The sequence below is a fragment of the Astatotilapia calliptera genome, chromosome 13 (assembly GCF_900246225.1).
Source record: "Astatotilapia calliptera chromosome 13, fAstCal1.2, whole genome shotgun sequence".
Lineage (NCBI taxonomy): Eukaryota > Metazoa > Chordata > Actinopteri > Cichliformes > Cichlidae > Astatotilapia > Astatotilapia calliptera.
Genome location: NC_039314.1, coordinates 19,395,135 through 19,465,210, shown reverse-complemented (window position 1 = coordinate 19,465,210; position 70,076 = coordinate 19,395,135). Strand labels below are relative to the sequence as shown.

Below are 70,076 nucleotides of genomic sequence, written 5' to 3'. Positions count from 1 at the left end.
ATAAGTTACATGTCAGGAATGAAAGCCTTCCTCAGCTTGTTAGACCTTGACGCCCTAAGAAAATAAATCATGGATGCAGTTTTAGAGGAAGCAGTATGACTGTAAAATTATGCATATCTCCAAACTTTCATCTAAAATGAAATATTAATTATTATCTTACGTTTCTGCTTGTATTTAAATGAATACAAATGAAGGTAATGCAAAACAATAAAAGCTATTTGAAGGGTTTATTTCATTTCTTTTTTCGTCACATAAATGTGTTCTTCTAATTGAGAATTTTAAAAAAACAGATGGTGTTTTGCTCTTTTTCGACACATAGTGATAAAATCTTTCAAAAGACATGGAGATTAAACAATTTAATTAACTATTTCTTGGACTCTGAAAAGTGCGCAGGGCTTATTGATCTCAGCAATCAAAGAGGCTTACTAAAGCTCAGCAGATCTGTACCGGAAAAACTAAATAAACTGCTTAAGCAACGTAAATCACCCACTGTGAACACTGCTGCAATGCAGAATCAACAGCACTAATCAGGGCTAAAAAAAAAAAAAAAGTTTGCAATTAAATTGCTGCTCATGCAGGCTGAGACAGTGTCTCTTTAGAAAACTAAGCAGCTGGCAGAAGGAGTACAATGCTGGAATTCAGGTCTCTGTAATAGCTATGACACCATAATTTTAGAATAACACCTTCACTATGGAGAGCCCACTGGAGGAACTGGGGGATGAGGGCCATTTTCCTCAAACCATTTCATTGCCTTCAGAGAGACTTTAGAGACTTTTGGGCTTCGCTGCTGTTCTAATAACAGGTATTGTTCCCTGAATTTTTTTAGTCTATAACTAGTGCCTGTGCTTCTATTTTCTCTCCAGGCTGACATCTCAAAGTGTAGAAAGCTTCTGCTCATCATGGCAGGAACCCCGATTTTCTGCACAGCTCACTTCTCCATCTGGATTCTGTCTGAGACCTTCCTTCTATAACCACCCCAGTGGCTCTCTGGTAAAATAACAGTGATTTGATGGTGATTAATGCCTACTTTGCTGCTAAGAAGTTCTTAATTTTGAATGACTTATTCTGTCAAGAGGAACTAGATTTTATGCTTCTCTCTGAGAAGCATGAGAACGTCTCAGATTTCTTAAAACTACATTCAACACACTGTTCATTTTTCTCTGCACCACAGATTTCTAGTTGAGGAGGTTGAACTGCCAAAGAACTTTAAAAATAGACATTTTTGTGTCAGTTGACTTTTTCAGTCTCTAGTTACTCCATCAAGTTGATTATAATTATAATTCTAGAAATTCACCCATTGTATGGTATTATAATATATAAGCAACCTGGTTCTGCTGCATATTTTCCCTTGGACTTTAAGACTTTAATTTTCTACCGTTGAAAGTAGGCAGAATTATGATAATCAGACATATCAACATTCCTGCTGAACATATATCAAACACTACTACTACTAAAGAGTCCTTCAGCATTATAAACTCTTATTTTGGTTCCAAGTGTTCTTTTGTCCATCTAATAAGTTCAGCATTTGAAATCTTGAATGTTGAACTTAGCCCAGAGGGGAATATTTGATTCCTCTCTGAGCTTTAACTCAGATGTAAAATGTATTTCCCATTCTTGTTTCTTTCATTTAAATTGCTTTTTTTATTTTGCTGATGGCTTCTGACTACTGACATATTCTAGTAAGCAATCTCAAATTACTTCTATTTTACATTCTTTACAATGGTTCCCAAAATTAGAAATTGTTGAGCCCTAAATAGACATACTGTAGAGTACTAAGCCTACCTTATACTATATTGCTTTCTCACTCTGAAATCTTAAAAAAGACAGGTCTTCTATTGAGTCTTATTGGTATTTGCTTGAATTCATCTATTCTGTGCCTTAAATTGCTTTTAATATTTTTATACTGCTATTAACTGTACTTTCTTGTATTTTTCTTGTGATTCATGCTATTTTTTAAAAATTATTTTAGTCTATTTTGTTGTATAGCACTTCATTGCTATTCGTCTGTGAACAGCACTTTATCATTAAACTTTTTGCTTACTTTCCATTCTGCCTCTCTGTCATGTCTCTCTACCTTTTTATTCTGTCTCTCAATCAACCCTGTCTCACTATTTCTATGACAGACAGACAAAGGGATGATTGAGAGATAGAAGCATGACAGACAGACAGATTACAGAGTTAAACCATTTTCACACAAGAATTTTGGCCACTGTCAGGAGAGTCAGTTCAGGATTTGTCTGAAGTTTTCTTTTGTCACGTGTAGCACAACGTGTGTCTGCTTCAGACATTCTCCCACTACTGGAAATGCTGTCTGGTTTAGTTAAGGGAGCTTCAAGAATGCATGAGGCAGAACACATGACACCAACCAACTTTAGCTCCAGCTGCACCATTCGCACTTTTTGCAATCTTTGCACTCAGAAGCTGAAGCAGAATCCATTTTATATTTGATTTTTTGTCAGACATTTGCAAGTGTACATATCTGTCTGTTGGGTGAACAAATGTTCTAGACTGTGAAAATGAATTTAGAGAAAGAAGCTGGACGTTAGATATAAGGATGCTACGTACATTTAAAGGCCTATGGATACAATTAAATAATTACTTCCTACTAACTTGATAATGAGCTGGTAAATGCATTTGGTGTTTTTAGGTTTTGCTTTTAATGTTGTTTCGTGACACAGTAAGCGTTCACTGTTAAATATCTTCAAAGGAAAATGAAACTAAAGTACATGACTGCTTTTTCTTTTCAAAAAATTTGTTTATCCATTAGTTTACACAATGCCAATACCTTTTAAACATGTTTTTTGAAATTAAAACTATATATTGTAGAATTCTGAACTGAACTGATTCTTTTAAAATTAGGCTACACTCAAAATATGCAGGCTCAAAATGCTGGCATTAGGTAATGTAATAGGGCAGCTGTTTGCAGCTGGATTTACAGTGAGGAAGACCAAGACACAGTATGGCAGAAGCAAGAGGCATTTATTTGCCCACATATAGCTCTAAGGCCATGACAGTCACAGGCATGTCAAGCCTTCTCACAGCACAAACATTCACTCTCATATTTAACGACAATTATCAGCCTTCTCCGCTGTTAAGGACTAAACCATTATTTTACTGTCAGGTGAGTTTTTCCAAATTCCAACCTTCCACAAACATTCTACAATACACAATTCTAATAAATAAATATATACATACATTGTACCATTTTCATATGATTAAATATTTTACACTTTGCCAAAAACACCAAAAACCTAGTGCACAGAGATTCCCCACACTCCCTTAACCCATGGCCTCTCCCAGAACCTTTAAATGTTGTCTGGACCCCCAGAGAAACATTTTCCCAAGCACCCTGGAGAGGACACAGAAAAAACAGGTGAGTAATCACATGTTGACAGCAACTTTTTGCACCAACCTTTACCTCTAGACTTTGCACACACATTTGCCTAACTTTTCCTTAATACTAGACCTTATTTGCTCCCAGTAATAATTCTTTCCTCCTCACAGAAAACCACCACACTTCTTGATGCTAAATAAAGTGTTAGTTAAAGTGTTATTAATAAAGTGCAAAGGTGCTCCTGTACAAGTTATAATTGTATATAACTTTATTATATAAGGATAATATAAAATATTAAAATGTTAAATTTAATAGAATTTGGTCTAATTAAGTTTACTTCACTGGCATCCCTTCAGTATATGTCAAACATATGTTCCTTAATGATTTTTGATTTTATGTATCAGGAAAATGTACAAACATGATAAACAGACAGACTGAAAAATAGGTAAATATTCTATACAAAGGTTTTGGTCCTGTTAACTCATGAGTGCGTACACTGTCTTGGTTTATACTTCCCAAGTGTAATGAGTTAGGGGCTCCCAGTTGTGTGCATCAGTACAACATGCTGCTGTGACACACCTATGTCAAGGACACCCCCCCCCCCCCCCCCCCCCCCCCCCAAAAAAAAACAAACAAACATCACATTCTTGTTGCTCTCTTCAAGATTATGGCTTTTGTGTCTATCTATTTAAAGTTGCTGAGGATCTGAAATTCACACAAAATGACCTGAGAAGGAACAGAGGGCACAATAAAGATACAAAAAAAAGAACAAAGGGTATTATTCTTAAAAAGTGGAAGTTAAACAGGTAAAACAAATCAAGTCAGTTCTCTCTATATATGGCTTATCTTTTCAATAAAACACCAACATATTTTTTTAAATTCTAACTGGCCTTTGATCGAATCAACAAGAAAATGCAAAAACCTCCTAACACAACCTACTAGCTAAAATCAGCTAGAACCAGTCACTGCTAGAAACAAGAAATACAAATACAAAATATCTTTAGGTGTACTGCCTCTGCCTTATGCTGTCAACTACACTAACTCCAGCTGACAGCTGGAGAGTTTTAAACTAATCACTGTATAAAAGTAGACGACCTGGCTCCACATTTCCTGACATTCTTCAGTTTGAATGACAGAAGCAGTCATTTTTCCTGCAGCTTCAGACAAAAGAGGGTTAGATCTTTTAAAGAACATGACATCATCTGGATTTTCAGGCCAATTATCAGTATCTTCCTTTGCCATTACAGCTGAGGGAACTTCACACCGAGACTCAGAATAATAGCCTCCTCAGTGCCCCCTTGACTTGTGCCTAGCTCCTCGAATGCTAGCTCCTATCAGACTGTGCTATGTCTTTCCTGTATGATATCTTGATAAATGTGAAGTGAATGTTGTCATTCACTTCAAAGAACCCATTATATGCAACAATGACTAATACTGTATAAAAAATTCCAGTAAATCTAATTAAAACTATTTAGCTGCACATGACCGGAACATCACACAAGACAACCATCAGATAAGAAATAGGGAATTCAATAATGGTGCAAAAATAAAGAAAAAGGGCATTGCTCTTAAAAATGTACGTTACACAGTCAAAAACAAAATAAACAGATAATTTATACAGGTATATAACTTGTCTTTTAAACAAAATACCAGTGTTGTTTGGAGTCTGGCGTGGCACTGACAGTGAAGTACATCTTTTTCCGCCTGGCAGCTGAAATCTAACTTAATAACAAGTTGCTGCTTTACAAGCAATAAATACAAGCACCAATTCAAATATAAGCAATAACTTTAGGTGTACTGCCTCTGCCTTATGCTGTCAACTGCACTTACTCAGACTGACAGCAAGACAGTCTTAAACCAATGACTGTCGAAGAGATGGATGATCTGGCTCCACCTTCTCACAAAAATGAAGGCAAGGTTTCCCGCTTACAGGAGCTGCAAGCCAAGACGGAGATATCAGTGGCTGGACTTGTTTTGGCTGGGAATCACTTTGAGGTTTTTCCTCATAAAACTCTAAGCTAAACATGAACTGTTGCACTCAGTGGACTTTAACTCTTTATTGTTAAATTAATTTAGGTTTTTCATTAGTTTAACTGCTAAGGAAACTTCTAGCTTGGTCTCAGTCTAGTGAGCTAACACCTATTAAATAGCTAGAAATGCCACACAGAGTGGATACATGCTAGTCACAGATGAAGTCAATGAAATAAATATAGAAATCAAGGAAAGACAAGAGACCTGGGCGTGATCCATCCTTGTCCCTGCAAATCTAATATGTGAGTGTGTACCGAGACATAAAACACCACAGATAGGACGGCCCGAATAAAATACATCCATTCTAATTCCACCAAGTACCCCTCAGTTGAACCTATGCTGGCCAAAATCCAGAAGAACTTAATTTGAATCCTTTGTTATGAAATCAACCAAAGATCAGATAAAATTGAAAACATTTATATATTTATTTAATTATTTAAAATTCTCTTTCACTGCTTGTGTAACAGATTCAAGCAGAGCACATTCATTAGAATTAGAAATTAGATTTGGATGACATTTGTATTCTTATCTACTAATATTATTTTATTATTATATTAAAATGGCAGAAGACTCAGTTTCCTTTTCATAAAAATGGATGGTAGAATTGTCCTATTTTGTGAGCAACAGCACAACACTGTGCTTTGCTTTGCTACCTCATTTCATCGACAAGGACGCAAATCATTTTGCAGTGATCGGGGTTGAGAAGTCTACTCCCATTTGCTACTGCACGGCATAATTCACTTGGTATTTGGCCCCAGGGAACCCGAAATGAGTCAGCCCACATAATGGCAGTGGCTGAACAAAAGGTTGGTGAGCTCATGTTGTCCGAGGTGACAGTGGAGGAGGAGGAAGATGGCAATTTTGCACGAACATCACCAGATGCATTTGTTCTGTAATTAATAAAAAAAAAACCCGAAATAAAACGCACCAACAAAGATACTACAGACATTACAGTAATAAAAATGTAATATTTTAGGACATTTCTACCTTCATAAAATCCACAGAATACCACAGTAAGCTGTCTTAAAGCAGCCTAGGAGCTAACAAATCTGATTGGACAGGAGTATATCTGAAGGGTCCACACCAGGAGCTTCTTCCACATACTTAAGATCGTCTGTGCATTCCACAACCCAAGATAGAAAGAATACCAGGCAGCACTCTGGAAATAGCCATCTGTACCTCCTCCTCCAAAGTTTAGGACATCCTTTTAGGTAAGAAAAAAGGGATGAAGACCAAGTACTGACAAGCCACACAGCTTGTACCTTTTTGCATGTGCCTCAGAAAGGAAACGAAGGCCCTGATCAGCCAGCATTAAAAAATAAAGCTCTCTAAGATAACTTGTACAGCATCTCTCTGATGATAAGTCCATCGCTTGGATTTCTCCAAATACAGTTCCCTCGTCACATTTATAAAGCATAAGAAACATGTTTTGTTATATGCAGTCCCTTTCAATTCTGCCTCATGTCTAGCTTACTGTTCAACTGGGCAACAGCTTCTCCCATATCCTCACTGTAATGTGAAATAATCGGTTCCCTTATCAGCAACAAGGGAAGGAAACAGACTGCCAGCATTCAAGCAGGCTAGAAGTAGCTGATGTTTTCAGCAAGAGTAGAACACGAGTTTTTATAGTCGTGCTATTTTCTTGAACAACTGGCAGTTTAACACTGGCAGCAATCACAGAAAGCACCATTTCTTAATAGCTTATCACTTCTACTATTTGTCTGTTATGGGTTGTTTTGCGCATCATTGCCTTGGTACCTGAGCTAAAATAGCCTTCTGTTCAGATTCACTGTGAAGTGCTTCTTAACTTTAACCAGATCTCACATAATATGTAGTATAGTAGTATGATTTAGCAGTTAATCAAACTTTACCCCCTTTTCGCTGTTCTAAATTATTGACCTGGACACAAATGTGGGTGGATCAATTTCATAAAACCTGCAAAAGAAGAAACTGTAGCTGAAAGTTTCGACACAGCAAGCCAGCGTGGCGAAAGTCATGTATTTTTCTTAAACTCCTTTGAATAACAGGAACAACAATTTCCCTGCAATGTCAGATAAAACAGGGCCAGATTTTTTTCTTTAAGAACATGGCATTTCCTGATTTTTCCAAGCAACTGTCTGTATGTCCCATTGTCATTTCAGCTGACCAGTAATTCTACTTGGAAAAGTTTAGCTGCTGGCGATCTAAAATTCACAAACTGTGTGAAGAAAAATAGCATAATAAGCACCAAGATACAGTTTGCATTAATACGTCAGACATCAAAGGCAGAAAAATCATACTTGTTATTCATCTCTGGCTATTTTCCACCGCATGTCTTTTATTCTGTCTTTCTGTCTCCCTCCCTGAGCCTGGTTCTGCCAGAGATTTCTTCCTGTTAAGAGGGATTTTTTCCTTCCCACTGTCGCCAAAGTGCTTGCTCATAGGAGGCCATATGATCGTTGGGTTTTTCTCTGTATGTATTATCGTAGGGTCTACCTTACAATATAAAGCACCTTGAGGCAACTGATGTTGTGATTTGGCCCTGTATAAACAAAACTGAATTGAATTGAATTGAAACACCCCCATTTCACCGCAGTTCTGTATTTTTCATATCACTTATCCATTAAAAGCATTCAAAACAAAAAGATTATTATTTTGTTTTATAGTTTTTGCGTTATTCATGTCAGCCATTAAAAATATGTATATGAATAATTCTTAAAGTAATATTCTGTCAAGTGGCAAAAACAATGAAAAACAATGGCTCTAAAACAGATTAAAGGATACATCAGGTTTACAAATCCAGATGAAGTGAATAGAAACAAAGGAAGGATTTTATGTAACATGAGCATGAAAGTGAATGAAATCCAGCATTAGTAGGCAGCGATAGCTCAGTAGGTAGAGTGGTCACCCCATGATTGGAAGGTTGGGGGTTTGAATCCACTGACTACTCTAAGGTACCCCTGAGCAAGGTACAGTCCCTACAGTCCCTGCTCCCCAGGCGCTGGATTGGTGGCTGCCCACTGCTTCACTGAGTGAATGGGTTAAATGCAAAGAGTAATTTCCCCACAAGGAACAATAAAGTATGTGTTATTGAATTGCTTGTTTTACATCTTATGAGTTATGCCTCTTTTTCATTCCAACCCCAAAGATAAGGGAAGTTTAAAAAAAAAAGAATGTTAAAAGATTTCAAGAATCTGCTCCTTAAATCAACGGTTGCACAGCAACTAGCAAAGATGGCTTGTAGTTGTTTTATTTGTTTGCTTAAAAAAAAAAAAAAAGATCTGTGATTTTTGGAGATATTTACAAAGATTATTTTAAAAAGTAGATATAAAATTCAAATTCAAATTCAAATTTTATTTGTCACGTACACAGTCATACACAGTACGATATGTAGTGAAATGCTTGGACAACTGCTCGTGACCTAAAGAAAACAAAAAAGGAAAAGGCTATGAATAAGATAGGAAATAAATATGAAAAATTAAAAAGGGTAAATTTAACTAGGAAGGAATAAAATATAAATTAAGGTTAAAAATGAAATAACTGTACAACACAAATTAGAATGAAGGGTAAATTTAACTGGGAGAATAAGATAAAATATATAAATTAAAGTTGAAAATAAAATAACTGTACAACAAAATACACAATATAGAACTATATAAGAATGTATGAAGAAATATAAATAAATATATACACAATAACAGCAATAACACAATAATAATATACACATCAGTCATCAGATATATGTTTTAAATCTTTAACTTGTTCTATCTTTCTGGGGTGCAAGAGTAGAACAGTGTACACCTTTATTAATTATTGGTTCAATTAAAACACTGTCTTACTTATGTAAAGAGCCTCATCTGAATAAAAAATGCTGCTGCAAGTTAAAATGGCTCTCTTTGTCTACCTTGCTAGTACTGACGGCATCACAAACTTCCTGCAGATTTGTCGGCTGCACATGAACTGAATCTGCTGTTTCATCGCATCTCAAATGTGCTCTTTTGGATTGAGATCTGGAGACTGTGGAGGCCGTTTGAGTGCAGTGAATACATGTTCGTGTTCAAGAAATCACTTTGAGATGATTTGAGCTCTGTGACATGGCGCAGTAAGCTGCTGGAAGCAGCCATCAAAAGATGAGTGCACTGTGGTCATAACACAGTGCTGTGGTCAGCAACAATACTGAGGTAGTGGTGGTGTTTAAGGGGCTTAAAGCGTGCCAAGAAAAAAATGCCATACATCATTACACCACCAACAGCAGCCTGAACAACATCCTGGACACTACTAGAGATCCGATATTACGTATCGGTATCGGTCCGATACTGACCTAAATTACTGGATCGGATATCGGAGAAAAATAAAAAATGTAATCCGATCCATTAAATATCACGAAAGCACCTCACAAAACTTGCAACACGCCGTAACTCACCTCAGAACGTTAGCACATCAGAGCAGTATGCATCACGTGATAGAGCGGCTGTGGCATGCGGGACCTGTCGGTGGTCTGGATAGCATTTGGAGCTTCGCTAGCAACCCAGCATTTCATCTCCGACAAAGTTATCCCGAGAGAAGTAAAGCAAGTGTGTAAGTCCATCTCTGAATGTAAAGCATTCCTGCGTTAAGCTTAACAAGCGATATATGGAGCGACTGCCTCTCCTGCTGCTACTTCAATCATGAAACTGCTTAACGATCAGCTGATCGGCTTTTCTGTCGCGAGTCCGTCTCTCTAGTTTGTTTTTGGCCCACTTTGCACCAGAAAGAGGAAACCAGCGGCTGAACAACAGCAGCACGTTTAAGCTTGATCAGCTATTGTTAGAATGTATTTAATATTACTTTCTACACCAGGATCTTTTTCTACGTAGCTGACGCTGGTAACTGTGCAGGGGCGGATCTAGCAAAGTTTAGCCAGGGGGGCCGATAGGGCATGAACAGGGAAAAGGGGGCACAAAGACATACTTTTCTTTCTTATTCTCATTTAAAATGTCGAGCTTTTAATAAATAATTATCTGACACCCAAAGTTTTAATTTGATGTAAAAGGAATAGAAGTCAATTACTATATATAGTGACTATTAAGTCTAATATATATACCCTAGTAAGCTATAGTACTTTTTCCTTTGGGAAGGTACCATCTGTGCAGTCTGCAATTTTGTTGAAGAAAGATGTTGAATCTATTTAATATTTCTTGAAAAATAATTGATTTCTGTGCATTTTTTTTCACACTGCATCAAATTAAGGTTGATTACGTCGATTAAGCATCATGAGGTGGAGCATGAGGGGTGGTTCCCTATTTTTTATTTTTTTATTTTTGTTGTTGCTGGGAGTTGGAACCCTATTAGTTAGGTTGCTTAATATTTATGCTAAGTACTCTTTAAAATACCAGAATAGGGAGGATGGTGTAGGTTTAAGTTTATTAGATTGATCAGTATTGCTGAACTATGAAATATTTTTTTTTGCATACAGGTATAACAGAATAGCTTTAGTGTAGTTGTTGTTTTAAACTTGAGTATGAACTTATACAAAATGCAGCAAGATATTTAAAAAACAGTTTTGTTGATTAAAAAACACTATATCGGATTCATATCGGTATCGGCAGATATCCAAATTTATGATATCGGTATCGGTATCGGACATAAAAAAGTGGTATCGTGCCATCTCTAGACACTACTATCAAAATGTTGCAGCAGAAATTGAGACCCTTCAGAGTGGCCCGACCAGATCAGCAGTTTCACATTCAAAGTCACTTAAATTAACTTGCCTCCTCATTCTGATGCTCATTTTGAATTTCAACAGGATGTCATATGATTGGGTTATAAGATATTTTGTTAACAAGCAGTTAACCTGCTAAAGTGGCCAGTTAATTTAAAAAACAAGAACAAAAAAAAAAATCTCATTAACTTAACTTACATTTTATGGGCTGTGAACAGAGACTTAACTTCAGGCTTGGTAATTGGTGCCAGTTGTCTGCTGGGTGGGTTTAATTCGCTTTCCAGTCATTGACTTCAAGCTTTTTCTTTACTGGTGTAAACAGACCTGTGTGTCTTCTATCAGCTTTTCTTAAACCAGATATCAGCACCTAGTTCTCTTGATCTTGACCACTCAGTTCTTCTCTGTGCACCATACTGCCGATTGTTGAGTTCCTCCCTCTATGAACTAACTCACTGTTTATTATCCAGCAGATAATGCTGTCATCTGCATACCTTTTTTAAATAAAAGGCAGTCCAGTAAACAACCAGCACTCACTGACAGCTCAACAGTAAACAGTAAGTAAAGTTTCTGACATTGTCGACAAAGCGGCTAGTTTACAAGCTTAGTAAAAGCAGAAGTCGCGGCATATATATTTTGTTGGACTGCAACAGTTAGCTCTCAACCCGAATGAACAACCTGTTTAAAATCATTTTGGTGAAGTATTGGTAAGGAGTGGCTTTCCAAGAAAGGTGGCTGCAGAAAGGAATAAACCCCTGTGCCCTCGTCAAATTTACCAGACTATGGACACTTGTGTCAAAAATGCTTATAAATCATCATACATTAGCCTTGTATATTTTTAGTGGTAGTCACATAATGAAATTGTTGTTTTCCTTTCTAACCACTAGAGAGCAGCCTTTGCTATGTTATTGCGTTTGACCAGTCATATTTTTAAAGGTATTCTTCTTCTGCATATACTCTCTCTCTCTTTTCTCTTTGGGTGTGTGTGAGCGTGTGTGTCTGAAACACAAAGGGAAATTTCAGCTTGAGACAATAGTGTGACCATATGGTCTCCCTGGCTTGTAAATCATCATGTGGTCCAGTGCCAGCTTCCATGAAAACTACTCCACCTTCCTAAATTCTCTCTCTCTCAGATCTTCTTTACGAAAACATTCAAGTGCACATGGTCTTAAACTAATACTGACTTCAGATACCTGTTCACTTCACTGCAATCAAAAGCGGGCTGATGCGAAAGAGACTCAGAGAGGTAAGGAGAAGGGGAGCTGAAAAAGGGGCGAATGCAAAGAAAAGATATTCAATCAAATAAAAGAAAACATAAAGTCTGTTAAAGCCAGCTGCAAAAATATTCACCCTCAGCGGAGGAGACAGAACAAGGAAACGAAGGAGAACGCTAACAAGGGAATAACAACAGAAGGAAGGAGTGACAGAGGCCCTGGTAAGATGTTTTTCCTCAAGCAGTCAGGGGATAGAAAATGACTTGCTATTCTGCAATAACTTCCTCAACTGAAAGCTGAATGTTCTCTCAGTGTAATTCAACCCTCTGCTTCCTCTCTGATGGAAAATCATTTTCTTTGGTGCTTAAAACTCAATGAGCTGCATTGTTTCCCGCTACATTATGAGAATGACTGGAAACAGGGTAAAAGGCAGTAAATTACAGCACAGCAGAAAGAACAATTAGATTCAAATGCACTGATTAGCTGTTCTGGGTTCTGGGTAAACTGATCATTTTCTGCAACATTTATCTTTATTCGATTTTAACTCAATATGAGGAAATGTAAAGGAAGATACTGGAAACATAAAATATGTCGATTCGTCATTTTCCTCTTACAGCCCCACTGGGTGGCTCAACCATGAAGTTGAACATCATTTGTAGCTTGTTTCTGCTCCTGGGTGTTCAAACAGTAAAGGTATGTTTAACTTAATCTGCCTAATTTTGGCTTTCCACAAAAAAAAATCGTAAAAAAGGGTCAAGGGTCAATGTAAATATTACTAATGAGTGAAAAGTAAAAATATTTGAAATTATGTTCTCCTGACTTTTTTTTTCTGTTCCACTCATCAAGTCTGTTTTGTCACAGGTGTTAAAAAGAAAATTTCCGAGTTATGGAATGTGGCTCCAGTATTTTGGTCACCTGTTTCACATTTGATCTGGGAAGAATTTAGGGGCAGATGTGGACCTGGCTGAGACTACAAAGTTTGGAAATATCAGTATGGAATTGAGGTGCACTGTGAGAGCAGATTGATGTTGAACGGATGCCCATTTTTATTTTGGGTTTATGATGTGTGCTCTTTACAGTACAATGATGCCAAGAAGCTGACTTTTCTAATGGTACAGAATATTAGTGTAAAATGAGCCCGGGGGTTTTAATGAAAGGGAAATTTATGCCAGAGTTCGGTGCTGCCACTAATGATTTTGGCCGCAGATAAAACATAAATGCCCGCTTTTTTTTTGTCTATTAGAAAACTGTGTGTGTGTTTCAGGGAGGCAGAGCCCAGCGCAAACAGAGACAAGCTGAAGAGAGCCTGAGACCATACATTGGCAGAGTTAAACCAGGTAAGAGGAATGCCACATGACTGCATGCAAGTCCCATGCACATTCCTCTTTTTCTAAATGTGCAGAACTAGAAAGTGATCAAAATACACTAAAATTTTCACATACCTGGTCAGTATTCGAGTCACCATCCAGAACTGGCAGGAACTGTCATGGATGCATGATACACATAAACACGATGAACGCTCTTAAGCATATATTAACATAAAGAAACTATAGCCAGAAATTCTGATGACAAAATAGGGTCCTAACCTAGTAATATCAAGTTGAAACTAATAAAATGGCTGGTGAGTGTCGATGTAAAAGTAAAAACTAAGCTGACACAAGGTTGTTTTTCTATTTCTGCTTCAGAAAAGCTTTGTGAGCTGCTGAAATGCCGTACTCCAGTGGGGTCTTGGTGCCAGGTAGTTCAAGAAAACGGAATTCTCATCCCCAAGTGTGTTTGTCCTCAGTCCTGTCCTCGGTAAACAACATTTGGTTCTTTAATCATTTTCAGGCTTTAAAATATTTTGTCCTTACAGGAAGTTTATACTTATATGGGATTCACACATATATGTAACTTTTGGAAAGACATGTTAAGGTAAAGCAGTAATCTGGCACATTGTACACTACATTCTCACATGTGAATTTTGTCTGTGGGCACTCGCTCATGGAATCAGGCAGAGGGCACCAGTGTGCAGTGTTGTGGGAAAGACCTATGAGAATGAGTGTTGGCTTCATAAAGATGCCTGCAGAAAGAGGCGCCGCACCGGACTCGCGCACACAGGACCCTGTCTGGGTAAATAGCATTAGACATTACAGACTGTTTCCACTGTGTATCACAGTCTTCCAAATTGGCTCTGATGTGCCTTATGATCAGTCCCCAAGGGTAAATGCACCGAGGAGGAGTTAGGCCAGTTTCCATATCGTCTCCTGGACTGGTTTCTGCTCTTGAGTCGTATGGGGGAATCCTACGCACCTGCTGCCCCGCCCCAGAGCTGCCTGAGCCACACCCAGAGGACACAGCTGGCACAAGTAACTCATACTTCGCACTTAAAGTGAGCCTGTTCAGCAGGTTAACAGGGATAAGAAGATAACTGTGAAGTAGTAAACGTAATTCATGATCTATGATGACCTCAGCCAGTGATGATGGAAATAAAATCATTTCCATAAAGTGAAAAGAAACTATAGCCAGAAGGCAAATACTCAAAGGCATCATTTTCCCTTTCACTGTAACCAAACACTGAACATAAAGCTGTTTTTCATGATAGACACCATCTTTGTGCTAGATACAAACTGCCCTCCATGGGTCTAGTGACTGATCGATGTTAACAACCTACCGTAAGTGGTAAGTTCTTATGTTGCTTGTGGTGTGGTTGTCCACAGACTGGGACAGGGGCTCTTAAGACACCACGTATAAACAGTATTTGGTCAATATTCACTAAATTATTCAATAACATGGTGAATAGGGGGATAACTTAATATCCTCTGTGCATTCTCTTGACCTCCTGGCCTCAAATGAATTAAGTGAAAGCTCACTGCATTATTTCTATGATACAAAAACAGATGTAGAGTGTTTTGGGATAGTGTTACATCATAAAATTCCAGCATTATGGATGCTGATTCTAGCATGAGAGAAATAGAACTGCAGCCTACTGTAATACTGTAATAGCAACAGTGCGAGTGAACAGGTGAAGCATTTACCGTGTTTCCATTTCCTGTTTAGCTTGGTAGCATGCTAACAGTCTGATGGGAGAAAGACAACAGGTCTTTTATATAAACAAAAGCAATAGATGAAAAGTTGAGGAATCATTTGAATCATCTTGAATGACAATCCATTTCATAGATGCTGAGGTATTTCAGTGGGCACTATGAAATGTTAAAAAATAAAATAATGTGTTTTTGTAAAAGTTAATATTCCGGTAGCTGGGGCACCAGAAAAATACGATAAAATGCAGAAATTCACCACCATATATATATATATATATATATATATATATATATATATATATATATATATATATATATATATAAAAACACCCAGCACGCCCCTGCGGGCGGTTTATCCTTCAAGCTCGGGTCCTCTACCAGAGGCCTGGGAGCTTGAGGGTCCTGCGCAGTATCTTAGCTGTTCCCAGGACTGCGCTCTTCTGGACAGAGATCTCCGATGTTATTCCCGGGATCTGCTGGAGCCACTCGCCTAGCTTGGGAGTCACTGCACCTAGTTCTCCGATTACCACGGGGACCACCGTTACCTTCACCCTCCACATCCTCTCGAGCTCTTCTCTGAGCCCTTGGTATTTCTCCAGCTTCTCGTGTTCCTTCTTCCTGATATTGCTGTCATTCGGAACCGCTACATCGATCACTATGGCCGTCTTCTTCTGTTTGTCTACCACCACTATGTCCGGTTGGTTAGCCACCACCATTTTGTCCGTCTGTATCTGGAAGTCCCACAGGGTCTTAGCTCGGTCATTCTCCACCACCCTTGGGGGCATCTCCCATTTTGACCTCGGGACTTCCAGGTTGTACTCGGCACAGATGTTCCTGTACACTATGCCGGCCACTTGGTTATGGCGTTCCATGTATGCCTTGCCTGCTAGCATCTTGCACCCTGCTGTTATGTGCTGGATTGTTTCTGGGGCATCTTTACACAGCCTGCACCTGGGGTCTTGCCTGGTGTGATAGACCCCAGCCTCTATGGATCTTGTACTCAGAGCTTGTTCTTGTGCTGCCATGATTAGTGCCTCTGTGCTGTCTTTCAGTCCAGCTTTGTCCAGCCACTGGTAGGATTTCTGGATATCAGCCACCTCCTCTATCTGCCGGTGGTACATACCGTGCAGGGGCCTGTCCTTCCATGATGGTTCCTCGTCTCCCTCCTCTTTCTTGGGTTTCTGCTGCCTGAGGTATTCACTGAGCACTCGGTCAGTTGGGGCCATCTTCCCAATGTATTCTTGGATGTTCCTTGTCTCATCCTGGACTGTGGTGCTGACACTCACCAGTCCCCGGCCCCCTTCCTTCCGCTTAGCGTACAGCCTCAGGGTGCTGGATTTGGGGTGAAACCCTCCATGCATGGTAAGGAGCTTTCTTGTCTTTATGTCAGTGGCTTCTATCTCCTCCTTTGGCCAGCCTATTACCCCAGCAGGGTACCTGATCACGGGCAGGGCGTACGTGTTGATGGCCCGGATCTTGTTCTTACCATTCAGCTGACTCCTCAGGACTTGCCTGACCCTCTGCAGGTACTTGGTGGTTGCAGCTTTTCTAGCGGCCTCTTCATGGTTCCCATTTGCCTGCGGGATCCCCAGGTACTTGTAACTGTCCTCTATGTCTGCAATGTTGCCTTCTGGTAGTTCAATTCCCTCAGTTCTGACTACCTTCCCTCTCTTTGTTACCATCCGGCTACACTTCTCCAGTCCGAACGACATTCCAATGTCATTGCTGTATAGCCTGGTAGTGTGGATCAGTGAATCGATGTCTCGTTCACTCTTGGCATACAGCTTGATGTCATCCATGTACAGGAGGTGGCTGACAACTGCTCCGTTCTGTAGTCGGTATCCGTAGCCAGTCTTGTTAATGATCTCACTGAGGGGGTTCAGGCCTATGCAGAACAGCAGTGGGGACAGAGCATCTCCTTGGTAGATCCCGCACTTGATGGTAACTTGTGCTATGGGCTTGGAGTTGGCCTCTAGTGTTGTACGCCACATCCCCATTGAGTTCCTGATGAAGGCTCTTAGGGTCCCATTGATCTTGTACAATTCTAGGCATTCCAGTATCCAGCTGTGGGGCATTGAGTCATAGGCCTTCTTGTAATCAATCCAGGCAGTGCACAGGTTGGTCAGTCTGGTCTTGCAGTCTCGGCTGATTGTTCTGTCTACCAGTAGCTGGTGTTTTGCGCCTCTGGTATTCTTGCCAATTCCTTTTATATTGTATATATGTGTATATATATATATATATATATATATATATATATATATATATATATATATATATAATTTCTGTAATTAAAATTAGAAAAATTTCCGTATTTTTATGAGACTTTAATGAGAATTTCTGTGGTGAAAACTGCAGTAAATCCACAACAAACATGTTATTTAATAAACAAATCTATGTAAAATTAAAGAAACTATAGTTTTGTTACTGCCATTTAGTATCACTTCTGTTATCTCATATTTAGATATGTTACACTATTAAACTAGGTTTTAAAAGTTTAAAAGTTTAATCTATTAAATAAACACTGTGAAATTATTTTAAATTTTGGGCTGTATTTTTGCAGTCTTTTTATGCCCTTACACATTTTTTTTTAATTAAAATTTTTACGATTTTTACACATTTTTCATGTTATTTTTGTTCAGCATGTTAAATCACCTTTCATTTTATTTTATTTTATTTCACTAGAATTTTCATGTCATTTCATGTATTTAAAATAACAGGAAAATTCTGTTAAATTACAGAGTTTCATGGGTTTATTGATTGATTAATTTGTTTCTTTTTGTTTCTTTTATGTTTTCGGAGCATGAATCATAGATGCGTGGGACGTTAGGGTTTGAAAAGTAAAAGGCAATGTAAAAGTACCTTCTTTCTAACTTTCGAACTACCTTCACTAACTAGTGTGTGATGTCACAATGACTCTGTCCATCTTTTTATACAGTCCTTGACCAAAACCACCATTGTGGTCGGCTGAATCTCCTAGTTAACATCACACATTTATTGTATTTATGTGATATGACATAAAGAAACAGAAAACACAAGTATTGAGTTGAGTAGTGTGCTTTCTCTCTCTCCCTCTTTAGAAAAGATTTACCCTGTTGGACAGGAATAAAGATGGCAAGTTGAGCCGCAGGGACCTGAAGAAGCTGCATTATAAGAGGATGCCTTTGGAGCACTGTGCTACACCATTTTTTCAGTCAGTCCTGCCTTCAACGGCCTTGCTGCATCACATAATGATTAACTTTCTTGTCTGATATTTAAATAAATTAAATATTGGGCAGTTTATTTGGGGGGGGGGGGGGGGGGTTAACATCCCACTATAGCAATCTCACAAGTTGTGTGTTACATGCATGTACTAGAAGCGAGCAGATGATAGTGAAACATCTGGCCAATTTGATAAGTATCACAATTTTAAATATGGCCATTTTAATGAGTTGATGAAATCTTACTCAAGACCATTGCTATTTCCTATGTCCATATTTCATCACCTCATGTGACACAAGAGGTTTGTTGGCCTAATTGAAATCTTCTGTCTTTTGCAATATGCTATTGTTTGGCTAATTACAGAAATACAGAGGGTTAAAAATGTGACACCGAGATGCAATTCGCCCCCGCTCTGACCAAGCTGCACCTCCCACCATGCTGTTCTCTCTGCGTGCCATCTATCCATTCATTTCCATGCCAATCCTGTATCCTCCTCCCTTTCGATCTCATGACCACACCATCTCTCCATTATCATACTCCTCCTCCATGCCGAAGTATTTCCTCTTCTTATCTGTGCTTCCTGTTTTTCTCTCATCTCTGATACAAATGCGTTTATCCTCAGCCTCCCTTTCTGTCAGCCAGTTATTCATTTTCACTCTTCCCTCATTCTTACTTCCTTCCATCTCCTTTTTCTTCTCCCATCCGTACTCCCACCCAACCCCCCTTTTCTCTGCCAGTCTGCAATGACAAGTTTTGTGGGAGCAGGGCTGGCTGTGTCAATGTCAAGCCATTCCCAGCAATGATAATGTTTATTACCAACTGTGCCTCCCGCTGCCCATGGATTAACACAAATTGAAGGAGTACCCTTCAGAGATAACGCTGCACTGTGAACTGAAAGACAATGGCTGCTGAAGAGCCCCAGTGCAGTTCCTTTGTACACCTATAGATATTTAAACTATAAACTACATCTCTGTATCCTTGTGGATGTGACTGAATATAGGATGTGTTTCTGTAAATCATCTGTTTTCTTCTGTGCTATGTTTGCAGGTCATGTGATCGTAACAGGAACAGGAAGGTGACCCTCAATGAGTGGACAGCATGTTTGGTGGATCGTTCTGAGGCCTGGTTCTATCAATTAATGTGTCAGTAACAAGTTCTTACCTACATTTTGCTGTAATTCTTCATAGTCACACACAGCGGTTTAATTAGACTACAGATTAAATTTCTATATCTGTAATCAAAAGTCCAAGTTAAAATCTGCAAACTCTATTTTATGCTGTTGATGAAGAGCAAAGATGCTCCATAATTATTCTAGACAGCCTGCTTCCAGTTTTTATCTAAAATTACATCTAAATTATGACTATTGTGCTTTTCATGAAGCCTTTCCATAAAGCTGGTGGACTGCCTGAAACATGGTCAAAATACATGCACAGGAGAGAAATATCACTCCCACCACAGCTGGAGGAGGGACAAGAGTAGTAATAAGACAGATTAAATGATTGAGGTTTAATTGTGTCTTCTTTGTATCTGAAATGTTAAGATGAGACTTTTTTTCTTGAATTTAAATGTCTGAATTTGAAGAATTTTGATTAGGAAAAATAGTATACAGTGTGCAGATTTTTTTAGAAGAGTCAGATCACAATAAATCTGTGGATATAGTTTAAAGCATTTAAATGCTAGCATGGCAGTTTTAGGTTCATTCTTTACCAGCTGCAGTTCTCACATTTTCTATAAACCACAGATTATTTCAGAGCTATTTTCTTTTAAATATTTTATCCTTTTTTCCTGTCAAAACAGCCAGTTGTCTGCAGGGGGTTTATTTGTCTGCATCACTGCTATTTCAAAACCTAAATTCTTAATTTTTGTTTTACCCACAGCAATGAGAATGGGTTCTCTGAAGTTGTGTCCTACAATCAAAAGGAACTACCTCTGACACGTCTAATTCTTTGTGCTGTTAGGAACTTGCAGGTCATATCATGACAGTTACTTGATTTTAAAGCTGATATTAAAGGATGACATCGCTACACACGCTGACTTAGTCATTGATTTTACCTCTTCTGACATGTGATTTATGGTGTCGTGAAATCTGATGGTCTGCTGGGTGCCCGTGGGTTTTTATGTGTGCTCAAAGGGGACAATTAAAGGTCTAGACAGGCTGAATGCTAATCATATTGTTGTTAATTACATTTGCTGACATCTGTAAAACTGTTAAAAAACACACACACGTATCGGAGACAAATTACACAGGATGCTTTGGATAACCAATTAAAAGGAAGATGTCACAGACAGACAGTGTGATATGCAGAGAATGTCAAAGTAGATGGCGAAAAAAACATGGGGAGAAGAAACACTTAGTGGGGGAAGACGTGACCAGAAAAGAGACAAAGAGTTAATAAAAGAGTGAAAGGTAGAAGTAGCGAAAAGTGTCATAATTCAATGGAGGAGAGCGAAGGCAAAGTGACTGAAGAAAGGAGAGAGCAGCGCAAAGTGTGTTTGCGAAAGACGGGAGGAGGTAATGCACTGTAAATGGGAGTTGAGAGTAATGGAGTAATGCATAAAAAATGGATCAGAAATGAGGGAAAGACTGAGAACGGGGAGTGAGGGGAGGGGGAGGGATGGCTGAGAAGGCAGGAGGAACTGAGGAGACGGGGAAATGCAAAACATTTTCTTTGGAGCCAGCCCTGTAAATAGCATCTTGGAGCATGATGCGGAATGTTTGAAATACTTGACCTCTGCTAAGGTCAAAAAAACTTGCATAATGCAAGCTTGCTTACTTTTTGTGCCTGTGTACCATTTATAATACATGCTGCTTCTAAAACTCTTGTTGCATCTTGTTTGTTTGTCACTATTTTATGTGCAAATCTGTGAGAAGTTGCACATGTATGTGTTGGTGCTTCTAGATCAATAGGAGGGCGTGTGTGCGTGCGTGCGTGTGTATGTGTGGCCTAGGGTGGGCTCTTTGACATGACTGGATTCTCTAGACTAATTAGCCTTTAAATTTACCATGCCTGAAGGATGAAGAGGAGAAAGACAGACACTGAAAAGGAGATGAAGAAAGGCGGAGAGATTTCGCTACCCAATATGAGATGCAGATTCAGTGCAGACATGGGGCAAACGAGGACTAAAGACTGCTTGCAGTAGATGTTTTCCAAAAAGTAAAAGTGTATCATCATAAATATCAAAACAAGATGTTTTCATTCCATCTGATTTTTCACTCAAAACTTTTGATTAAATGAAGTGGACCACTGGAGGGATGCAGTTTTCCTTGGCATATAGACGGAAAAACAAGTCTGAACTGGGAGGAGAAGAAGCATGAAGAAAGAACAAAAGCAAAGAGATTAACTGCGCTGAATAGAAGAGAAACTATCTGCTAATTGTGAGTGACCTGCGGAACGGTGAGTTGTTGGTCCAGGCTGTTCACTTTGTGGAAACAAAAAAAATGAGTATAGTTCCCAGCTTCCACCAGTAAACATCTCTTCATTCTCGCCCTTCTTCCCCAGGGACGAGTCTCTTTATCCAAACGAAACACATAATATGAGCTGCTGGGGCCACCCCTGAAGGTCCAGCATAGCCTGCACACCTCCTCCACCTCCTCGCCAATGTTCTTTCTTTGTCTTCATACCCCCTCCTCTGCTAATAGATTCCCTCTCATTACCTCTGGACCACCATCTCCACCTCCATCCCCCATCCAAACACAGAAAGGGCAGTTGCAGATTGACCCACATAATCCTACTTTACCTTCTTCTCACACCAGCCACCGCAGCGGTACACACACACCATCCACCTCCACTCCTACTGTCCTTGCCCCTCCTGTCTCACTTCATTTGGATATTAGAGATATCCGTGAGCCACCCACCTCTCTAACCATGTCCTCTCACCCTCATCCTTCTCCTCCTCCTCCTCCTTTGGATGCTGATCAGTGATTTGATCTGTGATGGCTTGCTTGCATCTCTTTTGCTTTTGTCTTTCGCACACACATTTACACACACTCCCATGGGACTCTGACAGCATAGGAGCAGATGGGCGGCTGGTGATGACATGTTGTTAAAAATAAAGATTCCTGTTAACCCGTTGTCGGCTTGCACACCCTCTGTCCCTCCCTCATGTCCCCCCATTTCATCTCATCTCTCCTGTCAATCTCTCTCTATCGCTTTTCACACTCTGAATCCCTAATTCTTCCTTTTAGTTTAGCTTGTAACAAACAGGATGGGATTCAAATGCTACAAAACCAACTAACTTTGGCACTGAAAGCATGCAGCTCAAGACCCCCCGACCCCCAGAACATGATATTTAATACATGGCTGCCATAAAGACGTCCCCCCTGCATTATGCATGACTTGTAAGCACACATCAATAATAGATGAAAAGGCCAGTTTTGCAGTTTCTTTTCATGCAATTATGCCAAATGAAATTTTTATTCTCACTTTCTGTTTCTTTTTCTGCGAGTGGAGTTTGTCCTGTGACGATTTCATGATAAATTATTAAAAGGCAACACAAGGGGGTGGGAGGGATCAAAAGAAAAATTCAGGCCGGTCATGATGGCAGTGAAACAGAGAGAGGATGTGTGTGTGTGTGTGTGTGTGTGTGTGTGTGTGTGTGTGTGTGTGTGTGTGTGTGTGTGTGTGTGTGTGTGTGTGGGAGAGCTTGTGTCACCCAAGCCTGTTCATCCATTCCAGGTCTGACAGATGTCCTACAGATGTCCATAGTCTGAGGAAAACAGACTACAGCATGATTCTCAAATCAAATTCTTCACCAAAACAGCATAAAAGTTGTTAGAACACAGCTCATACACAATGTTGGAGGGTATGCATTCATTAATCTCTCTAAGGTTAATCACCATCCAACCTTCAAAAGAAGCCGCCATATCGTGCTCTGCCAGATTGCCGACTTTCAAAACTGCAAAGTGGGCCAGCTTATAGAGAACGATACAGAGAGAAAGACTGGTGCCTTTGAAAGAGAGTCCAGTCACTCAAAGGGTCCTTACTTAAAAAAAAAAAAAAAAGGAAGACCAGTTGCGGGCACTGAAGTGATACATTTATTAATAGTGTTCATGTGCCACATTTTTTATTCCACTTTGAAGTGATGTTGGAGGCAAAAAGAGGCAGAAGGAGACAGGGAGGAAGGGAGAGAGCGGGTCTCTCGGATTCTAGCCTGTGGTCACACAATATTCCCTCTGGGTGGAGTGGGTCCCATTCAGAGCGACCTCAATAGCCCTACACTGAAGTACCTATAGTGAGTGAGTGAGAAAAGGCCCCATCAGAAAATGGAAAAAGGGGAGTTAACACACAGCTCTCTCTATTTTCTGATGATATTGATTAAAGAGCTCAGAGAGACCAGGGTGCCATTGTGTGGAGATAAGAAATCTGGGTGGGGTTGGAGAGCCACTGAGTCTACTGAGACCTGCACTTGACCTGTGGGTGGAGGACAAGAAGCCTCCAATATGGTTGTCTCGTACAGCCTACAGAATAAATATGTCTCTGTCTGGGCTTTGAGTTTACTGCATGTACCCATTGCGAAGTGATGAACCTGTTAAACCAACTGTGAAACTAACAAACTAAGAAAGTGCTGAGACCAACAGTCAAAATACAAGTACAAATAGATGACTGATGTCAGCTATTTAAAGCTGGGAACTGATGGGAACGTTTTTCTTTCTTTCTTTTTACTGATTAATGTTTCAGTTGGTATCAATCCACCTCTTTTTTCTGGGAAAATATGATGCCAGAAGCTAAGCAGGAAGAGTACCAAATGGGGCAAAAGGATGGACAAGTTACTGCCTATAAAATATTTCTTCATTAGTAATGCATCAATTTGCAGTTTAAAAGAAAAGAAAACAAGAAAGGGTGTGTTTATTTGTTCATTTGTGTGCCGGTGAGCAATTTTTCAAGGAGAATCAGGCCAGCAGTTTGCCTGCTTCCCATTTTCATGTTCATGCAGACATGCAATAGCATCAGATAATTACATTAATAGTTTTGCAAGGCACTAAAAACACAAGCTTGATTTAGACGTCCATTTAAGTTACCAGCAGACAGAAACTGGCTGCAGCTACCTGCCATTTAAACTAGCAACAAGAATAATAGCAATAACAATCTTAAGTTCCATAAAGTTTAAACCGGCCAGGTTAAAAACAAATCGCTGACAGTGTAGTTGCTTGTTAGGGAAAAAATAGCTACAGAGAGAAATATCGATAAAATTGACCATTTTAACATGAAATTTCACTGCGATTTGCTAACTGCTGGAGCCAGCCTCACCTTCATTTTTCAAACTTGGAGGTTGAATCGTTTCTGATAGGTATATAATAACAATTAGCAACCAAATTAGGCATTTTTTGGTATATATTCTGTGGTTTGATGTGTCCTTTAATCTGATCATTTCCTTTAATTATAAGAAAATGTCACATTAAAATCAGTTTTTGGAATCTGAAGCCTATTAGAATTCTAAAATTTAATGAAACTCCACAAAATAAATATGAAAATAAAGTTTAAAACCTTATCTCTGAGTAGTACAGCATAACAAAGGATATCGTAAAGTAATTCAACCAATGAACCAAGAGCTACTGCAGCTCTTTAAATAATGAAAATATGGCAGAAAGTGCTGAAATGATTTTATTTGCAATCCAAAGTCCCTTTTCACTTTTTTATTTAACATTTGATATAAACATGCACACTAAATATTTGCATAAATCTATTAAGGGACTGATAAGCTGCTCTCCTGTTTAAATATGTTCATTTAGAGGCAGACTAACCACCTGACTGAACAAGCGATAAGGGCACAAAGACAGTGTAACCTCTAACATGCTGTCTGAAATCATCTCCTAATGCAGATGTTATCAGACCAGCCAGAGACTGGCATGTATTGTGAATGCACTTAACTTTTACATCACCTCCCTATTCCCTGACGCTGCTCTTGACAACACATTCTCTCTCTCTCTCTCACTCTCTCTCTCTCTCTCTCTCTCTCTCTCTCTCTCACTCTCTCTCTCTTCTCATCACCACCCCCATTCAGCGACCTCACCGTCATCCCCCTCACACTCACCCACTCGCTCCCTCACTCTCAGATTGCACATACAGATATACAAACACACTCAGTCACACATGAGCCTATTTGAATTGCAAGAAGTGAGCTCTGTTCACTACCAGGAGCAGGTAAACAGAAGGAAGAAGTGAAAAGAACGGGAGGAAGGGGGAGAAAAAAGAGTGACAGTGGGTAAACAAGAAGCGAAGAAAGCATACAGGCTTCACTGACCAGATGACATTCACAGAGTATTTAGCAGGACAAGCCTCCATGTGTGAAGGTCTCAGAGAGACGGAGGAAAAGAGTGTGGAGAGTGCCTTGGGAGCCTTGCACCACACCAAGGCACACTGGAGGTGGGACAGCCCTGAAGGAACACCTGAGCTCTGAAGAGACATCTCTTGAAGTAAGGGGTGAGCAGCACCTCATGGGAGACGGAATCAGTGGAACACCCAACAACAACCTGCTGTCGCTCCTCCTCTCCTCGCAACCGACTCTCACCCCCCTTCCTCCTCCTCCTCCTCCATCCTCTCTCCCTCTCTCATTTGATCCCATCCCTCACTCCCTGCACCAGAGAGGGAGAGCGTGCACAGAGAGAAGGTAAGGGGATGCATGCATGCATGTTGTCCTTGCAGAGCATGTGTGTGTGTGTGTGAGTGTGTGTGAGTGCGTCAGCGTTTCAGATTTCAACTGGTTGTGTAAGTCAGCAACTTGCTTCTTTGAATCAGTTGTGTGTGTGTGTGTGTGTGTGTGTGTGTGTGTGTGTGTGTGTGTGTGTGTGTGTGTGTGGTCTCTGGAGGGTTGTTAATAAAGCTGAGACAGATGTAAAGCACTTTTAGTACGTCTTATGACTGCTTTTGCACGTTTGAAGGTTGGGGTCATCTCTCTTTTCTTTTTGACAACTAGTAGTTTTTTAAATTATTTACAAATACACTAGTGTGACTATGAAGTGGGGCAGTGAACACAGCGAATGAAGAGCCATAAACTAAAGAAAGAGTGTGATACTATATAAAAGTGTGTGAACGACAAGCGGCGTGAGAGGTGCAGGCGCAAAAGGAGAGTGAAAGTGAGGAAAACGAGGGAAGGTTTATATATTCTAAAAGTACGTGCATCGAGTTAGAAAGTGAACCGTAAAATCCTATCAAGTTGCATGGTAATTGCATGTTACCCTTCCATCATTTCATCAACCCCCACCATGAATCACAGGCCAGTTCTTTGCTCGTAGTAGTTTGGGGGGGACAACGGATCCTGCAGGGACCACCCCATGCCATTTAATCTGTCCCTGCCCACAGATAACAGAAGGCAGATGGTCCTGCCAGAGCCCAGGGAGACAGAAGATAGCTAATACAATGTGCAGACAGATAGCACACAAAACTCAACCTGTCCCCCTGAAACTGAGCCTGCATCAACTTCTAAATAAGGGGAACAAATGAAGTGGAAAAACAGACAGAAAAAGAAAAGCATAAAGAGGAAGAAAAAGATAAACAGAGCCGAGCTCAAGTATCTTTAATTAAAACTCAAGCAGTATCCAGAATAAATGCAGTCAGTTGACAGTTTGGGATAAACATAATGGAAAGAGGAAACTCGTTTAAACAAAAATAACCACAAAAAAAGAGCAGAGAGTGAGCAGGACCATCAAAGTCATGAGCTCCTGTGTATTTATTTATTGAGGGTGGTAGTTAAGTTCACTAAGCTCCCTCTCGCTCTAAGACCCAGCCTTTTCGCCTTATGAAAATTCAATTGGCCATAATTTGCTGAGGAGCCGTATGCATATTTTATCAGCGGGTGCGTTTTGAAGAAACAAGCCCGCCAAGCTTTTTTGTGTCTTCATCTTTATCAAGATTGAATGAGGGGACGTGTGAGAGGGGCTGTGAGGTTGTGCAGCCATCTGCTAATATGTGCCACACTGGGCATTTGACATGGGAGCTAAAGTAAACATCAATCAGCTTCATATGTCTGACTAAAGCACAGAGAGAAATCCATTGCGACCTTGTTGCCTGACTAGAATATTTTTCTCTTTTGATTCTAACCATCTTTTTTCTAGTTTCACTTTCTCCTCTCTCCATCTTCTTCCCTCTAATTACTCTAGGATCCAACATCCTCCTCTTCTCGCTCTCCATTTCCACAGCCCTCCCTTCCTCTCTTCCCTCTCATTTCAATCAGTTTTTCTCCCTCTGCATGTCTCTCAGTTAAAGCTTTATGGGTCGTTCACTCCCCTCTTTCTTTGCAAGGATAATGAGCAGGCGCCTCTGTGTGACTTTGTAGCTGCGCGACGATCTGTGAGTTTGAATCTCGGAGCGTCCCGGGGCCCAAAAGACTCAGATGTACCTTCTGTAGCTGCCTCCGTGGTTCCACTGCTGCTGTCATCTGATCTATGGGGCACAGCACTGACATAATACACCTTGTTAGGGGAAGGCGGGGAGTGTGTTGGCGAAGGCTGTGTGACTTTGAACAAATGTGTTTTCTCAGGAGAGAAAGAAAACAGTGAGACCTGTAATCATCTACTATCACTAAATCACAACCGCATGCACACAGGAGCACGCCCACATATAAATGTACAGATAAAAGGACTGTGAAACACTAACAGAGTGCGAGAGAAATAAAAATAAAAAAAAACGGGGGAAAAAGACAGAAAGAAAGCCTGAAAAATCTGATACCAGTTCTTCTGGTTTAGGCATTGCATTAATCTATGCTGAATGGATTTGACTGCATCAGAGCACCTCCAGGTGTTGTTTGCACACTCGTCTCTGCATCAGCACGGCATCGTTTTCGCAAGATAAGTCCCCTAATAATCATAATCAAAGATATTTCGAGAACAGACCCATTCAAACCCTCAAACTAAAAATAGAAATGTAGATATAAAGGCAGCGACTTCAGAGTGATATTAGCAACCCACTTCACACTTTGAAAAGTGGTGCGATGGGTGATTTTTTACAGTGAGTGTCAAGCTGTGCTACACACACATCCCAGAGTAATATAGCATGGCAATTTCTTTTCCCTGGTATGAATAATTCTGTCTGAATAGGATAGGATGTTTCTTCATATCAATGAATCATCAGCCGCTACAGCTCTTTAGTGTCTGCCTGAATGGTACAGTAGAAATTTAACTAAGTCTGCGTGTGTGTGTTTGTGTGTGCGTTGCTGATGGGCTCTGATTGATGGTCTTGACCTTTCCACTGTGCATTTTCAGAGCCCGGGAGCCATCCAGGACGTAGGGACGAAGACTAAAAGGCATAAGAGAGTGTGAATCCACTATGGCGCTGTCTTGGTGTCTTGGTGCAGCTTTGGCACTGGTATGTGGATCTTTGTGGCCCCAGGTGCACTCAGGTGTGGCACCTGAGAATGAGGTGCCACTTCGCCCAACTACGTGGTTACCAGAAGGAAAGATCACCTCTGTAACCCTACCTAAAGGACGAACTCGCAGGTAACAGATGGAAAGCATCCATGTGGTTGATAGCTTGTTTCCACTGAGAGCATAGCAAGATTGTTTTCATTATATTTAATGATGTGGTGTCATAAGAGGTGAAAAAGGTGCTCCTATCTTTAAAAAAAATATCCATTTTTCAGCATACTTTATTCTGAATTATCAGTACATTAATATGTGTACCAAATAAACTGTGCCTAATGAATGAAGTGGGTTGAAAGCAGTTTCGAACTAAGCAGAGCAGACTAGGTAATTGCTAAGAAGTGACAGGTGAGTGAATCACCAAACAAAAAAAAAGGCACCAATCACGATTAAGATAAATTGAGATTAGGATTAAAATTAAAATCTATTCAAAAGATTAAAAATATATTCACCCCATGATGACATGAAGCTGAAATAAATCAGCAAGCGCCACATAATGAATTCCTTGTCAAACTATATCATTTCCTTAATGCATACACTTAATATTTTTGTCTAATGATTAGACTTGAAATGAACTTAAAGTACCATTTTAAACAGTCAGGTAATTCATGTGTTTCTAATCCAAACAAGTCCATGATAATCTCAGCACTTGTGTAACAGCTGAATTCACGTGAAACTAGATGCTGTCCCTGCTTGACGTTTTTCCTCATTTGCATTTCATTTAAGACCCACGATTAAAAATGGAGGTCTGCTCAGTGAGGTCGGAAACAGTAACATATCACCACCCATTCCCTATCCACCTTTCGTAAAGACAGAGGCTGATTCCAGCAGCGCTGTAGAGAGAGCAAGAGGAAGTGGAGCCCATTTGGCTTGAACCCTACACAACAGTGCCAGTTGCTTTCTGAAAGCGGGAGCAGAAAATTGCGACATGCATCTCCCCGTGAGCTGCAGTCTGTCCACCAGTGCAGTCAAGCAGGACCACACGGCAAATAATGGAGAGAAAACACTGATTCAGAAATTAATCACTCTATTAAATAATCCACAAAGTGCCCTTGAGAAAGAGTGCTGCACATCTGTTTGGAAACAATCACCATCTGTGCAGAATAATGAATAAACGTGTTTGTGTGGCAGGAAATAATTATGCTGTTAATACATTTTCACATAGCACGACTAAATGTAAAGAAATGTTAAAGACTTCTTCTATTCAGTCGTCTTTGCTAAGCAATAAAGAGTTGAATTGAATTTTAATAGGCCACCACAGAATAAGCGTTAAAATGCCCTTCAACAGCAATTCAACTGCCATATAATATGCAAATCTAACATCCAACATGCAACAGCACAACCATGTCCTTATAGTTTCTATGCTAAGCACGAGCTGAAATGGTTACATCAAGCAGACAGATATCCATCTGAAGCCGTCAGTGCAGCCTTATCATCTGATTCTGAGGTCACCTCTCCTGATCTGCTATCAAATGACTGATCAGCGTGTAGGCAAATGGAAACACAGCAACTGGCAAATGTCTGAAACGGCTGTAACTCGTCAAACTTTAGTAAATGAAATTATAACCGCCCCACCTTATCTAAAAATCATCCAACAAAATGAAAGAATGGGCACCGAACAATATCTTGTCTTCTCGTCCATCACCTTGCAGCTGAACAGAAGCAGGATGCTATCTTTCTGTCATCCCCGGTGAAAAAGCAAGTTGGTTCTCTTTGGTGTTTCTCCACAGGTTATACTTCACGCTGAAAAAGAAAGCTCCGGGGATGTCGGTGACAGTCAGCCCTTGTGACCTTCCCATTGAATGGACCTTGGCTGCTCGCACCCTGAAGGACAAACCCCTCAAAAACCTGCAATGTGAGTGGACAGTAAGACCACAAGCTGCACCTTTTGATACCCACTTAACCTGAAGACCTCACTACATCTGGCTTAGCCAAGGACATTGATTAGAGATTATCATTGCCATATAATATGTAGGGATTTAGTGAAGGGCAAACAGTCTAATCTTACTTAAGCTTCAATGTGTAGATGAGACTTTTAAACCAGATATGTGACCAGAATTAGTAGCATAAGGTAAAAAGGTACATTCTTGCTTTGTGTTTTCATTATTTGTAACTTCAAGGTCATGCTTTTACTGCAACTGTTACACAAATTTATAGGCCAACAAACTGATTTCTGTCAAACAATAATTTCACTGTTGAAGCTTGAGTGTGTTTCCGTGTTATGAAAAGTCCACAAATTTAACAGTCCTACATCTTATCAGCACATTGTACCCATTTGTTGAAGTTCAAAGCACTGTAAAACGCATATATTTTTTTCTAAATGCCACCCAATGTCTTTGACAAGGACAGAGACAGCGAGTGTGATCATATCTGTGTGTCACCTGGTGATAAATTTTATCTGAGGCTTTTCATTTCATAAAACACACACACCAAAAAGCTCTGCCAACTCCCTGTTCAAATATTGAATAAAACAACAAACTAAAACTGCACTCTGTAACAATCTGTTTCTTGCAAACCAAAGCAATTAAATAAACTCAAAGGATTAAATATATTCTGGCACAAAGGCTTAGAATTAAAGACAGGCAATCAGTGCTCAGAGGAAACAGAAGTAATCGCATTTCAGTCCTAAAAAGGCAGAGATTTCTGGGAAAGGAAACAGGCCTCAGTGTTTTCCAAGAGTATTTTTCCAGGTTACTTAAACAAGCTTCTCCACATGCTAAAATAACATTATGTTATAAAATGACACATGAATCATTCAGACCCTGAGCTCATGGGTCCCCATTGCCAGCCTGAATAATTCACTTTGATTCGGTAACATTTGGTCTCATTTTTCATCTCTAGGAGACATGAACAGTGAAAACAATTGGTGATTTATTTATTTTTTGTCTGTGTTTATCTGGCAGTAGTGTCATTTAAGTGAAGAGTCTGTACTTCAGAATGAAAACACTTTAGGTGCTGAATGAAAATACTGCCAACCATTTTTGAAGTGGCAATTGACATTTTAGATATATATTTGTTTGTTCATTTACAAGGGGCTTAGGATTTTCTCTGTCAGCGAGGTTCAGTGTGATCAATTGTTATAATGTACAAACATAACGCTTTTGGTTTAATAACATGTACTATATTTTTTTTAAAACAGCGACACCTAAATAGTATAAAAATTGTGTCCACTGCTTACACTTTGGTGAAACATAACATGATTTATTAACCAGTAAATTAAAGTTCTAATTTAGCATTAGCCTACTTCTCAGTAAATCGCTATAGCTAATTTCTTAAATTTCAACTCTTGTGGCATTGCTAAAAACACATTACATTACTACTTTATGGGAAAGCAACTCAAAAACACCAAATAAAGAATTTAATTTTGGTAAACATACTTATTTACATACTGCCAGCAGTAAAAGAGGAAGATAATATGAAACCAGTGGTGATTAGCTTAGCATAGGAGCTAGCCAGGGGGATCTGCTATGAATTGAAATTAACGGGTTAGCGCAATGACTGTTTTCTACAGTCATTGGGTTAGCAAGCTACGTTGAGCTAAAAGTCAAAGCTTTCTGTGTCACTATGGTAACTTACCAAATCACCATGGTAACTTAAGCTGAATACCTTTGGTTTTGAGCAGGTTATGTTCAGATTTTCTGTTTGAAGTCAGCTGGAAGCGCCATGTTTTCATTGATTCTTTTATTCAAAGCATATTTTTAAGTGCAATATAGATTATCTGCAGCAGGAATACATTTTATGTATGCATTTTGTTAAGCTATCCGGTTGTTCAGTGATGACGCGACGAATCCTACTTCCGGGTCTAAAGTAGTCTGCGTTTAATATGGCTTTTGTGTTGTTAACATGTTTAATGTTATGTATTTTCTTCTATTTGATCTCAAAAAGCTCCTAAAACAGTCAGTGATCCCTGTTGACCTTCCTCGGCTTTTATTACCACTAATCATTTATTTAAGCTCAGTCTTTAAAACCTTAGGATGTAACTACAGCCCAGCCTATGCAGCAGTATATGAATGACTAACCTCGTATTGTGGATGGATTATCTCAGTTGTTCTCCTGGCTGAAGTTTGGTCCTTTTACAGCATCCTGCCATGCGATTACATTTGTTTCTGACCACCGAGAACACTCACGGTAACTTTTATCGAGTGGAAAAAAAGTTAGCTTGTTTATATTATGCTAACATAGCTGTGTCGCTAGCGGTCACCTAGCACATCATTATATACCAGCTAGCCAAACTTCAGTAACCCTACAAACGTCACTGCTGTTTAGTTTTCTGTCTTCATTTATGCTGGAAGTGATAGCAGAGCTGTACGTTTTAATTTGTTTCCAAAACCCCGCAGTCAGGACATGCTATATTGTATTTAGATAGAAGCTAGCGAGCTAACTCCCTGCTAACTTCTAACTCCGTTAAATGTCATAAATTCCGTTTTCATGGATGCCTGGATGTTAAACTCAATTGTTACACCTGGTAGAGCAGAACGCTGATCATTTTATTAAAGATGAAAGACTTTAGACAGTTTTTCAACTCTCAGTAATGCCATAGTGATCGTTTGATATGTGGACCTGCAGTGGAGTTTAGACCCAGACACGGCTAGTGACGTCAGACTGAACAACCGGATACCTTACTAAAAACCAAGTCATTAGGTGGTGATACAGAATGTTGTTGTTCTTTTTTTTATTGCCAACTTTCTCTTAATATGCTACTATTTCTGTTTTACACTGCTGGAATTGCAATTACTACAGGATAGATTAGAAAATTAATTAACATGTGTATTACCCAGAATACCCACACAATTAATAAAACGGATTCAATTTGATTTGGCAACAGATTAAAGCGATTTCCATGCCTCTTTTTTTTCCGTTACGGGACAGTAACCTCTAATGTATCACATTTAAAGTTTCAGATATCTAATGTGCAGCTGTGACGTTGTAAACAGCAATATTAAAATAATTAAATTGACTTAAAATGTTTATTTTTAGTGCTCTGTGCATTAAATCTAAGAGTAATTAATTTTCTGCAGTATTAATCTCTTGTCTTATTTGCAAGAAGAAAGGTGAAAAGCGCTGTTGTGTTATGTTTTATCAAGTTGGCTAACACAAAGAAAGCCTGCATGTGTTTCATTCATTTGTAGTAAGAATCTACCCCTATGACCATGTGGTAAATGGTAAATGGACTTATATAGTTCTTTTCTACTCTAACTGAGCACTCAAAGGGCTTTTTAGTCCAGTCCTCATTTATCCATTTACATAGACATTAATCTATACCTAAGCAACATGTCTCACACTCACACTCTAATGAATGCACTGGGATCATTAGGGTGCCTTTTTGAGGGCCCAAAGTCAGGCACACAGACTGGTGGAGCTGAAAACAAACCACTGACCGTCCAGTTGGTAGACAACCGGTTCTATCTCCTGAGCCACAGCTGCCCCCCATATTATATGCTGTTTATCTAATCTGTACAAAAACAGACTTCTAATAACGTGGTGTTTTTGTGTAATTAATTATGTAATTGCACTAATTGTATGAGTGCACTGACTTCAAGGAGGCTACATTAAGCAAACTCCATACAGAGTGTGGCATGCATCTTATCCAATTCAGAGCATGAAAGTAATAAGCATTTCTTACGCAATGACAGCTTTATTTCTTTAACACTGTAAAGAACCTAATATGAGATAATCCAAACTTTATAAGGTCTCCTTCAGGCATGTTTTGATATATAATCTGAGTTATTGCACTTGTATTTATTGTTGGCCACATTTAATTTGTGCAGATTCTAACATTGATTTATATTGCATATTAAGTTGTGCAATATTATTTTATGACTTTGCAGGATAAAGTTTATTATAACATTAATTGCTTCATTTAGGGCACTTTATAATTTTATGTGTAACATTTAAGTTATTTATTATCACCCCTTGAAAAAACGTTAGCTCCTATCTGCTGGTGTGTATGTCAGGATATAAAGTTCACACTGTTTATTATGGAGAATACTTTTAAGAAAACCTATAACCCACCATTCATCTATAGCTCAGGGAAACTGGAGAACAGTACTGAAACAAGACACCAGGGTTACGCATATAAGAATTATGCTACTTTAGATAATAATGTTTGTCTGAAAATCATGTCTAATTATTCTTCCTGATTTAAAAATCCCAAATCTGAGAATGTACAAATACTACCAGATGTGCAAAAACTACCAGATGCAATTCAAGTCCTGCTTCACTCTAACTAACTCCAACTGTGTGCAGCAAAACATTTATCCTTCACTGAATGAATGTGAAAACAATCTTCTAGTATCAAACTTTGTCATTGTCCAAAGTGATGGTCAAATGCACAAGTGAAGTAAGAATAAGCAAAACATATTCAAGTGTGTCATTGTGATCTATTGTGGCTAGCTTTCTTTTTTCTTCTTTGCTCACAGGGAGTACTAAAAAAAGCATGCCTGAGGTGTGGTGGCGAGGTCCTGGGACGGAGGAGAAAATACACAGCAATACTGGCAATACAGTGGAAAGCTACAGTGGTCCAACCTATCCAAGCGCTTCCATCTACATCCTAAGGCTACGCTCCAAACAGCAGAACACCAGAGCAACAGTGTATCTTCATGAAGGCCTGGGGCCTTCAGGCATCTTCCCTCTGCTCCCAGCTGACCCGCAAGTTCACACATTAGGTGTAGGCATGACCAGCGTCACCCTCAGCTGGGTACCCAGTGCCTCCATAACGAGCCTCCCACATACACAGACCAGTTATGAATACTGTGTCCTTGTCAACTCACAGGAAAACTACCCCAGCCTTTGTGCTGCACAGAAGAGTATGAGGAAAGAGAAAGACCAAAAACAAGAAAAGAAGGACAGACGGAGCAGGGTGACGGTCTGGCCCATTTTGAAAGAGTGGTGGTGGCAGCAGTGGGACACTTATCCTGAAAGTCCTCAAAGTCCACCAGCTTCCCTCACTGATGAGTATGAAGACCTCCAATGTGTGTGTCAGGGGACAGAAAGTGTTTGCACTGTCTCAGAGCTCCTGCCTGAGACCCAGTATTACTTTGATGTCTTTGTGGTCGACAGGCTGAATGGGACCAGCATGGCATACAAGGGGACACTTGCTCGGACACATGAGGAGGCTCGACCTGCTATTACCGCCCTTAGAGAAGGAGAGCTGAGGTGGGTGACTTTCCAAGACAGAGGCTTCAGCTCGGAGCAGTTCTTCAGTTTCCGTCCTCGGGGTTGGCAACAGAGTGGCCTCCTCACCTTGCAGAGCTGTGGGGAAGGTGAAAAGGTCAAGGTGACTGTATCTAGTAAAGGTCAGGTCTTGACCTCTCAGGCTGCTGGGCGAGAATTAGCGCACATATGGCTCCAGGGAAGTACTTCCTATCTCATCCACCTGGAGAGAGAAGGAACCGCCATGGACCACACCTCTGCTGTTACAGACCCATCGCTACCAGAAGGTCTGACAGCTTCAGTCAAAATGCAGACCTCATCAGCTTACCACCGCAGAGGAGTCCCATCTCTGCCCTCCACCTTACAGATAAAATCCTTCAACCGATTGCGTGGTTGCAGTAGTGTCACCCTAGCATGGATGGGAACAGAAGAAAGAAGCCTTTACTGTGTGTACCGCAGAAAGCTTGGAAGCCATGAAGCAGAAGCTGGCGGAGCATCAGCTCTAACTGCACCCTGTCTGGGGCCAGAGTCCCGCTCTGACACCGAGAGAGTTCTCTGCAAGTATTTCCAAGAGCTGAATCCTCGGCGGGCCGTCACTACAGCTGTGATTGGGGGCCTGGAGCCAGGAATGGCCTATGTGTTTGATGTCTATCTAATGAGACGCTGGGGGATCCCTATCAAGTACACCAGCAAGATTGTGAAGACTAGAAAGGAATGCTGAGCTGCTGCCCCCTACAGGAGGTTTTTAAACTGTCCCAGTTAAGGGACAAATGCATCAGCCATGGGCATGCTATAAAGACTGTCCAAGAGAACGAAGCCATTTGACTGTTGTAGAGAGACTGTTACCATAACAAGGAAATATTCCCTCTGGAGGAGCAATGGTTACATTCAAGATCTCCACTTACAAGATCTGTGCAAGTGGATAGAAAGCATATGAGAAGGATCTGCACACCAGCAAAAGTTCATAACATTTACAATACAGTTCCTGTGCTTTTGTCATTTTTTCCATTGTTGATCATAATAATAATGTGTCAGTTGTCCAAGTGCTTATTTTGTGTCAGAATACAAAGAACGGATGAGGTTTGTGATGACAAAAGTCAAGACAAAAACAACAACAGAGACTGTGCCAAATATGCAACAGAAGCAGATGGGGCAATAATTAGATCACATCTGAGACGCGGGGGTTGTAGTATATATCTCCAGTGCTGCATATTGTACAGGCTTATAAACACAGATGGGTGCAATCTACAGATGCTAAGTTCAAAGTCAGTGTGTATCTTTGTGTTCTGCTTTCGCATGAAGCAGTGAAAATACTTAGTGACTTGCCTCATTGTCTTTGATGTATTCTTGTGCTGCTTCAAACTCATTAATAAATACTTGGGTATCCATATGGTTCTGCCTGACTGATGCATGTATTTGCACTATTTTGTGAAATTCTAAATTTAACGCTTCAGCTTTTATCATGAGAAATTAAGTCTGTTGGGTTGCTCAAGGCCACACTAATCTGTGGCATTTAATTAAGGGGAGATTTATGATTTATTTTGGTTAATAGATTCAAAGTAAGGTTGAAATATAAAAAAATTTACTTTACATAGACATTAATCTGCTGATAGATTTTTTTCAGGAGAAAATAATATAAAAAAACAATGTTAAAAGGGGTCATTTATATATGGCATTATCACTTCAGACACAGCAGCTTTAACATCATTACACAATAATTTGTCTGCAGCATCACCCGTTAACCTCAATCTTAGCATTTGATCATGCTGTGATCATATTTGAATGAGAGGATGGATTTAAATTATTAGCTAGCAATAAGGCTAGCAAGCTTGGTAATCAAGCTCCACCCATAAGCTGTACAGGTTCAACACCTGCTAAATAAAGATGACAGCGATACTGAGGTGAGTTGTTGAGAATATCAACTTTTCTGTAGGTAAACACTGTTGCATTTTTGCCACTGAGCTGCTGTTAGCTGCTGTTGGCTCTTGTTAGCTGCTATTAGCCGGTGTTAGTGAAAATTTCTTTGAAACAGATCAAACACAATGTGAGAGTAAAATCAAACCTTTAATAAGAGGAAAAGCGTGACTTTTAGGACACTCAAACCTAACATTAGCTGACATAGCGTTAGCTTATAACCAGCTGTTGTTGCATAGCTGGCATTTTCAGTTGACCAGATGGGTTGCATGTCTAATCCACTAAAAATAAGTAATTGTGACAATTTGGGGGAATAAATAAGCATGTTTATGCACATTTGCATGTGTCGGAGCCCTGACTTCATTTAGGAGATGAGGCTTAAGGTGGGGAGGAAGAGTGTGGAAATGAGAAAGAAGAGAGAAAAATGAAAGATGAGTTGGAGAAGGAGAAAGACATAGTGAGGAAGAGATGATGACAATATAAAAGTTTCATTTATTAAATATTCATCTATAGCTAGGAAAGAGCTATTTGTGATCTTTAAATCAAAAGTAACTTATAAGGCGTCCTGCATGTAGGGTGGTCTCCACATAAAACACAAATGGCATTTCAAGTTTTTACAACAGATGCAGCACTTGCAAAGGAATACAAGAGACTGATGCTGATTTAGCTTTGATTGGTGGGAAATGGAGAAATGCTAAGCAGCTGTGGTAAGACAATAAGGGTTTATTCAAGAGAAAACACAAAGCCTTGCTGGTTTGTGGTAGTACCAGTGAAATGCACACATAAATACACTGAGCATGTTTACAGAATCAGTTTGATGAAAGACGTAGTTACATAGTAACTATGAGAACAGCATTGCTTTCTATCTAATAAATAAACTAAAAAATACTTACTTTAAAGTTTAAAGTATTTAACACTTTGCATAATCATAAACATGATATTACTGAATCATAATTAGTGATTTATTGATGTGTATATCTCTTAAACATTGTATTGTTAATGATTTTAATCACTTATATTATTATATTATTAAGTAAAGGATCTTGAATATGCATCTGCCATGCAAAAAGAAAAGAAGAAGACAGCAGAGATTTATGGATGTAGTGAAGGAGAACATGGAAAGGGTTGGTGCTAGGAAATGAGGGTCACCACAGCTGAAGGAAGAAGAAGCCTTATATGCATTTAATCTAAAAAATAATAAATAATGAAAGCTTTAATGTGTGGAGTACAGAGTGCAATAATAGTTAAAAGTAACAGATAAAATACATTAAACTTGAGTAAAGTATTCTTCAACCTTCTTCAACCGCACATCTTCAACCTTTCCCTCTCTCTGTCTGTAGTCCCAGCCTGCTTCAAAATGGCCACCATCGTCCCTGTACCCAAATCCTCCACCATCTCCTCATTGAACGACTGGCGACCTGTAGCCCTGACCCCCATCGTAAGCAAATGCTTCGAGAAGCTGGTCAGGGACTTCATCTGCTCTGCACTACCCGACTCACTGGACCCTCTACAGTTTGCATACCGCCACAACAGGTCCACTGATGATGCCATAGCCCTGACACTACATATTGCCCTGTCACACCTGGAGAAGAGAGACACGTATGTGAGGATGCTGTTTGTAGATTACAGCTCAGCATTCAATACCATCGTTCCCTCGAAGCTGGACAGGAAACTGCAGGATCTAGGACTGAGCAGCTCCCTCTGCAGCTGGATCCTTAGCTTCCTGTCTGACAGACGCCAGGTGGTCAGACTGGGCAGCATCACCTCATCCCCCATCACACTGAACACTGGTGCTCCACAGGGGTGTGTACTGAGCCCTCTCCTGTACTCACTCTACACCTACGACTGCACAGCCACTAACAACTCCAACATCATTGTGAAGTTTGCGGACGACACTACAGTGGTGGGTCTTATCACCAACGGTGATGAGACGGCTTACAGGGAGGAGGTCAGCGCCCTGACCCACTGGTGTCAAGACAACCATCTCACCCTCAACGTCGCAAAGACAAAGGAGTTGATAGTGGACTTCCGGAGGTGCAGAGAAGTACACACCCCCATCACCATCAACGGCGCTGCTGTGGAGAGAGTGAGCAGCTTCCGGTTCCTTGGAGTACATCTGGCTGAGGATCTTACGTGGTCAGTACACACAAACAAAACAGTGAAGAAGGCGCAGCAGCGCCTCTTCTTTCTCAGGAGACTGAAAAGATTCGGCATGAGCCCCCGCATCCTCAGGACCTTCTATCACTGTGCCATTGAGAGCATCCTCACTGGATGCATCACCACCTGGTATGGCAACAGCACCGCCTACAACTGCAAAGCTCTCCAGCGAGTAGTGCGGTGCTCTGAACGGATAATTGGAGGTGAGCTTCCCTCCCTCCAAGACATCTACAGGAAGCGCTGCCTGAGGAAAGCGGGGAGGATCATCAAGGACTCCAGTCACCCCAGCCATAAACTGTTCAGACTGCTTCCATCAGGAAGGAGGTTCTGCAGCATCCGGTCCCGTACCAGCAGACTGAGAGACAGCTTTTTCCATCAGGCCATCAGACTGCTGAACACGTCATAGACACCTCAGCTTCACTACTGGAACTTCAACATTATGCACTCCACACTGTATATAAATGCCACTTGTTTTGCACATATTCAACTCTGTATATTTTATATATTTTATTATTATTATTATTATTATTTATTTATTTTTTTTAATTTTTTTTTTACTATTTAATTTGTAAAAATGTGTATACACACACACACACACACACACACACACACACACACGTAGGAAAATATTTAGTATACACATCCAGAAATGCATACACTATTATATATTGTACATATATTTATTAGTTTCAGGTTGGCCATTCTTGTATTTTGCTCGTTTGTGTTGTTGTGTTTGCACATCTCTGTTGCTTGTGGGGCTCGCACACAAGAATTTCACTCGCATGTGCTGTACCAATGTACCTGCACATGTGATGTGACAATAAAAGTGATTTGATTTGATTTGAGTTACATTCCAACTGGTCCTATCTATGTATTCATTTAACTGAGTTGGGGACTGCAAGATTATGGGTACTTTAGTTGTACTGTTTTAACACCAAACATGTATCGTGTAAAAATGTATTAACATTTATAGTTTATAACATACTGGCAACACATTGAAGATGTTAAGTACATGTATACACACTATAAATACTATCTGAAAGACGTTTGGGAAATAAGTAAAGAAAAAAAGTTTTAAAAAGTTGTTCAAAACTATCTTTCCCCAAAGGATAAATCTTGTGTTATCTCTTGTGTAAAAGTGCGCAAGTTTTGTGTGAAAAAGAAGTCATGAAAGGCCTCATTACACATTCTGATAATGTCGGTCACGAGATCCAATCAGAAGACGTTTCTGTACGTTACGCAAGCGCGTCGATGCACGCAGTGGTCTCTGTGACAGGCTAGCGCGCCAAATTGATGTTACCGACAACAGAAAACAAATTAATGCTTAGCTAGCCACAAAACTACCCAGTACACGTCGCGGAGAGTCTTAGGACGAAATTGTTTTCCTGTCAAAGCTCAGACTGAGGCACCTGGTCCGCTGTCAGGATGGGTCTGCTCGAGCGTTGCCAGGAGCTTTTTAAGACCTCAAACTTGTATGAGGTTCTGGGAATCAACAAAGAGGCGACAGAGGCTGAGATCCGGAGGAGCTACTACAAAGTGTCGCTGAAAGTCCATCCAGACCGGGCTCCTGACGACCCGCTGGCCACAGAGAAATTTCAGGTGAACGCTCGTTGTTGTTGTGACAACACACATACACGCAGAGATTAAGCTAGGCTTGCGAGCTAGCTAACGCAGCTAACTGTAGTTGCCGTGAATAATCTCGCACTGTGCCATCACAGACTTCACCCCAGTAGCATCCAGTCGCGGGATTTGGACATGCGTTTGTGGTATCTACATGATTACAGAGATGTTTTGAGCATCCCCCAGTGATACTGAATTTTCACAGTAATTCAGGTGCAAAGCAGACTCGTTAGGTAATTTATATCCCCACATATAAGTTACCCTGTAAACTGAATTCAACACTTTGCTTACTACCTCAAATAGAACCTGTATTAGAAAGTCAAGCAGGCTAAACGAAACAGTTGAGAAACTAAGTCTCACATCTATGGTGAGAGCCATTATCCACAAATGGAAAAAACGTGGAACAGAACCTTCCCATCAAAGACTCATCCAGGAGGTAAAAAATAACCCCAAACAACATCTAACGAACCTCACTTGTCTCTGTTAAAGTAAGTGTTCATGATTCAATGATAAGAAAGAGACTGGGCAAAAATGACATCCACTGGAGAGTTCAAAGGCGAAAACCACTACTGATTAAAAAGACCACAAAGGCTCATGTCACATTTGCAAAAAAAACAAACAAAAAACATTGTAATGATCCCCATGCCTTTTGGGAAAATATTCTGTGGACTCGCTAGGTAAAGTTGAACTTTTGGTTTGAGTTACATCAGGGTGTAAAACGAAGACATAATTTCATAAGTATGATATGACGTTATTGTGATGGCCGCTGCTGGTTTAGGACCTGAATGACTTGCTGTTATGGATGGAACCATGAATTCTGAAAATGCAGAAAGTCCTGAAGGGGAATGTGTCAAGCAGAGACAAAAAGAAAAAAAAAGAAAAAAAAAAAACAAAGATTATGCAGTGGCCTAGTTTAAGTCCAAACTTAAATCAGATCCAGATGTTTTGGCATGACATTAAAAAGGCCGATCATGGTCAAAAACCTTCCAATGTGGCTGAATTAAAACACTTCTGTTGTAAAGAAGAGCGGGCCAGATTGCCTCCACAGTGATGTGAAAGCCTCATTGCCAGTTATCACAAACACTTGATTGCCATTCTTGCTGCCAGTGGTGGTTAAACCAGTTATTAGGTTTAGGGGTAATTACCTTTTCACATAGGGCCATATAGGTTTGGATCGGCTTGAATTCCAAAAATAAAAGTATTTAAAATAGCACTTTGTATTTATCTGGGTTTTGTCTAATATCAAAATGTGTTTAGTGATCTAAAAAATGTCAGTGATATGGGGGGGGGAAAAAAAAGGGGGGGGGGGGGACAGAAAACAGGGGAGGCAAATACTTCTTGCAACAAAACTGTTAATCTAGTGTTGTCAGGTAAAGGCACTTGCTAAGGTATTGGAAGTTATTGACCATAATGAATTAATGAATGACTTTAAATAATAATAATAAATTTTATTTTAAAGCACCTTTCAGAACACTCAAGGACACTGCACACAGCAGAATAATAAAAACATGCATAAAAGCAGACAATTTACAAAATCATATAATGCAAAACATAAAACAGATTTAAAATAGCAGAATGGAAAAGGTTATGTGGGATAAGCTATTTTGAACAGGTGAGTTTTGAATCTAGACTTAAAAAGAGAAAAGGAAGTAATATTTCTTATATCAGGAGGTAGGCAATTCCAAAGTCGAGGAGCAGAGCAGCTGAAAGCCCTGCTCCCCATAGTGGCGAGGCGGGGGGAGGGGGCAGAGAGAGAAAGAGAAGAAGATGATTTAAGACGCCAAGCTGGAATGGTGATCTGAACCAAATCAGCGAGATATGGAGGGAAGAGAAGATGAATAGCCTTACATGTATACAAAAGTATTTTAAAATTGATGCGATATTTGACCGGCAGCCAATTAAGCTGTTGCAGGACAGGGGTGATGTGGTAAATAGATGGGGTCCTTGTGATAATAGCAGAGTTCTGGACACGTTGAAGCTTATGTATGGACTTTTGGGTGAGACCAAAAAGAAGTGAATTGCAGTAATCAATCCGAGAAGTAACAAAGCTATGAACAAGAATAGCAGTGGCATGTGGAGTGAGAAAAGGATGGACAAGATTAATGTTGCGCAATTGGAAATATGCAGACCGAATAACATTATTGATGTGTGAATTAAAAGATAAAGTCCTGTCGAGGATGACACCCAAACTTTTCACATATGGAGAAACAGAGACCGGTGAGTTATTGATAGTAACAGAGAAGTTATTAGTTCTGGATAATGTTGATTTAGAGCAGGGGTGTCAAACTCAAATACACAGTGGGCCAAAATTCAAAACTAGAACAAGGTCGCGGGCTAACATTAATATTTATTGAAAAATATCTTCCTCCAGATTTAAGAATTAATCTCTTCTTATGGACTCAAACAAGTTTTGCTGAAAAACTGAATGTGGAACAAGCAAAGCTTAATACTAAACAATGTATATATTAGCTGTATAATACCAGTAGGCCAGCTCTAATAGTAATTTGGTATGGCTTCGCAGGCCACATGTAATTAGGCTGCGGGCTAAATTTGGCCCGCGGGCCAGAGTTTGACACCTATGATTTAGAGCCTGCCAAAAGAAGCTCTGATTTATTTTGGTATATGAAAATGCCTATAATATAAAGGCTGTGGCAGCATCTCACAAATGTCTCTTGTCTAGTTCGTATATGTGTATATATAGGTGCGGCATTTTACAGACTAATATCAAGTAATGGCCTCAGTTCATCAGTGTTTCAATGCACCTCTAAATCAGTGTGTAATACCATAGTTTTCAGTAAGAGTTGTATTTTGGTGTGAAATGTCCCTACAGGTGTTGGGAAAGCTGTACGCGGTGCTGAGCGATAAGGAGCAGAAGGCTATTTACGATGAGCAGGGAGTGGTGGATGAAGAGTCTGACGTCCTGAAGCAAGACCGCTGTTGGGAAGACTATTGGAGACTGCTTTTCCCAAAGGTACCAGAGCACAGAGTGATTTTTGTTTTTTCACTAACATGACTCACTAATGAGTCACAGTGAATGTTGTTTGTCTGTCTGTGTCCTGGGATGATGTGACACCTGTCACTTAGAGGAGGAGGTTACAGCAAATATATGGTCAGACTACACCTATGCATAATAGTAAATTGATACAAGCATAATATATTTCAATTTGTTTGTTTTATTATTAATTCATTAATGTTCATATTAGTCTTCACAACATGCTGTCTTTCCACCCACCTCATAGATCACAGTCCAGGACATACTTGAGTTTGAGAAGACGTACAAGGGCTCTGACGAGGAGCGACAGGATGTGATCAAGCTTTACTTACAGCACGAGGGAGATATGGACGCCATCACCGCCTCAGCTCTGTGCTGCTCCCAAGAAGATGAGCCCAGGCTGTGCAGCATGATCCAAGATGCCATCGATAGTGGCGAAGTAACAGCCTTCCCAGCTTTTACTCATGAGACCGAGAAGAAGAAAAGGGCCCGGAGGAAGAGGGTGAGAGATGTGTTGGTGTTGAATCACAACTTATGTGCAGGGTTTTGTTTTGTTTTTTTGCCATGATTGTTAGATGGCCAAAAGTACTTGTAAAACTTTAATCATTGCTAATAATTTGTAAGAAATGAGTACAAAAGATAAGGCTCCAGCGTCTTTGAGCTTAATGATTGCACCTAACCTTGCAGGCTGATAGAGAGCGCCAAGAAGCAGAGGAAATGCAGAAAAAGATGGGGCTGGACGACCAGGATGACAGTCTTGTGATGATGCTTAAGGTGACAAATGCATGTGCAGATGTTAGAAAGTTTCAGGGGTATAGCTTGTTTATCCTCTGACTAACTTTGCTTTCTTCTTGTTTCCTTCTCTGCAGCAACGACAGCAGTCCAGAGAGCAAAATTTTAACAGTTTCCTGTCTGACCTGGAAGCAAAATACTCCAAGAAAAGTGCCCCAAAACCCCAAAAAGGAAAAAAAGCAAAAAAGTAAAATGTTCTAATATTAGTAGATACAATGTATGTAAGTTCTGGAAGATAACCACATTCACAAAACAAACAACTTTGGAAGAACATTCATATACACAGTTGTACAGCTGCATTCTGTAATCATTGAAATGATCAGCCTCAGTAGCTTTTATGTGACGCTGTATTTTGTCTCATTTGTTTTTTCTGTTAATCTTAAAAAATAAAAAAAAAAGACCCAAAAAAACCAAATAAATCCAGTTATGTAACACATCATTGCTTCACAGCGTTGTTTATTTATTTATTTTTACAAAACAGGTTAAAAGAAAATGCATTGCAGAAAATTGTTGACTTTTTTTCAAGCTTTGTGGCATGGCTGTCTGATAAATGATCCTGAATACATATAAATTTACCTTTTTGCAGTAACCCTGATGTTACCTGTCAAAGCACCCCCACTTGGCTTAGCTTAGATTTAAAAACGTTACATCCCGTAAAATGTTTTGTACATACGTGACAAGCTATTTACAAATAAAGTTTTATATCACTGCCTCTTATGTTCCTTTTGCTGTCGTGTCATGCAGTTTAAAACCCACAGCCCCTCTCGTGATTTAAAATAAGCTCGTCTTTTTGTTTTCCTTCCTGTGTACGATGATATGCAAAGAGGCTATGGATAAATGCTTGTCGTGTCCCTATAAAAGATACAGTACCAAACTCTCTGATTTAGCTTCAGAGAGGAAAAAAAAAGTGCTTTTTATCCTCTGTAATCCTGTCGGGATGAATGTGTTATTCCCTGCATAGTGGGTTCCTGGTACAACAATGCAGCACAGAGGATAATATACAGTACGTTCACATATAAATAGATATATACATATTTACATCATACATGAACTAAGGTCTAAATATGCAGCTCATACTGTACATGAAGATGGAGTTATTGTTAATAATTATTTCTGTTTGGCAGCCTCATAAGCTGATTTTTGAAGTACAAAAATAGGGTTTTAACAAAAATATTACAAAAGCAGCATAATATGAAAAAAAAGAACCTGCTACTTCTGTAAAACAAAACAGTTCAGTGGGCACGGATGCTGCAGAGCATTGCACTTTGTTGCACTTTAATAAAGATGAGTGGCTCAAAAGTCTGGAGTTTAGAGGCAAACTACAAGCCAGGTCTGCTGGCTCTGGATGAGATGCCTCCTCGGGTGTGAGACCGAGACGGGACTGACGCAGGCACCAGTGGAGCTGAGAGGAAGAATTTAAAAAAAAATTATAATAATTTTAAGTTAATAAACAACCTTAAAACCGTACTTGCTGCTTCAATCTCCCGCATTTATAGTTCAGTTCTGAGGCCCGAGTATGAAAGAGTTTCATCAGCCACTTTAATCTACTGACCTGGGACAGGGGCTTGCGGGTCTGGCTCCTCTTCGTCTTTGATGGGCGAGTGCCCCAAGGGGTGGTGGGAAAATGAGTCCAAAAAAGACGAGCTGCTGATGCCAAGACTGATGCCCGTCACACCGATTCCAAGGGAGTCTGGTGCAATGAAGGAATAAATGAATGCATAAGTTATTAGGCGATGTGCTACGAAACGCGCCTTAAAGTGCATGTTCAAAACAGGAAACGGGCCGAGAAAAGCAGGAGTGTTAGCTCACAGTATCAGTGATTCACTTTACCCCAGGATGAACTGTTGAAGGTTATGAACTATGAGAGCAAATAAAAATGATTGTTTTATTGAAGTATATCCACACACTGAGTCCGCTATAACAAGCAGTATGATAACAATACTGCTTAGCTAAAACTTAACTAGAAGAACAGTAAAGGACGAATGAATAGAACAGAGCTAAAAGTAGCAGTGAAATGAATGGGATTGCATACATACAGAAGTGTATTAGCCTTTTTTTAAACAATAAAATCAACTTTTATTTAACTTTAAATGAACATATTTTGAACATGAGTAGTCGAAGAGGCAGATATAGTCCTACAGAGTGGCGTTCGGTAACCAGGGCAGTGCATCACATCAAAATTTTTAATGGTTTCTTTTCAAATATTCAGGCTGAATTTCTGACCTGTGCCCACAGAGGCTCTGCCTGGCCGCCCCTGCCCAATGTTGTCCAATACTGTGAAGGATCGACGGTATGGAGTATCTGACTGAAAGCAAAGTGAGGCGTCAAGCATGCTTACAATTCAGAATGTTAACCATACCAGCGAATAATATAGAGTTACTGATGCCATTGTGACCCGATCTACAATCTAATTACTGGAAAATAAAAAAACATTACAGGACAGCTTCTCTATGGAGTCAGAAATGAAATGACTGTATTTTCTCTGATGATTAACCAGCATCTCACCCTGTAAGTGTGGGTTGTGTTGGGGCGAGAGAAAACGTCCAGTAGGTGGTGGCGATCCCTCGGAACTGAGCTGCCAGCTTTGTCATTTATAGCACTGTGGGCACGGCTAGATGGGCCCTTCTGGCGCTGGAGGGATATTTTAAAAAAGAAAAAGAGAAAAGGGCACAAAGTTGACTGTCTGGCTTTATCTACATTCATAAAACACTCTCTCTAGGTTTACTGGCACATTACTTAATTATCTACTTGGTGAGAGTGCCTGTACCTGTGCAGTTTTAGATGGCTGCCCTGAGTAAGATGAGTCTGGGTCTCCGGTGCTAATGGGCGGAAGGAGTGTGTTTCTGCTTAGAGGCAATGGTGGAGAGTTCAGTTGGTCACTGGCTGTGGGTCTGTGGATGTGTGGATGAAGACAGTTTTGTCATTTTATCCATGCTTCATTAATAGCTCCCCTTTTTTTAAAGAGATTTCAGAGGGGTTACTGTTAAACCCATAATAGAAGAGAGGATAAAGGCCTAAAGTTTAATTTACCTTTTCTGGGCCCTATGTGCACGGCTATTTATTGTCTAGATGCACATAGACTGCATTTCGTTGCCTTGGACTTGTGACATGTGCAATCACAATAAAGTTGAATTCTATTCTATTCTATTCTAAAATCAAGTTTGTTGAAAGCAGCCACAAATATGTGTCAGACAGAACTAAACTGAAATCAGTCTGACATCCCAGAGAGCAGTTTACACTCTGATTTTCCAACATACTGGGTGCTTCTTCATATGCTGCACAATAGTTATACATGAACAATCAAGCACTAGTCAATCAGTGTGGAAGCTCACTACCCGACAACATCTGACAACAGGCTGAGTCCTGCATGTGGCACTGCCACAGCAATAAGCTGAAATGGAGTCTGTTCTAAAGGCAAGTTCTCTCTACATCTGCAAAACTTCACAGGGTGTAGGAGGGAATGAGGAGAGAAAAAGGGAGCAATGTAGGAACTGGGGTGGGTTCTCGTGATGTTAAAACTCACAGACGTGTCCCGCGGATGAACTCATCCATGGATCCCACTGCGCTCGACTGACTCGGATTGGGAACAAGAGGCAGGAGGGTTCGGGGAGGAGGGTTCCTGCGTCGGGCCGATTGTGCTGGGCGGGACAGCGAGGAAGAGCTCTGCTCCAGGGGTCGGCGAGGGCGAGGTTTGTTGGAGGGGACCGCGCTAGATCCCGGTCTGTGAGACGCACGCTCTTCTGACTCCCTGAGTGGGAAGGAAAGAGAGCAAAACACGTTCGATGAATAGTCTGTTTGCAACCAGCCAACTGGCTGAGGACTCTGCCAAACAAGGTGTTAGGACCAGGGACAAAAACACTGCATGAATGATGCTCTGTACCTCTTGTTCTGCAAAATGTGTTTTTCAGTAAATGGAAAACTGCAAGATATCTTTGTCTCTTTTCTCTGAGTTAAAGATTTAAATCACATATTAGAATTCAGAATTGTGCTAAAATTAATTTCCCTGTTTGTTTTTAGTTTTTTAGTTTTTTTTAAAGCCACTGCTCACAGGTTAAGACAGTAATATGTGATCATACTGGCTTCTATCCGGCACACCCAGGTTCCTCTGCTGAAGGGGGATGCTGTGGATCACGATGAGGTCGTTCAGGTTGTGCTGAGTCGCGGCTGCTCCTACAGGGACTCTTCCAGCCTGGGGTTTGGTGTGAGATGAGTGACAGATAGTAATGAGACAGATGGGATGAAAAGTAAAAGATGGAAATGATTAAGGGGTCAAGGAGGGGAGGGAGATAGGAGGGGACAAAACACATAATATAAGAAGAGGCTAATAGGGCTAGTTATTTCCATATGTATAGTGCAGAAAAATTGCCAAGAAATGGTTATTCGTCATGCAGTGATGTAAGGAGGGCCCCATATTTGCTATGGCACCAAAAAGACAACAGTCATAACACTAAAAATGCAACAAAAACAATAAGTAGCAAAATAATACATTCCAGCACTCTCCTAAAAAAGGAAGGCTCTAACTACAGTTAAACTTGTACACGTTTAAAGTAAGTTGCAGGTAATGAAAAAGATAAACAGATGGCGACGCTTCAGTGTTAATCAACAGTCACAAACACGTTTAATCTAGAGGTAAAGATAATGAGCCGCTGTGGACGGCATGCACACAGCACGCCACCATTTTGGCTCTAAGTGAGGGAGTTACATACACTGGAAGGCCTTTTCTGCTTTTTGGATTTCCGCCTGGACTTGTGCTTTGAGCCCCTTGACTTTGTGTTCTTTAAGTGAGAGTAGAAGAGGACATGTCCAAAGAAAGAGACAGTGGATAGAAAGGAAAGGAAGGAAGAAGTGTAAGTGAGAAAGAGGGTAATAAGAACAGAAGAAAAATGGATAAAAAAATAAAAAAGAATGACCAAAAGAGATGAAATAAGACAAAATACATTGGCATGGTGAAGAGTGGAAAGTGAAGAGGGAAGAAAAGAAAACAGTTAATGAACTGGAAGCGCTGAAAGAGTGAAGAGCAACAGGCAGAGGTAATAATTAAGTGTGAACTCTGGAGGAGACACATATGACTCTAGGTAAAATGAGTCTTACCTCAATCCATACAAAAAATGTATTCATTAACTCTATAAGACTAAACTTGCCAATTCAAATGACTTCTTTTCAATTACTACATTGTCATTATTAAAGTGAAAAAGGCGCCACATAATAGCGACACTTTTTTAAATATACAAAGGAAATCTATAACTATTTATGTTCTTCTATTATAACATAGTCACTTAGTTTGATGGCATCTACTAAAAGGAAAAAAAAATTAAATTTTGACCCTCCTGATAGTCATGAAAGTGAAACGAGGCCCACAGTCTGAACTCCCTTAGACGCACCCCGGTTCCTCCCATTACTCCTCAGACCACTGACCTGGAACTGCATGCCAGCTGTGAGTGGGGGCACCCGGCTCTGGCCAAGTTTGGGCAGCATCGTGGGCAGCGTGGAGAGCAGCATAAAGGGATTCTGGAAATCTTGCTGCACGGGGCTCAAGTTCCCAGAAATATTTTCATCATCTGCCAATGACAAATTTAAAACTGTTGTGCATAAGAATGTCGATTTGTTAATTAGAGTTCAGCCTAACGCATGCAAACCAGTCAAATTCAGCCTACGTGAAGTGCAGCATTCCCAGTGGCGTTGAACCAGCTCTTTCATGCAGCCAATGAGCTGCCGCCACACATCATCAAACAGCAGATCGAGAACAGCGTGGCGGCGACACCGGTATGGTGAGACTGGGGGCAGACATTTATGCCTCCGACTCGACTCGGAGCAATCCTGTTCCCACTGGTCATCCTCCCTGCAGAAATAGGATCTTATAAGAAAATGAACAACACATAAACAGCAATTCTGAAAACAGAGTAACTTACAAGTCTGTGCTATCAAAAGCAAGATATTCCTCCATCTGACCCTCTAGTTCAGTCACTCTATTCTTGTTATGGCTGCCAATGCCGCTGGAGGTACCAGGCTGAGCGTCCAAGTCTGGTGAATTGGATCTGATCAGATGTGCTCTCCGGCCCTGCACATTCAACCTTACCCCCACCAAGAGAAGACGAGACTTAGTTAAACAAGGTCATTTCCATAAAAACTAAATCCCTCAAATTCAGCAGACAACCACATCTTGAAAAGTAGAATTAACATAATTTTAATATGTACAAACAGGCTTAATCTAATCTCTTTTATATCAACTCGATTTACGGAAAAACTAGTTAGATAGCAGAGCAGCCTAATTCCTACTAGTCTATCAGTTAAAAGTGTGAGTCAAAGCATCATTTTCTCAGAACCATGATACCCACCATGACTTTGGCTCAGATTATTAATTAAAAAGCCAGAGGATCTAGGTCACAAAACCAGAGTCAGCCAGGACTCCTCTATAATTGATGCAAAAACAGGAGTAATCTGGACAGCCAACATCCACTCAAGACAGACAGACAGAGGCATTGCAGTTTTTCTTTAAATAATAAAGCAAGATATGGCTCTTTTGGGCTTTGAACATACATAACTGCTGTAAACTGTTCCATAGTTAGTTAGTGTTAACAGAGTTTATTGACAGTAATGGCTGATAATTCTTGTCTCTGCTGTTTCAGAGTATAAGCTGAAGACTGACTGATAAAACAAAGTATAATGTCCATTTTAAGCGGCAGTGACAGGCTGTTCTGAGTAACGTCTGACATTCCTTCAGCCAAGAATGATAAAAGCGATAACATATCAGCCATAATTATGTGGACACAAATCAAACATAACAGCCTAAGATACTATCTAAACTCCACCCTCCAAGATAACGCTAGATCAGATAGTGAGATACCACTCACACACGCAGAGATATCTTCGTATATCTGAGAGAGATGCAACAGGTGATCTCTAACCTTATGTATCGACTCAGTGCAGAGTTGAGACTTTGAGACTTACTCTGTTCCTTCCCTGTCTTTCTCCTGGGGTTTAACGCTGCTTTCTTTGCCCGCTGACAGCCTGCTGGAAGCGCTGCCTTTCCCTGAGGTAGTATACCACTGGAAGCCTTCATCACTGGGACACAGCAGCTGAGTCCCCAGGATACTGAGTGACACACACACACAATGAATATGTAAAACAAGTGTGATTCTGTAGAAGAATGGAACACCTTCACAGGTTTTTCTCCACAATCAGAATTAGTCTTTGATCCCACTGCTGCCCCATTTCATTGGGAATTTAAAAAAAGGGCTGGCAGATGATAGGAGACGGCGGATTAAATACCGAAGATGAGGGAAACGTGTGGCCCACTGCTGACATTCATCCTGGAGCCCCTGGAGTATCCCTCCCCCACTGCCTCTTCCCTCATAAAGATCTTTGTCGATCTCCTCAAACATTTGCTGCACCTGCCGTGATGCCGCCTTGTCAAACTCCTATGGGATGGAAACAGGAACACAGGAAAGAGAGTTATTCTTCACGACTAAAACTCCCCACATTTTACTTACTGGCAACATATCGCTATTCAATGCAAGCAACAACGTGCATGATAATTAGCTCCTACTCTCTTGAGGTGCATTCAAGTGTCAAGTTGTTCATGTCATAAAAAAAGGTCAGGGCGGAGAACGATGTATATTTAAAAGATGTCTCTTAACTGAGAGTTTCCACAAATTTGTGAAAAAGAGGCAAATGTTAGTGATTAAATGAAAATCTAACACAGGACTGCAGCAATGTGTTTGTGTCTATAATAAGACAACAGAAAAAAAAGAAGAAAATCAACATATCGAGTGTTTTAGTGTGCACAGTGTGTACATCCTTTGTTTTACAGACAGAGTCAGGCTGGCATCAACAGTTTTCTCGTGAGCAGACTTACATCGTAGCCCCAGGAGAAAACAGAGCTCCTCTCGGTTGAGATGCCAGTACCCGTGGAGCTGTGAATACCTAACCAGGACTGGCTGGAGTCTACTGAGATGACAGTGGGGCACTGAGAGTGGCCTGAAGCAGCAGATGTCTCTGAGCTAAGCACAAAGACAAAACCGTTATGTAGCCTGGCTGTAAAATCAATGTGAAGAACCAAATGCCCTATATGAAGTGTCCTGTGTTTCTAGCACTCGTTCTTCCTTTTCAACACGCGATTTCTCTTTTCATCAGTTTTTCTTGTACCAGAAGAAACGGAAGAAACCAACAACTTGTATAATCTGAAAAATAAGCCTCTGTTACTCCGCTGAGGGAATCGAACTGGTGTCAGCTGCTGATATTATCAAGGTGGAAAGTGTAGGCCAAATGTCAAGGCAATTGAATATTCTAACAGGCTGCCTCATATTTTATTCTTTTAACTGCGCATCTGAAGGAGGCAATGTGATATGAATTAATCCACTGCTTCTGGGTGTCACATAGCAAGAGCCCTGAGAATCAGTTGTCTGCTCAAGATGGTGTAACATTACAAAATACACAAGCATGAGAATGTGTGTATGTGTGACTGGTTGCAGGCTGTTTTATTTCAGCCTTATTCTGGTGTTGCTTAGGTTTGTCTGCTTACATAACAGCCAAGAAGCAAGGCTTGACTACTCTGCAGTCATTTTGTAACATACTCTAGGCACTTATTTGAGCACAGAGTTTCTTAAGTACCACTGTCTTTGTTCTCACACAGATTTCAATACAATACTGTAACAAGCCTGGCGTGTGAGTCCTTCTGCAGAATGACCAGGACTCAGTTACCTGTTGTGCGCAGAAGCAGCTTCCTGCAGGTCATGGAGGTAGCACGGAGGGGTTTGGTTGTCGTCTGCTTCTTCTGGAAGAGGATGGTGGTCAAGGCTGCTTCGAGACAACCCACGACTGCAATAAAGACAGATTTAGAGCATTCAGTGAAAAAGCAATCAACAAAAGAGTGTGCAATTGCATTTTGGGATGCTAGGGAAGGATATTAATATGTCAGCTCCAACTACCAAGTCTGAATCTGAACACTGTGTTGAAATACAATAGAAAAAAGCATGCATGCAACTAAGGTGTGCAAAAGCTCCATTACCATGAGTCTTATTAAAATTATTTTTGCAATGAGAAACACGGCCTTTATAAAAGGGAATGATAAGGTCAAAGCAGATTACGATGGATCTAAAGGAATCAGATGTAGAGTCCCTATTATAGTCACTGATGAACTTATGGCACATATACAGTGCTGTGAAAACTATTTGCCATCCTTCCTAATGGCTGATTCAGATCATCAGTCAAATGTTAAGATTCGACAAAAATAACTCTGGTAAATACAACATTGAGTTTTTAAATGGATGTATGGGTAAAAAAAATAATTGCTCCTAAACCTAATAACTGGCTTTGCCACCCTTGGCAGCAAGAACTGCAATTTAGAGTTTGTGTTTGCGATAACAGGCAATGCTTAAAATTCACTAGGGAAGAATTTTGGCCCACTCATCTGTGTAGAATTGTCATAACTCAGCCACACTGGTGGTTTTTTGAGCATGAAAGGTCATGCCAAAGCATCTCAATCAGATTTAAGTTCAGACTTTGACTAGGGCACTGTAAAACCTTAATTTGTCACCTCCATTCAGAATGCATTTGCTGGTGTGTTTCGAATTATTGTTCTGCTGCAGAATTCATATTTCCATCAATTATGCTTCATCTAGGTCCTGGGGCAGTAAAGCAGCCCCGGACCATCATACTACCACCACCATGTTTGAATGTTGCTGGCAGTTCTTTTTATGAAATGCTGAGTTAGTTTTACACCAGATAAAACAGGACATAAACCTTGTACAACATTCAACTTTTGTCTCATCAGTCCAAAGATTCTTTTCTCAAAAGTCTTCATGAAGGGATCACCAAGATGTTTTCTGGCAAACGAGATGAGGCTTTGTTTCTTTCTGGTCAGCAGTGGGTTTTGCCATTGAACTCTCCCCTGCATGCCATTTTTGCCCATTTTCTTTTTTTGTTGTTGTTGCTGAATGATGATCACTGATCTTAATTGAGACATACGAGGCCTGCAGTTTTCCAAAAGCCTTAGAAATGGCTTTGTCACCATTTCCAGAATAAAAAAAAAATCCAGTGAATTTGTTTCTCAGCTGTTTTTGAGTTTATGTAGATTGTGGCTCAGTGTGTTGCTTTTTGAGATCTTTTGAGATCTTTTCACCCACTTACTTAAATTATTTCTTAATTCAACAGGTCTGGCAGTAATCAAGCCTGGGTGTGGCTAGTGAAATTGAACACAGCTTTCCAAACAATGTGGTTAATTTATGGCATAACAAAGGAGGGCAAAGACTTTTTCACACAGGGGCAGGTAGGTTTGGATAGCTTCCCCCCCCACCCCAAATAAATGAAATCATTTAAAAACTGTATTTCACGTTTAGTTGAAATCTAAATCTTTGTTTAATATTTACTCATATTTGTCTATTTTTTTTGCTGCACTGTAATATGACAAGATGACATGAAGAAAACAGACACCAGTGAAAACAGCTGGAGATTATGTGTTTTTTAAACATTACACTGTGATTACACTTGATTCCATTGTATCTGCCCATAGTGTTGGTTTTGTATCTCTTATTGACTCAATCTCATTAAATAAATGTCTACATTTCATTCTTATGGCTTGACAGCTTTCTCTGGAGAGAAAATAAATAGAGTGGGTGGTATGAAATAAAAATGTGACAATCAACTGAGCTGATTGCCATGTTCACATTGCATCTGTCTAAAATAGACCACGGGCAAGCTGGAATATCGCCACATCGATCAACACAAATAATCATTTTTACTCTTTCTGTCACTAGTGTAGGTTAACAGTCAATCATCAAACCCCCCTCCACTGAATAATAGCAGCATTCAATAACCGTTAGGGAAGGAAAAAAATAAAGAAATTATGTCAGCTACTCACATCTCGAGTTTGTGCGATACAGGTCTCCGGTTGTATCGTGAAATCATTCTCCTTTGCCTCCGTTTTATATGCTCAAACCCTCTCCTCTCCTCCTCGCCTCCACTTCCAGGACGCTCAGGGAACGGTTCAGATGGAGCTCTGACATTTCCTCTAATATTAGCCCGCAGATACTCTGGATAGAGACGCTGTTTCTTAACGGCTGCAGCTAAGCTACGTCCAAAAAAACTAAGCTAGCTACTGGTACGAGGGTGGCCAGATTATTAAAAAAGGCACAAATAGCATCATACAATTTCCACATTCCCTCATAAAATAATACTTGGTTTACTAAATGAGCATATTAGGTAGCCCAGAAGTTCACTATTAATTACGTTTCTCTTGCTATATATATATGTATATATATACATACATTTTTTTTAATGAGTGTTTAACGTTATTGGAGCAAGCTATCGCCAGCTCATAGGATATTCTTTGCTAAAGCTAGCATCACCACCAACAACAAAAATAACGCGGGTGTCATGGATACGCAGCTTTGTTGCCCCGAGGGATCGCGGGAAATGTATTTCAGGCCAACTAAATGTTTCTAGAAAGCCAAAGGCTGCATACTTCAATTCCCAGCATTCATTGCAATAGCAAGTTGCGTTTATAAAATGTATTCGCCGGTCCTGTAATTTTAACTAAACGCAAGATGTGTATTCATCACATTTAGTGGAAAATTAGACTTATTATGTAATTTGCATTTATGTAAAGTAATGTAAAGTATTTTTTGAATCGGTAAAACCGCTACAGAAACAGAAGGTAGGAACTCTGTTTATTATCTGTTTGGCGAGGACGACTGGAATTCGTCGTAGGACCTAAACAGTTACAGATGGCGTGAAAGAAACGTATTTAGGAATAACCGTAATAAGAGCCGCTCCAGAATATACTAACACAACATAACCAATTTAAAAGGAAGACAAGACAAGGTAAGGCCGAATGAAGCTTTCAAGAGGTTGTCGTGACAATCACTAGTAAAACGTTGAGTTTATCTAGAAGCCTACGATTTCCTCTCTTTATTTCCATCTAAATTTAAAGTCATAATATAAAAGCAGACATTTCCGACCTTTCATATGTCTTTCCACATCGCTTTAGCGTCGTATCTTTTCATTAGGTCTTTTAAAACTGCTACTATGGAAGCTCTGCAGAGGAGAATGATTGAGGAGGACATGGTCCAGTACAAGCTCTTTTTGATCCAGCCAGGCAGCTCTTCTTCACAGCAGACTGAGGAACGTCTGACACATCTAGTAGAGGAGATTTTGGCAAAGGTTGCCCCTCTTCTGATACAGTACATCTGGCAGCATCAGCCAATCAACCTCAAGTATCACCCTGAGAAAGGTAGAGCTTTTTCAGCACCCCAGAAAGGAAGCAGCATGCTGTATGTCTTTACGTGGTTAACACTCGGTACACACACTAACGGCTGGCGTGTATGGATCTCATTCACAGGAGGCATTCCTGCTCACATTGGTGGAAGCACTCAGTTTGGAGACAATGTTGAGGACGAGTGGTTTATCGTTTATCTCCTGCTGCAAATCACGGAGGCTTTCCCTGAGCTTGCAGCAAGGTAAGGGTGATCCTGATCATAGTTTCTAAATATTTATAAACTCAGAGCAGAGTTTGCACAAAATAATAAAACAAAAGTATCAATAAATAAATAAACACACCCTATTAAAATTCTCACCAGTCATTTATGTCTTTGTTTCCAAAATAATTGTTTATATGTGCAGAGTTGAGGATAATGATGGGGAGTTTCTTCTGATTGAAGCAGCAGATTACCTTCCTAAGTGGCTGAATCCAGACACAAGTGAAAACAGGGTGAGTTTTCCACATGACATGGCAGAGTTGACAGTACTGGAAGCACTGTATGTTTAAGCCCAAATAATTCACTGCCTCCCACAGGATACTACACAGTTATAAACTGATCCCCAGGCAAGCTTTAGTTTCATTTTAGACCTCCCTACTGATACGTTGAAATGCAATTCACAACACAAGGGTTGTATGTCAAAATAATTTTCATTTTAAATAAAAAAACAGGAATGTTAACTTTAATTAGTGCTTAAAATGGTTGTCTGTAAAGACTTTCTCATCGGTCAACTCTCAGAGCTTAAAGAAAAAGGCTTATTCCGTAATGAATGACTGGCAAGAGCCCTCCAGCTATTAAGGGCATCTACCTCCAACTGTACCTGCATACGGCCCACGACATCATCGAGAATCACAGCCATCTGGCACACCAACTAATCTGCTTGTTTCCCATTAAAGAACAGTCTTTCTTATCAACCAAGTGTTTGGTCAAGTGTTAATCTCATTGTCATCTTCAAGTTTGGACAGAAATGATCTGACACTTTACTGCAATGCAATGTGCATGCCAGGTTAAATAATCCCACTGGCACTACTGCGTACACTTGTCACTGCGCAATTTCTCATGTGTAGTAACGCTGCATACTGCACGCCTATAATTTTAAGAATGTGTATCCATTTATGACTTTTAAAAATTCTATTTCTGACTCTAATAGTATTTTAATTTTAAATTTAAATTGATTTAGTGTTGTTTATTTTTTTTTAAAATCTTGTTAAATTTTTAGATGCTTGGTGACTTTTTTCCCTCATCTTGTTAAGCACATTTCATTGTAATGTTGACTCCGTGTTAAGCTCGACTTACAATGCACCCAATTGGATAGAATTACTTATCATCATGCTCATTTTTGTTTGTTTTCAATTTGACTTTTCCTGATTAAAGTTAATGCTTAAGTGGAATAAACCAAGCCTGGAATGAACAAGCTTGAAAGAAAACATGTAAAGACTTACATGCACAGCCCTTTTAAATTTTGTTTACTTGACACTGCCAATCTTTTGCTAAGTGTAGGCTTTTTTGAACCACTCCTTTTCTTTCTCAGGTCTTCCTATACAAGGGAGAGTTGCATATCCTTCCCTGCCCATCTAAATCCACTTCAGTGGGCTTTTCAAAAGATGTGGTACCCAGTGTGGCCCAAGCTCTGGAGCTACTTTACACCCACCCAGAAGTCTGTCGGGCAAGCTCCAAGATTTCTTTAGCACTGAAGAAGAGACTAGAGGGGTAAGAGGGATTCCACATATAATCAATATTCAGTATTCAAAAGCAACATCATGATAAATACTACTGACAAAGTAACTCTGCATGCGTCAACTGGCACTCAGCCTATTTCAGTTACATAGTTTCCTTAGGGATAAATAGAGCATTCTGATTCTGTGGTTTCCAGCTGCATAGACAGGGAGAGCACTGGCTACATGATATTGGCTATTTAAAACATCAGAATACAGGGTGCTGAATCACTGTTGTGTACTAGAGGAATACAGTTTTGTAACATATTCTTTTTCTTTCCCCTCAGGTATCCAGGGAAGATTAAATCTGGCCTCCACCGTGCCCACTGCTTCATACCCGCAGGTATTGCCACTGTGTTGGCACAGCGACCAGACCTCATTGCACCTGCAGTTTCAGCATTCTACCTGCGGGATCCAGTAGATTTGCAGGCGTGTCGAACCTTCAAGACGTTTCCTCCTGATACACGAGTCCTCACTTTGGTAAATACATCAATGTATATCTGTACTTTTTAAAAGGTAATATCTTTGTTCAGAACTGTTCTGTGTTGTTTTATAAATGCTTATTTTATGTACAGGACTGTAATTAGTGATTTGTATTTATTTATTTTTTGGGAGGGCGTCTGTTTCCCCTAACCTTGAATAAATATTTTCAGGTGACGTTCACCCGGTGCCTGTATGCCCAGCTCCAGCAGCAACAGTTCACCCCAGACCGGAGGAGTGGTTTCACCTTACCTCCTCGTTCTCATTCCCAATACAAGGCTCATGAGCTTGGCTTGAAGCTGGTGATTCATTATCTATCTTTGTACTTCGTACTTTGTACTGCAGATAACAGGGTTGTTTTATTATGTAAAAGTCATAATCTTGTGCTCATGCTGTACTCCCAGGCCCACGGCTTTGAGATCCTGTGCTCTAGGTGCAGACTGCCTTCATCAGAGCCTAATGCCCCAGTCAGTTGTAACCCACAGTGGAAAGGCTTTATGGAGAGTTTGAGTAGGAATGGCTACTTCCATGTATGTCACTTTTTTTCATGCATGCACTTTCATGCATTTATCTTTGGAGCGCATTTTTAAAAAATGTGTTTGCACTGTTGTCAAATGCAGGGAGAACTGGAAGGTTCAGCACGTTACAGAGAACTTACAAGATCAGCAGAAAACTTCTTCAAACAGTCGGTTGCCTCAAAATCAAGGTAAAGACTTAAGCTGTTCACAGTGTGAATATGTATGCCAATGTCATCTAAGATATCTATTTGAATGAACCTTTTGTGTGTGTGTGTTGCCTCAGTGCTTTGTCCCCAGGTGAGGAGGTTCTCCAGCTGCTGCACAGCTGCGAACCATTCAACTTGGAGGAGATGAAGAAAAATGAGTCACAGCTCCCCCAAGAGGACAGTGAGTGAAAATCATGTCTAGAAACTGGCAAAATCTTATTTAAATAATGTGTGAGTGTAAATAATTGTCTTTCTTAATACTGAAAGACATTAGTCACATTTGCCAAGTGATCCATGAAGGCACAATGTGGGGATACTTAATTTAGACCTCAGTTAAGTGTAATTTTCCTAGCTAGGGTAAGAACACCTGTCTGTCTCTGGAAGATTTGTATGTTAGTTGTTAAGCATTGTAACTTTTATATGACCTTGCTAGAAAGTGAGCATTGCCTTTGTCTATCTCAGCCACCTAAGATTCTTTGCCTTGTGCCAGTTTCTTTCAGTGTCTGTCCTTTTGTTATGCTTCCCTCATTTTCTCCATTTTTTTCTTACGGACATTTCCCATAATTAGTTTTTCTCTTTGTCAACCTCCAGGTGATAGCTGGCTGGATATCACAGCTCAGGATTTGGAGCAGCTGTTGCAGGAGAGAAGTGGGGGTAGAGCTGATGTTGGCAGCCAAAACTTGAGTTCCACCAAACAGAAACAGCATGCCGGGGATGCAGAGGAGAGGGGAAAGGAGAAGGAGGACAACTTAGAGGAAGAGGAAGCTGGTTACAGCCTGGTAGCTATCAGTCAAGGGATGAAGAACTTTCTCAAGGCCATGTCTTCGCATGAAGGTGCAGAACTGCCCTGGTGAGACTAAGTGACTTTGTAATCTTGTTGATTTTTGTTCATATTTAGCCAAAAATATATCAGATTTTAATATCCATATGGATGTAGTATGAGCATAGTTTTCCCTTAATGGTCTCCCTGAGCTGTAAATTGGTATGTGTATATTCTTGCAAGCCTAATTTATTTAGGCCTACATTGTCATACTGACAGTCTTTTTCCATTTCTATTCCAGGAGCAGTGCAACCCAGCCTTTTAATATTGATCCAGACTCAATGGCCAATGCACTGGGAAGACTACTTGGTATGTAATTTGCCAACAGTGAAATATGTGGTATGAACTTGATACAATTTTGTTTTTAAAATCATTAATGAATTTGTCTTTTTTTTTCTTTCTTTCTAGGAGGCAAAGACGAAGAGCTGGATTCAGATGATCTTGATGATTCTGATGATGATGAGGAGGAGGTAGAAGAGAAAGAAGATGGCTTCTGTGGTCAAGCAGAGATGAAAGGAACAGAAACTCTGGACAGTCTCAAAAGATATATGGACCAAATGGATGAGGAATTGATGAAGACTAATGTAGGACAAAGCTTCAAGCGAACGGTAAACTCTCGTAACACGCCTTCCTTTGCTAAGATAAAAACTATTCAAAAGATATGCGCAGGACACAGGTGTCACCCTAAACCTATCTTTATCGTATCTGCAGAATTACAACAAGGCAGGAGCAAGCGGCGACTCCTCTCACCCTTCTGCCAGAGATGATCTCCCAAGGGATAACAAACTGGAGGAGAAAGAGGAGGAGATCGAGCCCTTAGATGTGGATGTCAATTTGGTCACAAACTTGCTGGAGTCCCTCAGCTCCCAGGCTGGGCTGGCAGGACCAGCTTCCAATCTGCTGCAGAGCTTGGGCATACATCTACCACCCAACTCTGATCCCGCATAAAGGGCAGGAAGTAGAATCAAATAATTTATATGTGTCATTTGACCTAATGAGATGTGGGAAGTTAACAGCACAGGAAAGACCAGCAGCTAAATAAATAAACACCAGACACAGTGTGCTTGAGGGAAGCACTGAAATTACTTGTAACACAGATGAAGTTAATATTTAAAAAAAAAACTTAAATTCATCTGTTTGAAATTACAGTTAACTGAAAGTGAGATTTTGCAGCAAATGAGCATTTTTATCAGGTTAACTGTAAATTTTTAATACCTGTTGCTTTGTGTCATTGTTGCATGCACTTATGGTGGTTTTTGTTCTACTACAAAAAATATTTTTCTAAATAAAGCCATTTTTCATTCTTATTTTTTATTCAAATTGTCAGCATAATTCACATTTTCTTAGCATATTCAAGTGTAATTTTAAAAAATGATGCATATAAACATTTTCCAAAAAGCTCAAGAATGACTAGGAAGCAATTTGGCTTCTAATAAAAATGTGAAATACTCAATTACAACAAAAAGAACAGCAGCACTAGAGTGAGTGTTCAGCTCTTTCCACATGTGAACCCCCTTCTCATCTGGCATCTCTGCAGTCAGATTCATTCAAGGGCAACTTTTGTCTGTCTCTAGTTAAGTATTAATTCAGTTAACTAAGCGAATTTAAATTGCTAACTTGTTTTATGATGTTAACTATCTGTGTCAACATTCTGTCATTGTCATCCCTTTTCCTCTGAAAGCTATCAGGGTCATACGAGGACTACTTCTAGGGATGTTCAGCACATCCGCTGATAAGAGCTCTCAGAAATTACTGTCATAAAATAGGAAATGATTCACATTTATTTTGTTTGTTTATTTGTACATAAGAGAAATTCAGCTTGTTGATAGTTGCTTAATACTTCAGCTTCATGTCTGAAAGAAAAATTGTAATGTTTGACCCCTGACGCTTAACTGTTTCATTAATAAATACCTAGCTTGTAAACTATTTTCCATTAGTGCCACTGATTTAGAAAGTGCGAGCAACAGCACTCATGTTGCTCACGCTGCAGAAAGTCACAAGTAGCTAGGGCATGTATCGTCTTAATAACATATTAAAAGAATAAGATAAAAACTTGTGATGACACATAATTACTAACCGTATATCGTTAGTGTGCCACCATAGCCTGCATTTTGTCTTTTATAACTTTGTAATGTGAGTGGATATTGACTGATAAGGGATGAATAAAGCTAGTATCTACAGGTATAACACTTTGGTTAGGGTCAGTGGAGTGCAAGACGACCTACTAAATCTTTTAGTCCTTTACAGAAGCTGAAAAAATGGCTGAACTATGTACCTCACTGAGTGGAGCAGTGCAGCAGCAAGGGGTGAGACACAAAGAGCCACTACACCGACCAGGAAGCTCAGCACCATTCCCAGCAGGAGAATAGCAAGCAGGTATCCATGGAAGAGCAGGCTGCGCCAGTTGGCCTGACTCAACACATGCCAGGGACGCTCTGGGTGCAGACACCACAGGAGGCCCAACACCCAGCTCTGGTTCACCAGCTGTGTATAGTAGATGTCAAAAACAGAGGCTTGGGAATCTGGAGGGTGGCTGCGCTCCATCTCAGACACTTTAGCAAGCCAAGTCAGAGACAGGCTGTGCAGGATTAAAGCCAGAGGTCCATATATATACTCCAGAGGCACAATACTTAAGAGACCCTCAGATGCTGCAGACAGACAGAAAGAGAAAACTAATTAGAGATTCATTTACTCTAATATGTGAAACCCTCATCTGATATCCAAACTTTTACCTGTGATGATCACAGAGGTCCCACTGATGATGAAAGTCAGAGCAGTGATATGGCTTGCTGGTGGGGATGCCAGCTTCAAGGCAAAACTAAAGGCCACAGTCACCAGGGGCAGCAGAAGCACCATGAGGACGAAGAGGTTGGAAGATGAGCTGCTGGCTCTGGCCCACATGGTCAGCACTGCTTGAATGCTGCTACAGATAGCAGACGGCAGCATCCTCTCACCCAGGGACCTTGAATAACTCCTTAGATGCACCAGATCCAGGGCATGCAGGAGATTTAAGAATAAGAGAGACACCAGAACCTGAAAAGACAGAATATAAAAAAATAAAAAATTATCTAACTTTAAAAAAGCCCACATGTGGTTATGTGAATCACTCATTTTTAATGATAGGAACTGGAGGGTCATGTGCCTGGCGGGACTGTCGATCGAGGACGCTGAAGATATCTACCTATTCGGAACCATGATAACAGGGTTCTTGCTGATTGGAGCTGGCTTGGCCCTGACTTATCGGAGAAATAAGAGAGTGGAACCAGCTGTTCAAACCTCCCCAAAGCTGCCCGCTGGAATCGAAGCGACAGGACGAGACGCTACCTCTCACAACGAACGCAGTGTGGTTAACACCTTGGAGACGCTTACAGCTGCCGTGAAGACTCAAAACAACACCATTGAGCGTATGTTGGGATACATCAAAGAGAGGCCTGCTCAAAATGAGACCCTTGAGCTGGATCACATTGCAGAACGGCTCACTGCAGTTGTGGGGTCTCAAAAGAATGATAACACCATGGAACAGAAGTTTGATACCATCATGGGGAGGCTTGCGGCTCTCCAACGGGAGATTGAGAGACCAGTGTCGGAGTGTTAAGAACAGCTTGAAATTCTTCTCTTCTTAGCTGCTCGCATAAAAAGAAAATTGACAACATCAACATGCGGACACCACAGCGCCAGCTGGGGCTGGAACCGAACAAAAACTCCCTGATAACGACTGTGTGATGACTATTCTTCCCATCCCATGCAAGGCCACCTGGATTGGCTAGCAGACTGTTTACTTAGCCTGATAGGGCGAAGGACACTGTCTCAGCTGAACTATGGACACGCACACACATACACTTACACTGGTAAGCACTCACACATTTCCCTTCCCCTTCCAATGCCTTCAATGCTTGTTGCCTCCTGGGAACACGAGGCGGGTCTGGGCCCGCGCTGGAGAGTCGGCGCAGTGGCAGGATGTCTGCTGTGTTGCCCTTTCCTTACCTTATATATTATTTGCACTGTTTTAAACTTCACCAGATCCTGGAATTTTATAGCTTGCGTCCTAATAAAGAGTGCATTTGTGTGAGCCCTATACCCCTCCTGATTTATTAGTCTAATGGCCCTTTTCTGCATTATGATTATAGTCTGAATATTACTTTTATATGTATTTCCCCAAACCTCTACACAATAACTCATGTATGGTAATAGCAAAGCACAATATAACATATACAATGTTTTCCTATCCAGAAACTGTTTTACTTTCCCCAAGACAGCAATGCCCCGTGCTAACTTTCCCCTCACATAAGTGATGTGTGATTTCCAACAGGCCTTTTGATCAATGATCACACTAAGAAATTTTATGGCATTAACCCTTTCTAGATATATATTATCGACACAAATTTCAATGTTAATGTTTTTCTTATAGTTTCCGAATAACATAAATTTTGTTTTATTTAAATTTAAGGACAATTTGTTTCTATCAAACCACTTCTTTAATATCTTTAACTCCTGTGTGATCACCTCCAAAACCTGTTGAAATTCCGCACCTGAACAAAGTATATTGGTATCATCTGCAAAAATTACAAACTTTAGTATCTTCGATACTTTACAAATATCATTTATATACATAATAAACATTTTCGAACCTAATACCGATCCTTGAGGTACACCACATTCAATATCCATCATTTTAGATTTAAACTCATTTATTTGTACATATTGCTGTCGATTCATCACATAGCTGTTTATTCAATCCAGTACCACACCCCTGAACCCATATTTTTCCAGTTTGATTTTTAGAATTTCGTGGTTAACAGTATCAAATGCTTTTTTTAGATCTAGAAAGACTCCAAGTGCATACTTCTTGTTATCCATACATTCTGTTATTTCTTCCATTAAATCCATCAATGCCAAAACTGTTGATCTATTATTTCTAAACCCATACTGGCAATTTGCCAACAAATCATGTTTATCCACAAAGCTATCAAATCTTTTTAGAAATAGTTTTTCCAGTATCTTAGAAAACTGGGAGAGTACCGACACTGGTCTATAATTTGTAAAACAATGCTTTTCACCTGATTTATAAATAGGAATAACTTTTGCAACTTTCATTTTTTGTGGAAAAACCCCTTCCTGGAAAGACAAATTAAAAATATATTGTAGTGGTTTTACAATACCATCAATTACTCTCTTTACCGTTACCATATCAATATCATGACAGTCATTTCAGTGTTTTTTCTGTAATGCAACCGTACTCTGACTTGTATCCCCATGTGATGTCTGTGTTGTATGTGTAAGGTCGGGGGGCGGGTTCATTCCACTGCAGGGTAACCTGCCACTGCATGTGGCGAATAAATTTTGAACTTGAACTTGAACATTTACTTCAATTCATGTGGCTAAGGCATGTTAACACAAACCGGAATGTGTGAAAGGTAGTAACCTTTACAGCTGAGACTGAGTGAGTGCCTCTTCATCAGCAATTGCCTGCAGGGTCAATTTGGGTCATAATTTCGAACTAGTCCTGACAAAAGGGAACAGAGTTCACATCTACTTAAAAAAATAATAATAATATTTTAAGCAAAAGTCAAACAATGAAAAAGTAATAAAAAAAATCAATATTTTAATTAATATTGTACAACATCATCATCATTTCTGTTTTTGACAGCACACTTAATCATTTCAATGTTGCCACTTTAGAGCCTGTAAATATTGTGATGGATTTCTATCGAACATGTTAGCAAGTAAATGAGTAAACTGTAGAGATATTAAACACTATTACACTATGAACTAATAGTGAAATAAATGCTTATGTCATTTCATGCTCAAGCAGCTGTAGTTTATTGGGTGGGTAATACATTACAATTAGCCATTCTTTGCACAATAATATTTTACACTCGGGGGCACTTCATTAGTTCAGCTGGTGGTTAATAAGAGCTCAGTCCAACGGAGCAGCTTTAGGATGTGGTGAAACAGGATTGATGTGCGATGTGATCATGTCAATATGAAACAAAATCTCAGAGGACTGTTTCCAGCACCTTGTTGAATCCGTCCAACAAACAATGAAGTCTGGAATGCAAAGGGTAGTCTAGCCTGGTACTAGCAAGGTGTACCTAATGAAGTGTGAGCATATGCTGTTGACTTTTCACTAACACATCCTGATTTCTGCATTCTTGAATTTATGATAAATATGCTGCAACATACCTACACATTTACTATTCTTCTGAAGGACCTCATAAACAAAATGCATATAAAGCGGGTCATATGGATAAGACGTGGACTAAACTCAACCGGTCCTGTGACTCATTTTCAGTTGTTACGGGCAATGTTAGCTTGTGGACCATACTATACTGTGCTATACTGACCATTTAGTCAGTATAGCACCTCTCCTATATATCAGCAGTTGAGGTCAAAGCTGGACACCCAAAAGTTAATTCCACCTTTGTACAGCGTCACACTTGCATCTGAGTTCATTGGGCAATAATTTGGTTAAACATCTATCCTGCACACGTGTTATCAGCAATAACGTCCTTCTGTCACTTCCCTCTACGTCTGCTTTCACCTTTAAACTAGCACAAACAGCAATTACTGATAGAATTTCACTGACCACCACAGCTGACGGCACAAATGATTAACAACAATCCAATGATTAAGCTTACATTTTGAAAGACCATTTGAATGTTTGTTATAACTTCCTACGTTTTTCTTTTGCAATATGTAACTTCATTATTTGCCTTGATGTTGGCAAAGCTATTATAAATGCACCTGTAATTGAAGCAAAAGCAAATACCCTGCGGTCAAGAAACAGAGCTTTGTGTAAACTAAAAAGCATTTGAGTGGCCTCACATGACCTTTTTTCTCACTTATATAAATTACTATTTATACTAATTTGTAAAAAGGTATTTTTGACCTTATCCTTTCTAATCAGAGTTTGGTTGTGTCCAAAAGAAGAAAATCCAAAAGTTGCAGACACCAACCTGGGCAAAGCTGAGGGCCACAGGATACGGGTAGCGATACTGAGGGATAAAAATGGAAGCCACAAAGTTTCTGAGTTTGTCGCCCAGACCATATATCACCACAACCAGCAGGACCAGACTGGCAACCAGGGGCTTCAGCGCATGATGCGCTGAAAGACACCTTACAGCCGAGGCATATCTCGTCCTCCATCTCCCTGAACTGTGCACAAGAGACATAAACCATAAAGTCACACTGATAACAATGAACTTATAAAATGTTTTTTTTTTCTTTTTGTTCTGAGTTTAATGTTTTAAAAAAACTTACATTGGAGGATATATAACCTTTCGTTTGCAATGCAAGTTTGCATTTTAAATGCAACTCCTGACTCTTTTATATGGTTCCCAAGATCCAATATATTATATTAAATATATATATATATATTAAAAAAAAAAACAGCAACAACAACAACAAAAACAGCATTATCTTTTATCCAAAAGATGTGTGTTTTTTAAATTTATTTATTTTTGTATTTTATTGCAGGATTTCCCACCTGAAGTCCATGTAGTGAGAGCAAACGTTATTTCCTCTCACAACAACCTAACTTTGCTATTTACGGATGATCTCAAACAGTGTTCTAAACATGTATTGTAGTCGGGACAATCACATCACAATTACATACACTGTCTGATTGTTTTGTTGTTCCTTTTCAGTTGTTTATGTTCCGTGTGGCATGTCCGAAAATCGGTGTCTGCTATTGTAGTTTCCTTGTTAACAGTGCGTCCCTTTTAGACCAGAATATTCTTTTTCAATAAAACTCATGTCAATTATGAGTCTGTAAATATACGGCATAATAGTAAAAGTCAAATAAATGATAACATAAAGCGCAGAATAAATATGTATTAAATGTAATAAGACCTCAGAGGACTAGTAGGCGCGTTTAGCTTTAACAGCCTATCAGCCGAACTGAAGCCCGATCATAAAAAGTGCTGCTTTAAAACTTAAAAAGAAAAGAAAGACGTATAGACAAACTATAGCAAAACAAATTTAAAAGGAGCGCAACTCATTTTCTTTTCGGGGGAGGAAAAAAAGCGAGAAACGACATCTACTCACCATTTTGTTGTCGTCATAAAGTCATAGTTCATCTTCAACCTCCAAACCAGCCATTCCGTCTGTGTTGCTGTCACTTCCATTCATTCCTACAACAGCCAGTAATAATGCGATTATATCAATAATAATAATTCATCCTCGTAACGGACACGTATCCCGTCCGCCTTTTATTTTGGTATTTAAATAAATATAGACTTGTAACTTCATTCATGCAGTTTGCTTGAGGTGAAGTAGTACCCTTTGCACCTCCTGCTTTGGCAACTGTTTGTGACATTCCTCTCCGGCTTTTCGTTGGCTAACGACCACATGACCGCCTGTGCAAGGGTGAATTTGAATAAACAGATTCATTAAACTGGGAGGATGCCGCTCTGTACCCTGCTTCTCAGAGTCTACCTGCTGCACTGTGCGCTCTGGGGTTCTTATAACTGTATTGCTATAAACACTAATATGTCTTAAACCATAAATGTTTTATGGTTTAAATGTGTGAAAACTGCTCACATATTCTTCAATGACTTTCAGCAAAGTCATCCTGTTGGTGCTAAATGACTCAAGAGTACACCAGGGGGAAGTCAAACACACCAC

The 70,076-nt window shown here is 40.0% G+C and overlaps 6 protein-coding genes across 11 annotated transcripts; 4 read left to right on the top strand and 2 right to left on the bottom strand.

Moving 5' to 3' along the window:
* The first annotated feature begins 11,368 nt into the window (after positions 1-11,368).
* Positions 11,369-20,496, top strand: sparcl2 (SPARC-like 2). Of its 2 annotated transcripts, XM_026189308.1 has the most exons (11): positions 11,369-11,599; positions 12,176-12,288; positions 12,399-12,477; positions 12,873-12,949; positions 13,521-13,593; positions 13,942-14,053; positions 14,250-14,368; positions 14,450-14,604; positions 18,357-18,469; positions 19,525-19,619; positions 20,355-20,496. In XM_026189308.1, the coding sequence occupies exons 2-11, from the start codon at positions 12,268-12,270 to the stop codon at positions 20,408-20,410; spliced, it is 900 nt and encodes a 299-aa protein (XP_026045093.1). In that variant the 5' UTR covers positions 11,369-11,599; positions 12,176-12,267; the 3' UTR covers positions 20,411-20,496. The 2 variants fall into 2 exon arrangements, with proteins under 2 accessions (XP_026045093.1, XP_026045094.1); XM_026189309.1 differs by lacking the exon at positions 11,369-11,599 and having other exon boundaries at positions 11,886-12,288.
* Positions 20,497-25,510: 5,014 nt separating this feature from the next.
* Positions 25,511-37,371, top strand: ndnfl (neuron-derived neurotrophic factor, like). Its single transcript, XM_026191062.1, has 4 exons — positions 25,511-26,085; positions 28,676-28,909; positions 30,562-30,686; positions 35,251-37,371. The coding sequence occupies exons 2-4, from the start codon at positions 28,740-28,742 to the stop codon at positions 36,702-36,704; spliced, it is 1,749 nt and encodes a 582-aa protein (XP_026046847.1). The 5' UTR covers positions 25,511-26,085; positions 28,676-28,739; the 3' UTR covers positions 36,705-37,371.
* A 3,901-nt stretch (positions 37,372-41,272) lies between these two features.
* Positions 41,273-45,874, top strand: dnajc9 (DnaJ (Hsp40) homolog, subfamily C, member 9). The gene is made up of 5 exons (XM_026189777.1): positions 41,273-41,653; positions 44,505-44,645; positions 44,914-45,168; positions 45,354-45,440; positions 45,536-45,874. The coding sequence occupies exons 1-5, from the start codon at positions 41,480-41,482 to the stop codon at positions 45,647-45,649; spliced, it is 771 nt and encodes a 256-aa protein (XP_026045562.1). The 5' UTR covers positions 41,273-41,479; the 3' UTR covers positions 45,650-45,874.
* Positions 45,875-45,887: 13 nt separating this feature from the next.
* Positions 45,888-56,779, bottom strand: fam149b1 (family with sequence similarity 149 member B1). 4 transcript variants are annotated; one of them, XM_026189769.1, is made up of 16 exons: positions 56,317-56,779; positions 54,159-54,275; positions 53,314-53,458; positions 52,728-52,876; positions 52,407-52,550; positions 51,368-51,529; positions 51,113-51,297; positions 50,874-51,016; positions 50,165-50,233; positions 49,535-49,647; positions 48,982-49,206; positions 48,226-48,349; positions 47,964-48,089; positions 47,682-47,763; positions 47,011-47,148; positions 45,888-46,860 (listed from the first exon to the last, which is right to left on the bottom strand). In XM_026189769.1, the coding sequence occupies exons 1-16, from the start codon at positions 56,361-56,363 to the stop codon at positions 46,778-46,780; spliced, it is 2,052 nt and encodes a 683-aa protein (XP_026045554.1). In that variant the 5' UTR covers positions 56,364-56,779; the 3' UTR covers positions 45,888-46,777. The 4 variants fall into 4 exon arrangements, with proteins under 4 accessions (XP_026045554.1, XP_026045555.1, XP_026045556.1 ...); XM_026189770.1 differs by having other exon boundaries at positions 48,226-48,301; XM_026189771.1 differs by lacking the exon at positions 50,165-50,233.
* Positions 56,780-57,131: 352 nt separating this feature from the next.
* On the top strand, positions 57,132-62,758 carry ecd (ecdysoneless homolog (Drosophila)). 2 transcript variants are annotated; one of them, XM_026189773.1, is made up of 14 exons: positions 57,132-57,278; positions 57,464-57,687; positions 57,796-57,913; positions 58,077-58,164; positions 59,244-59,422; positions 59,715-59,907; positions 60,081-60,209; positions 60,312-60,437; positions 60,528-60,613; positions 60,709-60,812; positions 61,223-61,481; positions 61,693-61,760; positions 61,860-62,059; positions 62,163-62,758. In XM_026189773.1, exons 2-14 carry the CDS (start codon positions 57,483-57,485, stop codon positions 62,397-62,399), a joined length of 1,992 nt encoding a protein of 663 aa, XP_026045558.1. In that variant the 5' UTR covers positions 57,132-57,278; positions 57,464-57,482; the 3' UTR covers positions 62,400-62,758. The 2 variants fall into 2 exon arrangements, with proteins under 2 accessions (XP_026045558.1, XP_026045559.1); XM_026189774.1 differs by having other exon boundaries at positions 57,445-57,687.
* A 121-nt stretch (positions 62,759-62,879) lies between these two features.
* On the bottom strand, positions 62,880-69,758 carry LOC113034772 (uncharacterized). Its single transcript, XM_026189776.1, has 4 exons — positions 69,498-69,758; positions 68,408-68,606; positions 64,184-64,484; positions 62,880-64,099 (listed from the first exon to the last, which is right to left on the bottom strand). The coding sequence occupies exons 1-4, from the start codon at positions 69,575-69,577 to the stop codon at positions 63,693-63,695; spliced, it is 987 nt and encodes a 328-aa protein (XP_026045561.1). The 5' UTR covers positions 69,578-69,758; the 3' UTR covers positions 62,880-63,692.
* Positions 69,759-70,076: the final 318 nt, after the last annotated feature.

Bases quoted from the DNA above. Each gene is read 5' to 3' on its own strand.
- sparcl2 (XM_026189308.1), top strand. From the start codon at position 12,268: ATGCGAAAGAGACTCAGAGAG. The intron at 12,289-12,398 runs GTAAGGAGAAGG...ATTCACCCTCAG, and splicing joins TGCGAAAGAGACTCAGAGAG to CGGAGGAGACAGAACAAGGA. The intron at 14,369-14,449 runs GTAAATAGCATT...CCTTATGATCAG, and splicing joins GCACACAGGACCCTGTCTGG to TCCCCAAGGGTAAATGCACC.
- ndnfl (XM_026191062.1), top strand. From the start codon at position 28,740: ATGGCGCTGTCTTGGTGTCTTGGTGCAGCTTTGGCACTGGTATGTGGA. The intron at 28,910-30,561 runs GTAACAGATGGA...GTTTCTCCACAG, and splicing joins CCTAAAGGACGAACTCGCAG to GTTATACTTCACGCTGAAAA. The intron at 30,687-35,250 runs GTGAGTGGACAG...CTTTGCTCACAG, and splicing joins ACCCCTCAAAAACCTGCAAT to GGAGTACTAAAAAAAGCATG.
- dnajc9 (XM_026189777.1), top strand. From the start codon at position 41,480: ATGGGTCTGCTCGAGCGTTGCCAGGAGCTTTTTAAGACCTCAAACTTG. The intron at 41,654-44,504 runs GTGAACGCTCGT...ATGTCCCTACAG, and splicing joins TGGCCACAGAGAAATTTCAG to GTGTTGGGAAAGCTGTACGC. The intron at 44,646-44,913 runs GTACCAGAGCAC...CCCACCTCATAG, and splicing joins GGAGACTGCTTTTCCCAAAG to ATCACAGTCCAGGACATACT.
- fam149b1 (XM_026189769.1), bottom strand. From the start codon at position 56,363: ATGATTTCACGATACAACCGGAGACCTGTATCGCACAAACTCGAGAT. The intron at 54,276-56,316 runs GTGAGTAGCTGA...TCTTTATTGCAG, and splicing joins GTATCGCACAAACTCGAGAT to TCGTGGGTTGTCTCGAAGCA. The intron at 48,090-48,225 runs GTACAGGCACTC...ATATCCCTCCAG, and splicing joins AGCCATCTAAAACTGCACAG to CGCCAGAAGGGCCCATCTAG.
- ecd (XM_026189773.1), top strand. From the start codon at position 57,483: ATGGAAGCTCTGCAGAGGAGAATGATTGAGGAGGACATGGTCCAGTAC. The intron at 57,914-58,076 runs GTAAGGGTGATC...TTATATGTGCAG, and splicing joins TTCCCTGAGCTTGCAGCAAG to AGTTGAGGATAATGATGGGG. The intron at 61,761-61,859 runs GTATGTAATTTG...CTTTCTTTCTAG, and splicing joins TGCACTGGGAAGACTACTTG to GAGGCAAAGACGAAGAGCTG.
- LOC113034772 (XM_026189776.1), bottom strand. From the start codon at position 69,577: ATGGAAGTGACAGCAACACAGACGGAATGGCTGGTTTGGAGGTTGAAG. The intron at 64,485-68,407 runs GTTGGTGTCTGC...CTGTCTTTTCAG, and splicing joins TGGCCCTCAGCTTTGCCCAG to GTTCTGGTGTCTCTCTTATT. The intron at 64,100-64,183 runs GTAAAAGTTTGG...GTCTGTCTGCAG, and splicing joins GACCTCTGTGATCATCACAG to CATCTGAGGGTCTCTTAAGT.